This window comes from Panthera pardus, unplaced genomic scaffold, assembly GCF_024362965.1.
Source record: "Panthera pardus isolate Hobbes unplaced genomic scaffold, ASM2436296v1 HiC_scaffold_8, whole genome shotgun sequence".
NCBI lineage: Eukaryota > Metazoa > Chordata > Mammalia > Carnivora > Felidae > Panthera > Panthera pardus.
Genome location: NW_026527013.1, coordinates 59,521,597 through 59,577,654, shown reverse-complemented (window position 1 = coordinate 59,577,654; position 56,058 = coordinate 59,521,597). Strand labels below are relative to the sequence as shown.

Here is a 56,058-nt window from a genome sequence, read left to right as displayed (position 1 = left end):
CAGCCAGCAACAGATGGAGGGAGGATGGTGGATAAATGCCCCAGGTCCCTTGCAACTCAGCAGGGTGGAGGAGGGAGGCAGGTGGTAACTCAGGGGAGCGCTCTATACGATCTGCAGAGTGCCCAGCAGGACTGTGCTGAGTTGCCCCCATGGGGTATGGTGCCCCAGCTGGTTGCTTTCCTTGCCCGTCCCACTCCTCGCCCCCCTCCCTGCCACCTGAACAAGACAGTACCTCAACAAAGTAGCTGTGCACAAACCTCCTCTTAGTTTTGTTTCCCGGGGAGACCTCATCTTCTGGTGGGTCAAGATAAGCCAGAACTCAGTTTTTGTAGAATCCTCTGATTTTTAAAGGTTACCATCAATTAAGAAATGGTTTTAGGGGCTCCTGGGCATCTCAGTCAGTTAAGCGTCCAACTTCGGCTCAGGTCATGATCTCGAGGTTCGTGAGTTTGAGCCCCACGTTGGGCTCTGTGCTGACAGCTCGGAACCTGGAGTCTCCTTCAGATTCTGTGTCTCCCTCTCTCTCTCTGCCTCTCCCCTGCTAGCACTCTAGCTCTCTCTCTCTCTCAAAAATAAATAAACATTAAAAAAAAATTTAATGGTTTTAAACATTGTACTGGACAAGATGGATGCATTGTATCAATGTCAGTATCCTGGTTGTGATATTGCAGTGTTGCAAGATGTTACCAGTGGGAGAACCTGGCACATGGGATCTATTGTTTCTTACAGTAGAGAAACCTACAAGAATCCCCAAATACAGAGCTTAAGTTTTTAAAAAAATCATGCAAGCTGGTTAAAAGAATGAGGATCTCAACAGATGTTACACATGGCCAGCTGGTAGGTTCGAACCCTGGCTACACTACACACTCACTAGCTGTGCGTCCTTGGATAAGGTACTTAGGCTTTCTGTGCTGCAGTTTCCTCATTTGTAAAATGAAAGCACTAATAGTACCTACCTCATGGGATGTGTCTGAGGGTGATTAGATGAGAACATACGTGAAGGTTTTAGTGCTTGTTACAGAATAAGCATGGATAAGATATTGTTATTTTTCTAATTGTTGCCTGTATCTTTTGATACAAGGAACGGGTCGACGTATGTAGTACAGAAAGTATATACTACTTTGTAGTACAAAGAGTATATGCGCACACGTGCACGAACTGTCTCTGAAAGAAATACAAAGAACTGCGGAGGGAAGGAGACTTTTCACTATAAAACTCTTCCACACTTTCAAATTGTCAGTGTACCAAATGCCACTGAATTGTACACTTTAAAATGATTAATTTTAGAGGCACCTGGGTGGCACAGTTGGTTGAGTGTCTGACTCTTGATCTTGGCCCGGGTCATGATCTCACAGTCCGTGAATTGGAGCCCCGCATTGGGCTCTGCGCTAATGGCTTGGAGCCTGCTTGGGATTCTGTCTCTCCTTCTCCCTGCCCGTCCCCCACTTGTGTGCACTCCCTCTCTCTCTAAATGAATAGACTGAAACACTTTTATAAATGATTAATTTTATGTTACATAAATTTCACCTCAGTGAAAACAAAACTCTGGTGTTTTTGTTTTTTGTTCAGGGGGGGATGGGGCAGAGGGAGAGGAGAGAGAGAGTCTTAAGCAGGTTCCACTCCCAGCTCGGAGTCCAATGTGGGACTTGATCTCATGACCTGAGCCAATATCAAGAGTTAGATGTTTAAGTGACTGAGCCACCCAGGCACCCCACTCTGGTGTCTTTGAATTTTGTTCCATGGATAAACCAAAAAAAATAAAAAAATTAAACTAATAAGGAGTAAAGAAAGGCAGGCAGGCGCTGTAAGCCAAACCCAGTTTTGCTCAGTATGTGCCGGTCCCTGGCCCTCAGCCCTTGGGCTCATGGTGCTTGATGTGGTGGTCTCTCTCCAGCCATCAAGTGCCTGCCTCCGTTTCCCCTCCACTTGCCCCCACTGGCTGCTTCTGTCCTAGCCAGCCTCTCCTCCCAGCAACTCTTGGCCACCAGCACCACACAGCTCAGCCCTGCCTGCCTGGCACCCCCAATCCAGACCACACTGGGCCTCAATCTCTGCCGTATCACCAGCATATCCAGCTGGCCTTCCCGAGCCAGGCAGGACTTCTGTCTCTTGGACCACAAGCCTGGGCCCAGCTTCCCCTCCTTCTCCATCCATTCTGCCACCCTGGACATCTTCTGCTGAACCATCCTGACCCCTGAGCCCTCCACCATGAAAATATATCTGGACCCTGAGACCACCCTAGCCTGGGTCATGCCCACCCTCTCCCCCCAAGATAGCACCAGCCTCTCTCCTGGTCCCCCACCTCCTCCCAGCCACCTGCATTCAGCTAGCAACACGGCTGCCGACTATGCCTAGAATAACCCAAATGTGGGCCAGTTTGTTCTGGGCATGTGGATCCTCTGTCTGCCTCTGATTTCTCCATCCACTCTTGTCTACCCCAGAGCCTCCTGGCTGCTCCTTGCTCACACATGCCCACGGTGGTTTAAAAAAAACTTTTTTTTAATGTTTATTTATTATTAAGAGACAGAGCAAGACAGAGCAGGAGCATGGGAGGGGCAGAGAGAGGAGGAGACACAGAATCTGAAGGAGGCTTCAGGCTCCGAGATGTCAGCACAGAGCCTGACGTGGGGCTTGAACCCACCAGCTGCGAGACCATGACCTGAGCCGAAGTCGGACGCTCAACCGACTGAGCCATCCAGGCGCCCCATGGTGGTTTTAAAACATGCCAGCAAATCCTTGCTTGGGTGCTTCTTCCAGTGATGCCGGGGTGTGGCCCTGCTCTTGAGTCTGGGCCAAACTTAGTGCTTATGGGGTAACTAACAGAAGGTAGCCTGAGACTCTGTGGAGCAGCCCAAGTACCCGGGACCCCAGGCTGGGGCGTGCCATGTGGAGGTGCTGAGGTCAACCAATCAGCTGAGCTCTGGTGCATGAGGGAGCCATCGGGGATGGCCGACCCCAGCCAGCCTCCATCTGATGCAGTAGCATGAGACGAATCACCCAACTGAGCCCCTTCCCCAAATTTTGACCCACAAAACTGTGAGCAAAAGTTTAAATGATTGTTTTAAGCTGCTAAATTTTAGTGCAATTTGTTAGTTAATAGCTACCTAGGAACATTACATCAGGGAGTCAGCAAAGTCTGGTCCTCTGCCCAGGAATCTCCTCTAGGCTCCTCACCTGACTCGCATCTCTGCTGAAGTCAGACACCCTCCCCGAGGCCTGTCCCTACCACCCTCGTTATGTGCAGTATACATACTTCCCATCCTTTATCCTGGTGTATTTTCTTTTCTTTTTAAATTTTTTTAATCTTTATTTATTTTTGAGAGAGAGACAGCGTGTGACCAGGGTAGGAGCAGAGAGAGAGAGGGAGACACAGAATCCGAAGCAGGCTCCAGGCCCTGAGCTGTCAGCACAGAGCCTGACATGGGGCTCAAACCCCTGGACTGTGAGATCATGACCTGAGCTGAAATCAGACGCCCAACCGATTGAGCCACCCAGGCGCCCCATATCCTGGTGTATTTTCTCTGTTGTACCATTATGCCACCTGACGTGATCTTATATATTTATTCCTGCTTTCTATGATGTAAATTCTATGAGGGCAAAGAGCCTATCTGCCATGTTCTCTCCACTGGAGCCCCCGCACAGTGGGCAATTCAGTATCTGTTGAATGAATGAATGAATGTGAGCCCCTTTGAGAAAACAGAGGCTGCAGAAGCCGTCTTCTTACTGAAGCCCCGGGCCTCTGGCAGGGCATACTCAACCCTCCATCCCAAGACCCAACACTGAGATCCCACCATGGGCCTCGAGGAATCCCGACTCCAAGAATTTTCTAACAGGGATGGGCTGAGATGTTGTTCTCAACTTTGGCCACCAGGTGGCAACACAGGAGACGGAGACTCTTGCCCTAAGGACGCAGAGGCTGGGGCATGGGGGAGGGTCAGGAATGCATGTGTAGGTGAGATTTGGGACCCCCTGGCTTGTGGATGACTGTTAATCCCTGGGTCCTGGACGCAGAGCAGCAGCAGCCCTGCCTGAGGGCCAGATTGGGGCTGAGCTGGATGCTTCTCAAGGCTCTCGGTCCACGTCACCTGGTAAGCCATAATAAGGAGTTTCTGGTTTTATCTGTGAGCTGGGTTTCCCACTTCTCTGCCATTTGAGACCTATCATCACCATTTGGAGCCATATCTTCAAGCAAGCAGAACTATTATTTGCTTAATAGTTTTCCTTAAATAGACCTTTGAAACTTGGATAAATGTAATAAGAAGGAATTTTTCTATTACCACTGGTACAGAAACCAGTCACTTGCCAGAAACAGGCAGGAACTGTAAAAATAATCACTAACATCTAGGACTTAGACGGCACTCCCTGATCCATTGCACAGGGAACTGGGGCACAGAGAGAGGTCAGGCAAATTTCCTGATCTCACACAGGGGCAAGTGGCACCTGCTGGGTTTGGAATCAGATTTTTCAAGAGCAGCTATAAAACTGTGGTTGAGGGGCGCCTGGGTGGCTCAGTCGGTTAAGCGGCCAACTTCGGCTCAGGTCATGATTTCTCGATCCGTGAGTTCGAGCCCCGTGTTGGGCTCTGTGCTGACAGCTCGGAGCCTGGAGCCTGTTTCAGATTTTGTGTCTCCCTCTCTCTGACCCTCCCCCAGTCATGCTCTGTGTCTCTCTGTCTCAAAAATAAATAAACGTTAAAAAAAAAAAATTAAAACTGTGGTTGACCGCAGCACCCTTTCCCACACACTCACACCGCCAAGTGTTGTCTCAGGTGCACACCCGCACACAGCATCAGCTGCTCCCCGGGTTCCCTCATAGCCTGACTTGTGGGAAGCAGGGAGCGGGGGTCAGGCCTGGTCTCCCCCCGCCCAGGACTAGCTGGATGTTTATCTTCTATCTTTCGATGGCCTGACTTTACTCTCCTTCCCTCACACACAAGAGGGAGGCCTCAGCAAGTTGAGCGCTCACTTGGAGTGTGGATCAGTGGCCGGTGACCAGGTAAGGCAAAGAGCCCCGCTGGCCAGCAGGGCGTGAACTGAGAACCCCCACCTCTCCTCCCAGAGTCTGGCCAGGAACGACCTACAATGAGGCAGAGTTCGGGCAGGACCTGGAGACACCTGTGGAAACAAGGCTACAGGGTGGCCTTGGGGGGATTAGAGGGCAGTCTTAGGCCTGACTCTCAGAGATGGAAGATCCTGGGGTAGTCGTCTGTAGAGGTCTGCTTCCCCATACCAGCCCCCCTCCCTCATGTAAGGCAGCAAAAACCCCCCAAGAGGGCACAGTGCTCCCCCGACCCGCCGACACGCCACTTTGCTGACGCTTCTTGGCCTTGGGTGGAGGATGGTACCCCGGGGCCAACCGAAGGCTCCGCCCCACCGGCGACCCGGCTCTTTCCACACAGGCTCCGTCCTTCCAGCCCCAGACTGCTGCCGGGCTAGATCGGGTGCGGGGCGTGGAGGCTGGACGAGGCCCGCCGCCCGCCGTCGCCCACCTCCCCAGTCCCCAGCAGTCTGCCGCCGCACCACCCTACCCCCCACCCCCGCGAGCAGAGAGCGCTCGCACCCCCGCGCTGTGCCTTGGTACGCGCCGCCGGGCGGGGCGGGGCGGGTCCCGGGCCGGGCGCTGCCGCCCCCGCCGGACCAGGGGGACCGCAGCCCCGCGCGCCCCGCAGCCCCGCGCGCCCCGCACAGCATGGGGAGGCGCTGCTGGCGGCGGCGCGCTCTGGCGGCCGCGTGTCTGGGTGCCGCGCTCTTACTTCTGGGCGCCGCGCCCCGCGCCCTGCGCCCGGGTGAGTGCCCACCGGGCCCCTCCACGGGGGGCACCTGCTGTCCCCTCCCGCGCTAGGGGGTAGGGGTGGGTGGGCCCAGGGAGGCTCTAGGCGTCCCCGTCCAAGCCCCGGCTCCCTGAAAGGGTCTTGCCGCCCTTGGGAGTTGGTCTCCCAACGCCCGCGAGGGGTGATCGTTCGGGGCTCGCAGCCCGGGGCCCCGGGTCCGTTGTGGGTGGCAGAGGGCATCGGGCCCACCCAGGAAGGCAGCCTCGTTTACGTCGCCGGCACCCCTTGGCGCCCGGAGGGCCCTTGACCGAAGCGGTGCAGCGTGGGTTGGGGAAGCCTGACGCTGCCCGGTCCTTCAGGTGGTCCCCCTCAGCCGCAGGCGCTGCTGCCTGGAGCGCCCCGCTCCGCCCCGAGGTTCACACCCAGGAGGACCTGGGGCTCCTTTGCACGCACTGCACGGTCTGGTTGGGGAAACTGAGGCAGCCAGTCAGGACCCTGCAGCTCGTGGTAGCTGCCCTGGGCCAGGCTTGTGCGTAGTCTTAGCTCACTTCATCTCCTCCCCATTTCACAAAGGGGGAAACTAAGGCAGAGAGATTGAGGGGCAGGTGTGGGTGACTTGCCTGCTGGCTAGCTGCCTGCCTGGGGCTTGAGATGCCCAGTCAGTAGCCTGTTCCCACCTCGGGCTCTGTTTGCCTTTCCCTGGTGTGAGTGTGTTGGGGGGCTTTGGGGACTCAGGGGGTAGGTCTCCACTGGGCTCTGTGAGAATCCTCGGAGTGTCACCTTTGGAGCCTCATGGACAGGGTCTCAGGGAGTAAGTGACCACGCCCCAGGGTGGACAGGGACTGTGGGCAGTGAGGGTGGCCCAAGAGATCGAGCTGAGGAGTCTGTGTTTTGGGGGGCACTCACCCACCTGGCTGGGTCTAGGTTAGTGGATAAGGGTCATTCCACAGCCTTACCTGCTGGATGACCTATTCCCCCCCCTCCCAGGTCCTCAGTACTCCCATCTTTCAAATGGAGTGCTCAGGTTCTTCCTTATGGGTCTTTCGGGGAAGTGAAATTAAATGAGATAGTGGAAGAAACTCAGTCCTGAGTCTCTTCATCATGCTGGCTGTCATGATTTAGGGGTGGCACTGTGCTCCCTTCATCTTGGGGGGCGGGGCTTCCTTCTCCTGCTTTCCCTCCAACCTCCATGACTGCCTCTGGGCTGGAGGCCAGGGTTTGGCTGGGGTCCAGGTGAGCAGGGCTTGGGGAGGACTCCCTAGTGTGTTCACCAGAGTTCTACCTAGTCACCCTGCCGATCACACTGTTCTCTGCATGCCTGGACCCAGCCTCCCAGACCTGGACACCTCTCCAAGCTCAGGGGAGGGAGCCGTGGTCAGTCTTGTCAGTCTTTCCATCACCACCCCGTTCCATGAGCAGGTGGGCTATCTGGGAGTGGTGCTCCTGGTTCAGAGTGCTCCTGATTCATGGCAGGTGCTCCTACTCCTGTGTCTTAGCAGAGCAGAGTGTCCCCTAGCAGTGTGGGCTGTGGTCCTAGGGTCTGTGGCCATGACAGTCTTTGTCTACCCACTCATTCATAGACAAGTGTTTACTCAGGACCTGGACTCCCAGGGCTCAGCCACTGGTGTGGGGTGTGAGAGAGACAGAAGGCTAGAGCATTTGGGCCCCGGTGTGTGGGGTGTGTGTCTGGGGGGTATCTATAGAGGAGTAGGCACGTTGGGGTAGGCATATTTATGTCTCTGTGTCTCCCCTGCCTGGACACTTCTCTCCTGCCGCCTCCTCTACCCAGGTTTGAGAGAGAAGAAATGAGCCCAGGTACTGGTTACCTTCTGCGTTTTCTTCCTTTTGACTCTCTTCTGCAAAATCCGGGAGAGCAGGAGCTAGAGAGGGTGACGCGTGGTCCCTCTCCTAGTTTTTGCCCATGCTGTGTCCCTGCCTGAGATTCTCTGCTGCGTGAATACCCTTGGCCATGACCTTCTCACCCACCACGCTGGCCTCACCCTACCCAGTCTGACAGACCCTACTTGACCTCTGCTTCCACTGCCCCTAGACTGGGATGGGCCTCTTCTCCGGGCTCCCATAGTGCAGGCCCGCCTGCCTCCCAGAGGCCCTCTTGCTCCTGCTAGGTGCTCAGACCTTTCCCCATAGTCTGTCTTCACTCATCATAGCTTTGAGGGTGACCCTGGACAAAAAAGGGTTAATCAGACCAACCTACCCAACATACTCTGCTGGCTCTTTTTCCTCCTGAGCCATGAGCTAAAGCCCCTGACCTCAGAAGCCAGTGAGGAGGGTGTGCTAATGTTGGATCTGCAGGCACCTGGCAGAGCCAGAGAGGAGACAGCTGGGTGGAAAGGCCTTCTCCTGCCAACCGTCCAGCTAGAGGCAGATCCTGCTGTCTGGGGACTCTGAAAGTGGCCTCATAGGGCCTCCAGCAGCGCTGAGGCTGTTCCCAAAGCTGTGCTCTGAGTTGGAAGGGGGTGAAGGGTGTGGTGGGCCTCTGGGCTGTGGAGACGGCTCCAGAGCACAGGAGGAACTTTAGCATCTTACTCCAGGCACACAGGTCTGGCACTGTCCCCTCCTTCTCCAGAGCAGTTGGGCAGGGGACACCTAAAGGACTGCCACTAGAGGCCTGGGGCCCCTAATGTGCATTTACTAGTGGGGAAGTCTGGAGTAGCCCACCATGGCATCCCTGAGCCCCCAGGACCCCATCAGTGCTGACCTAGTGCTCAAGGTCCTGGGGACGAGGAAGATGCTGGGGCAAGGTGGGACAGTTGCCCAGGATACTGCTGCCCTCGACACCCCAGCCTCACCCCAGGGTCCCAGTGGCACTTCCACTGTCACCCCTCGTCCCCTTCTGCCTTTTGCTTCCTCTGTGTCCAACCCTGGGCTTGAAGACTGTTCTTTTGTGCATCCCTGTTGACCATGGATTTGCTGGGCACGTGCTCATGCGAGGTGCCTTTCTAGGGCTGGGAACAAAACTTACTAATATACCTGCCCTTGCAGACCTTACGTTTTTAATATTAAAAATCCAGGGGCGCCTGGGTGGCTCAGTCGGTTAACCATCTGACTTCAGCTCAGGTCACGATCTCACGTTTGTGGGTTCAAGCCCTGTGTCAGGCTCTGTGCTGATAGCTCGGAGCCTGGAGCCTGCTTCACGTTCTGTGTCTCCCTCTCTCTCTGTGCCTCCCCCACTCACACTCTTTCTCAAAAATACATAAAACATTAAAAAAAATTTTAAACATCCAAATTGCTGGTCTGCATCTTCTGCCCCCAGAGACACACTGAGGGAGAGTCTCAATTTAAATCCCCCACCTGCTGCTTCACAGGGGCCTCATTGGGCAGTGCCGGATTCCACCCTCACCTCCCTCCCTCCTCAATCCTTTCCTAGGTTTGCAGGGTTCAGCATCTTTCCTGGAGTTGGAAGTCTCTGTCCACTTTCAGGGGACCTAGGGTTGGGGGCAGGGAAGGGAGAGTGTGGAAGAAGGTTGGATGGAAAGGGGATTATTCCCAGGGGAGGCCACCTGTCCCTTTCAGGCTGGATTGCTGTCTTCCTTTCTTCCAGACCACCTCCCTTCTCCTGGGGTCCAATGCTTCCTGTCTGAGATCTGGGATGATGTGTGCTAACAGAGATCTTCTCCTCCACTGTCCTTCTTGGAGGGTTTCCAGGTGGGGAAGGGCCCAGGGCTTCTCTCCCTTTCCCTCTCTGTCCCCTTCCTTTTCTGGCACCACAGCACCTGGGGACTCAGGCCACAGAGACAACTGTTCAGACAGAGCGCAGGGGTCTATGATGGTCGGGGCACCTCTCAGGCAGCGTAGTGGCCCTGGAGGCAGCCATTGCTTTTAATGAAAAACCAGGATTTTGGTCCTATGCAGAATAAATGCAGAAATGCCCGATGACTCCTGGGGAGCCAGGGTGCCAGGGTTGAGGTGGGTCTATGACATGGGCCTGGCCTTGGATATGAACAGGGCCTCTCAGCGCAGAAGCCGGGGACCTTCGCAGGGGCAGCTAGAGCCAGGAGCAGACAGCTTGCCCCCTGGATGCCCTGTGTCCACTGCCTCCCACTGAGCCCCCCGCAGGACCCCGTCCCATAGGCTCTCCCTCATTGTCCTTGCACAGTGGGGTCACAGTGCCCAACTCTGCATGCTCTGACTCCTTCCCCAGTCCTGGCCCTGGGCCCTCACAGGTCACAGTGTCTCAGTGAGGACATCTCAACTCAGGCCCACTTAAGCCAGATGAGGCTGCCTTCAGGCATGGGTGGATCCAGGGGTGGAACCCTTGTCTCCAGCTCTAGGTTTGGCTTTTCTCTGCAATGGCTTCACTTTTAGCTGCCTCAGTCCAAAAGAAGGGCTCTTGACTGATTTCTAGGCAGAGTCCCAAGGATGTGTCTCATTTGCCTGAATTGGATCCCGTGGTGTCCACCTCTGAGGGACAGTTGCTGTGGCAGAAAGGGATGGAATGCTCCAATTGGCTAGGCCTGGTCACCTACCTATCCCAGCAGCTACTGGAAGAGGGAGCCTATCAGAACCACATGGACGGAGTGTAAGCAGGTTTGCTTCCGGAGGGACGCCCAGCAGGCTAGCAAAAGGAGTGGGAGTGGCTGCTGGCAGCCAAATAGATAGATGCTCCCACACTGCTGTCCATTCTCAGGTACGTCAGTGTTCCCAGGGCTCAGAGGCACCATCCGGGCCTCCAGAAAGTACCATGAGAAAAGGTTAACTGGCAAGGTGGATGGCTCACTAGAGTACGGATTGGTAATTGCATTTTGCAGAGAAGGAGACTAAGATCAGGAGAAGGAAAGTGACTTGCTCACCCAACTAGGAAGTGTGAGGGCCAGGATTTAATCCTAGTCTAAAGCCCTAACCCTTATGCTTTCTACTCTATAGGCTGGGGTATTTGGGTTGGGCTTTGCAGGCTGCATAGGACTTCACCAGGTGGGAAAATGAGGAAAGGGAATTTGGGGCAGAGGGAATGGCACAGACAAAAGAATGGAGGAGTGAAAAGGCCTGGTGTGCTAAGGGATGTGCTGTGGGCAGAGCTCAGGGTTCATGAGATGATGTGGTAGGGTGGAAGCCAGAAGTATACTCTAAGTTGGGGCCCTGTCATGGGTGGCCTTGAGTGGCAGGCTAAGAGTTGGGGCCCTCTCCTTATGGCCATGAGGGGCTATCAGTCTTTAAATAAATTATTCATTGGCACTAGGTGAGTTACAGGGGTAACAAGAAAACAAGACAGTCCCTTTTTACAGAGTCAACTTTCTGGAAAGGCAGCCAGGCATCAACGCATACACAAACCCCATTGTTTCAGCGGTCATAAATGCCACACATAAATTAAAAGGAGAGACCTGGGAAAGGTCCTGACGTGGAGTGCTGCTCTTTGGAGAGACCCTCTTTCTAGAGGGGACATCCGAGTTGAAATCTGAACAAGAAGGGTTACTCTAAAGAATAGGGGTTCCTGGAGGAGCATCCCAGCCAGAAAGAACAGTTAGTGCAAAGGCTCTGAGGTGGGAACGCCCCTAATGTGTTCACTGATTGGCAGAAGGACCAGTGTGGCTGGAGCTGGGGGGGGGGAGGGGAGGGGGAGAGGAGAGAAGGAGAGAGGTGGACCAGGAGGGTTCTGGGAAGAAGCAGGAATTTGTTGTTAGCCAGTGGGAAGCCATGAAGGTTTTAAGATCACCAAGGTGGAGGGAAGAGAAATAGCCTCCTATTTCTGAGTCTCCTGAGTGAGGAGATTTCTGTGACTGTCCTGGACGGAGGAGGCAAGGGGGCAGGGGGGTGGGATAGGGGCAGTTCTTAACCATCCTGGAGGCAGAGGTGATGAGAATATACCCAAGAATGAGCTGGCCAGATGAGGGGTTCCATTCCAGGTGGAGTTCAGCAAATAGAGTTTGAGTTTTAAGTACAAGTGGAGAGATCTCTAGTTCTCTTCAGGGAAAAAAAAAAAGTGGGATTGTTTTTTATTTGTGAAGGGCTTGTCAACGTGTTCCACCCTGAGCCTGATTGCCAGAGGGAATGTCCCTGACCCTGGGGCATGCAGGTCACCCTGGAAGTCCCAGGTCACCTGGGGGACCGAATGGGCTGGGGTAACCTGCCCTCCACCCTCCCCCAGCAAGGTCCCCGGGGGCCTGTCAGCGCTGTTTGGGCCTGGCTGCCCCTGCCTGTCTGATCTTGCAACACTGTGCCCAGCTAGAACTTATTAACCAGAAACCATGTGTCGTAATCTTCACTAACTGGACTGGGAATCACCAAACAGTGTTTCTCTCCCAAATGGTGAAGTTTCAAATGGCCTACAGAATGCCTTGTGCCCCCCGCCCCCGCACCCTGCCCAGCTGCAAGGGGCAGCCAAAGCCTTTCCTTAGGGGTGGGTGTGCCAGGGACCATCTCACCGGTTTCTGCCTTCAGTTTCCCTGTGTGGCAGTTCGCCCACCTGCCTGCAGTTCTGGTGAGCTTGGGCGGGGCTGTGTGCTGGGCAGGATGGGTGCCCAAGAGATGTGCCCTCAGAGGCATACGTGCACTATGGCCCAGGGTCAAATCCTTTTTCTGGCCTTTGCTTGCTGTGAGGCCTCAGGCCTGTTTCTTTCCCTCTCTGAGCCTCAGTTTCCCCATCTGTCAAATGCAGATAAGAATGGTTTCTACCTGATACCAGTGTCAGTGTGTGCCGAGCTCAGTGCCAGGCGCTGGCCGACCCTAGGGCTGTGCCCCAGGTGCTTCTTCCTGGTTCCCGTGACCCTGCCCCAACCCTGCCTCCTTTGCTGACTGCCATGCCCTCCTGGGGGCTTCCTGCCTTCATGCAGCGGGCACTGCAGGGTGTTGGGCTGTCTTTGCACCGACCTACTGGATCAGGACTGTAGTCTGCTCTTGAGGCCAGGGCTGCATGGTTTTCATGGCCAGGATCCCTTTGGGCATGGGTGCTGGGCTCTCCCAGACTGTGGTCAGCTCACACCGCATCGCTTCCTCCCTTTCAACCCCAGCTGGTTTGCTTTGAGCAATTTCAAAACTCCAGCTGTTTTACTGCTGTGATCTGTTTCTCCTTCTCCCAGCCTCTGTCCCTGTCATTGTGTGTAGCTCTGTCTCTTTCTCTGTGTCTTTGGCACCCCCTCGTCCCTCCCACCTCCCTTCCACCACCCTCCCCCGCCTCCCCATACAATCTTCTGCTATTTTTGTCTCCTTTTTCAAAGCAGAACCCCATGGTGGTTTTGCCTGTGACTGCCCTGGGCTGGCCCAGGCCCCTCCCTGGCTGTGAGACTGGGCCTGCCGCCTGGCTCTCCCTGGCTTGTCTGTTCCGTGGTGCCCTTGGCAGGGAGCCTGGGACCTGAAGCCTAGTGGAGGGGCTGCACATTGGAGGACACAGGCCAAGACAGGCTTGGGGAAACCAGAGTGGAGGTTGGGGGATGCCTCACTGTGGCCCTGTTTGGGCCACCCTGCCCTCAGAGCCAAGCCCCCAGCTTTCCAGAGTTGGGGGCCGGATCGAGGGATCTTCAAGGCAATCCCCTTCTGGCCCTCCTAGTCCTATCCGTCCTCCTCCCTGGCCAGCCTGCCCATCCCACTGGACTATAAGTTCTTCTGATCTGTGTGGTGGGAAGAGGTGGGGCTGGGTGGAGGTGGCCCAGCCCTGTAATCACTGGCCACAGCTACTCTATAAATAGGACCTCACTCTGGTGCCTGCTCCCTGTGACCCTCCACCCACTGGCCCCTGAGGTCTGGTATAAGACGCACTTTCCTGCAGGCTGTGGCCTGAGCAGGAAATGAGAGGCCCCATGCAAGGGTTGGTGTTTCTGAAGGCTGGGTGCCTCCAAGTTGTGGGGCCTTGGGGTAGAAATGGACCTAGGTTTGCTTCACAGTCCCTGGGGGCACCTCCTACCCCCCCCCCCCCCCCCCACCGCCATGGGTACCAGCCCTTCCTCAAACCCAGCTGTGGCCCTCAGAGGAGCTCATCACTGGGTGACCTCGGGCTACAGGTAACACATCTGCAGAATGGTGAGAAGGGTCCCCTGCCTCCCTGGGTTGTGAGTGGTGCTGTGCTAATGTGATATAGCATCTCCTGGTGGTTGCTGCTATACTTTGGCCAACCTGCCAGCCCCAAGCCTGGGGCCTCCCTGCGCAGCCAACATGGCTGCCCCCCGGTCAGCTCATTTTCTGATGACAGTGGTGTTCCTGGGACACGTCCAGCTGCCGGGAGACAGAAGTTCCAGTCCTAGGGCCATTGGTGAATCACAGGACACAATTAGGCCCTCCCCTCACCCTGGCTACAGAAGAGCCCAGACCTTGTTCCAAGGACACTGGAGTGGGGAAGGAGCCTGAGGCTGCCAGAGGCCCTGGACAGTGGGCTTCCGGTGCACACAGAAGGTTCTGGAGGCCAAGGCAAGGTCAATCTGTCATTTATGCATTCATTCAGCCAGCCTCCACCAGGCTTTGCTGTAGTACAGGGGTTCTCCAGGTGTGCTCCTGGGCCAGCAGCATCAGCATGACCTGGGGGGCTGTTACACATGTGGATTCCTGGGTCCCCCTCCAGACCGCCTGGACTAGAACAAGTGTTTTCTGTGTTTTCGTTGGCCCCCACGCATGCTAAAGTTTGACAACCACTACTCATGGTCAGTTTGCCAACAGATAATCAAATTTTCAGTTAATCAGATTTTCCAAGTTTATTTGTTCGTCAAAAACATGTCTTAAATCTTTTCGGTGAATGTGTTCCTCTTGGCAGCAGTTTTTAGATTCTTCATTTTATTGAAAGCCAAGGGTCATGGAAACGTCCGTTCTTCTTATGGATATATTCTTTTCTCTTATAACCCTGAATTCTTGAAGGTATTCTTGTTATGAACATGCAATGTTCTTGTGAGTTCAAGAATATCTTATGATAGCCATCCAATATATTTACATTTGTAAGCTAGATTTCCATAAAATGGTCTTGCATATACCCTTTTTGGTGATCAGTAATTTTATTTTCATTGAGCTTTAATTCTCACTCCATAAAATCACTTTTTCAAAGGACACAGTTCAGTGGTTTCTTAGCGTATTTAACAGTTGTGTGGTATGTCCATTCTATAATTCCAGAATATTAGCAGTAGCAGTGACTCCCGTCTTTCCCAGTGATTTCCCCCAGCACCCCCAACCCCTAGCACCCACTCATCTATGTGCCAAGTTGAAGCCAGCGTCAGTACTCTTTCCTTTGTATGAATGAATAATATTCTTTTGTATGGATGGACCACAGTGTTCATCCATTCATCAGTTAATGGAACCTGAGGTTTTGGTTATTAAAAATAATGCCATGGGAATATTTGTGCATAAGTTTTTGTGTGAACGTTGTTTTCAGTTCTCCTGGGCATGTACCTAGGAATGGAATTGCTAGGTCATAGGGTAATTCAATGCTTAACGCTTAACTTGCTTTCGCTCACCTTTTGTTATTGTGGTAAAATACACATGACATAAATTTTACTGTCTTAATAGTTTGTAGGTGTACCGTTCAGTGGTATCAATGCATTCATAGTGTCGTGTGACCATCATTCCAGACCTCTTTTCATCTTGTAACACTGAAAGTCTGCACCTATTAAATACTCCACATTCTCCCCTCCGCCACCCCGGCAACCGTCATCTGCTTTTTGCTCGATGGTTTTTACTACTCTAGGTACTACGTGGAATCCTTCATGATTTGTCCTTTTGTGACTGGCTTCTTTCACTCAGCATAATCTCCCCAGGGCTCATCCAAGTTGTAGCCTGTGTCAGAGTTTCCTTTCTTTTCAAGGCTGAATAATATTCGTTGTGTGAATAGACCCCATTTTGATTATCCGTTCATCTCTTGATGGACACTTGGGTTGCTTCCATGTTTTAGCTTTTGTGAAAAGTGCTGCTAAAAACATGGGTGTGCAAATACCTCTTAGACACCCTGCTTTTTCAACTCTTTTGAGTATGTACACAGAAGTGGAATTGCTGTGTTCTGTTAATTCCATTTTTGATTTTTTGTGGAGCCTCCATGCTGTTTTCATAGCAGCTGCCCCATGTTACATCCCCACCAACAGTGCACAGGGTTCTAATTTCTCCACATTGACAACACTTGTTTTTTTTTCTCTCTCTCTCTCTTTTTGATAGTAGCCATAATAATGGGTGTGAGGTGGTATATCATTATTGTTTTGATTTGCATTTCCCTAATGATGAGTGATGTTGAGCATCTGTTCATGTGCTCATTGGTGACTTGTACATCTTCTTTGGAGAAACGTCTATTCAAGTCCTTTGCCCATTATTGAGTTGAATTTTTTGTTGTTCAATTTTAGGAGTTCTCTATATATCCCCTATCAGATACATAATTTACAAAAGTTTTCTCCCATTCTGTGTTATCTCCCATAATGCACAGAATTTAAAATTTTTCAAGTCCAATTTATCTATTTTTTCTTTTGTTACCTGTGCCTTTGGTTATATCCAAGAAACCACTGCCAAATCCAAAGTCATGAAGCTTTTGTCTTATGTTTTCTTCTAAGAGTATTATTGTTTAGATCTTACATTTAGGCCTTTAATCTATTTTGAGTTAAATTTTCTATATGATGTGAGGTAAGGGTCCAGCTTCATTCTTTTTCATGTGAACATCCAGTTTTCCCAATGCCATTTGTTGAAAGGAGTATCCTTTCCCCCATTGAATGGTCTTGGCACCCTTATCAAAAAGCATTTGACCATATATGTAAGAGTTTATTTCTGGACACATCTCTTCTCTTCTCTTCTCTTCTCTTCTCTTCTCTTCTCTTCTCTTCTTTATATGTCTGTCCTTCCACCAGCACCCACTGTTTTGTTACTATAGCTTTGTAGTTAGTTTTGAAATGAGGAAGTGTGAATCTTCCAGTTTTGGTCTTTTTCAAGATATTTTTTTGATATTTGGGGTCCTATTGAATTTTGGGATGGGTTTTTCTATTTGTGCAAAAAACATCATTGGAATTTTGACAGGGACTGCATTGAATCTACAGATCATTTGGGGCAGTATTGACATTTTAACAATACTAAGTTTTCCAATCCATGAACATGGGATGTGTTTCCATTTCTTTGTGTCTTCTTTAATTTATTTCAGCAGTGTTATGTAATTTTCATTGTACAAGTCTTTTACCTCCTTGGCTAAGTTAATTCCTAAGTATTTTCTTCTTTTTTAGACTATTACAAATGGAATTTTTTTTGCACTTTCCCTTTCATATTTTTTATTGTGTATAGAAATGCAATGATTTTTGTGTGTTGACTTTGTATCATGCTACTTTGGTGAACTCATTTATCAGTTCTAGCAGTTTTTGTGTGTGGAATCTTTAGGGTTTTCTGCATATAAGATCATATTATCTGCAAACAGAAACAATTTTATTACTTCCTTCCAGTTTGGATGTCTTTTATTTCTTTTTCTTGTCTAATTGCTCTGACTAGAACTTCCAATATTGTGTTGAATGGAAGTGTCAAAAATGGGCATCCTTGCTTTGTTCCTGATTAGAGGAAAAGCTTTTAGTCTTTCACTATTGAGCCTGATGTTTGCCATGGGTTTTTCATATATGGTTTATATTGTGCTGTGGTACTTTCCTTCTGTTCTTTGTTTGTTTGTTTGTTTTGAGTGTTTTCTTTTTTATCATGAAAGTATGCTGAATTGTGTCAAATGGTTTTTCTGCATCAATTGAGATGATTGTGTGGTTTTTTTTTTTCCCTCCTTCATTCTCTTAATATGGTGTAGTACAGTGATTGATGTTTATATGTTGAACTATCCTTGCATTCTGGGACTAAAGCTCACTTGGTGATGATATATAATCTTTTAATATGCTGTTTAACTTGTATTTCTAGTATTTTGTGGAGGATTTTTGCATCAATGTTAATAAGAGATACTGTTTTCATTTCTTGTAGCGCCTTTGTCTGGCTCCCTTCCCCCCTCCCCCCCCCCCCGCCCAGAGTTATTAGTGGCCATACAAACTGAATTAGGAAGTGTTCCCTCCTCTATAATTTTTGCAAAAGTTTGAGAAGGATTTGCATTAGTTCTTCTATAAATGTTTGATAAACTTCACCAGTGAAGCCATCAGGTCCATGGCTTTTATTTGTCAGGAAAATTTTTATTACTGATTCAGTCTCCTTACTAGTTATAGATGTATTCAGATTTTCTACTACTTCATGAATTCATCTTAGTACATTTTGTACTTAGTATATTTTAGAAATTTGTCTATTTCATCTAGGTTATCCAATTGTTTTGGCATACAATTGTTCATAGTAGTTTCTTATAGTTCTTTTTACTTCTGTAGGGTCAGTAGTAATGTCCCACTTTCATTTATGATTTTAGTAAGCTGAATCTTGTTTTTCTTGGTCCATCTAGCTAAAGGGTAGTCAATTTGTGGATCTTTCCAAAGAACCAAATTTTGGTTTTATTGACTTTCTCTATTTTTCTATTCTCTATTTCATTTGTCTCTGCTCTAATCTTTATTATTTCCTTCTTTCTGCCAGCTTTGGGTTTATTTTTTCTTCTTTTTATAGTTCCTTAAGTTACGAACTTAGGTTGCTGATTTGAGATATTTCTTGTTTGTTTGCTTGTTCATTCATTCATTCATTCATTTGTTAATTTATTTTTAATTTATTTTAGAGAGAGAGGAAGGGCAGAGAGTGAGAGAGGATTTTAAGCAGGCTTCATGCTCAGTGTGAGCCTAAAGTGGGGCTTGGTCCCACAACCCTGGCATCATGACCTGAGCTGAAATCAAGAATTGGACCCTCAAATGACTGAGCCACCCAGGCACCCCTCTTTTTTTTTTTTTGATGTAAGAATTTATAGCTCTAAATTTCCCCTAAGCACTTTCACTGCATCCCATAAGTTTATGTTGTTTTCATTTTTGTTTCCAAGTATTTTCTTTTTTTTTTTTAAGTTTATTCATTGTTGAGAAACAGAGAGAGACAGAACATGAGCGGGGGAGGGGCAGAGAGAGAGGGAGATACAGAATCTGAAGCAGGCTCCAGGCTCTGAGCTGTCAGCACAGAGCCCACTGTGGGGCTCGAACCCATGAACTGTAAGATCATGACCTGAGCCAAAGTCGGACGCTCAACTGACTGAGCCACCCAGGTGCCCTTGACTCCCAAGTATTTTCTAATTTCTCTTGTGATTTCTTCTTTGATCCACTGGTTGTTTAGAAGTGTGTTCTTTGATTACTACAGATTTGTGAATTTTCCAGTTTTCCTTCTGTTATTGATTTCTGACTTCATCCTGCTGTGGTCAGAGAATATACTCTGTATGATATAATGTCTTTTATTTTAACTTTTTTTTAAACATCTATTCATTTTTGAGAGATGGAAAGATAGAGCATGAGTGGGGGAGGGGCAGAGAGAAAGGGAGACACAGAACCCGAAGCAGGCTCCAGGCTCTGAGCTGTCAGCACAGAGCCCGATGCGGGGCTCAAACTCACGGACCGTGAGATCATGACCTGAGCTGAAGTTGGACACCCAACTGGCTGAGCCACCCAGGCGCCCCTTTTAAGATCTATCCTGACTTATTTTGTGGCCCAACATATAGACTATCCTGGAAAACATTCCACATGTGTTAGAGAAGAATGTGTGTGCTATTGTTGTTGGATAGAGTGTTTTGTATGTGTCTATTAGATCTAATTGGTTTATTGTGATGTGTAAGTCCTTTGTTTCCCTCCTCATCTTCTATCTCATTGCTTAATTCATTACTGAGTGGTATACTGAAATCTCCAACTATTATTGTAGAGCTGTCTATTTCTCCTTCCTATTCTGCCAATTCTTGTTTCATTTACTCTGATAGCCTGCCATTAGGTAAGTAAATGTTTATAATTGTTCTAGCTTCTTGCTGTATTAAAACTTTTATTCATATATAAAGTACTTGTCTCTTATTTCTTTGATTCAGAGTCTATTTTGTCTGATATTAATATAGCCACCTTTGCTCTATTTTGGTTACTATTTGCTTGGAGTTTTTTTCCATCCAGTTTGTATCACTGGATCTCAAATGAGTCTCTTGTAGAACACAGATTGAGTTGGGTCAGGTATTTTTATCCATTCTGCTCATGTCTGTATTTTGGTGAGTTTAATCCATTAACATTTAAAGTAATTACTGATAAGGAGGAACATCTGTCATTTTGCTATTTGTCCTCTCTATGCCTTATAGTTTTTTTTTTTTTTTATCCCTCATTTCCTGTATTACTGTCTCCTTTTGTGTTTAGTCAGTTTATCTTTTTGTAAATTCCTTTCTCACTTCCTTTGTGGCTACCATGGGGATCACATTTAATCCTAAAATTATATGTTGTATTTTGGATTTATACAACTTTAACCTTGCTAAGTACAGAATTTTGCTCTTTTACAGCTCTGTCCCCATCCCTTTCAGTTGTTATTATATAATTACATCTTTATGCACTATATGCCCACACACATAAACTAGTAATTCTTTTAAATGCATTATTCTCGGGGCGCCTGGGTGGCTCAGTCGGTTAAGCGTCCAACTTCAGCTCAGGTCATGATCTCACGGTCCGTGAGTTCGAGCCCCACGTCGGGCTCTGGGCTGATGGCTCAGAGCCTGGAGCCTGCTTCCCTCCCTCTTCTGTGTCTCCCTCTCTCTGCCCCTCCCCCGTTCATGCTCTGTCTCTCTGTCTCAAAAATAAATAAACGTTAAAAATAAATAAATAAATAAATGCATTATTCTCTTAAATTACATAGAAAACAAAAATTTGGAGTTAATAATACTGGCTTTTAGACTGATAATTGTTTTTTTTTTTTTTTTGCTTTAGATATAGTCTCTTTTAAATCATATAGAAAACAAAAAGTACAGTTACAAACTATTGTTACAATAATATTATCTTTTATAATTGCCTGTGTATCTACCATTATTGATATTTACTTCTCCATACAACTTCGAGTTACTGTCTAGTTTCCTTTCATTTCATCTTGCAGGACTCCCCTGAGCATTTCTGGCAGGACAGATCACGAACTCCCTCAGCTTTTGTATATCTGTGAATATACAGATATTAAGCTCTCCCTCACTTTTGAAGGAGAGTTTTTCCAGATATAGGTTTGTTGATTGACAGTGCTTTTTTTTTTCCTTTGAGCACTTTGAATATATCATCTCATTGTCTTCTGGCCTCCAAACTTTCTGATGAGAAATCTACTCATAATCTTATTGAGGCTCCCTTGTATGAGTGATGAGTTGTCTCTCTTTTGCTGCTTTCAGGATTCTCTGTCTTTTGAAAGTTTGATTTGCAAGTCTCTTTGAATTCATCTTACTTGGAGTTCATTATGATTCTTGGATGTTTATATTCCTGTCTTTCATGAAATTTGAGAAGTTTTCAGCCATTATGTCTTCAGATATTCTTTCCGTCACTGTCTTTCTCTTCGCCTCCTGGGACTCCCACAGGAGTATGTTGATTTTGATGTTGTCCCACAGGTCCCTTAGGTTCTGTTTATTCTTCTTGAATCTTTTTTCTTTCTGTTCCTTATACTCAGTAATTTCCATTGTCCTGTCTTCAAGTTCACTGATTCTTTTTTCTGCCTACCTAAAATCTGTCTTTTAATACCGCCAGTGAATTTTTCATTTCAGTTATTGTACATTTTAGCTCTAGAATTTCTTCTTAGTTTCTTTTAACATCTTTACTGATATTCCATTTTTTTCATCGATCATTTTCTTGATTTTCTGCACATCTTCCTTTAGTTCTTTAAGCATCTTCAAGACAGTTGTCTTACAGTCTTTGTCTCATATATCTGCCATCAGATTTTTTTCAGGGTGTTTCTGTTGATTTATTTTCTTCATCTGAATGGACCATACTTTCCTCTTTCTTTGTATGACTTCTAATTTTTCTGTTGTTGTTGAACACTGGACATTTGAATCTAATAATGTAGTAACTGTGGAAATCAGATTCTCTTACTCAGTGATTGCTATTTTTAGCTTGTTTTTGTTTTTCTGATTGTTGTAGGCTGTCTGTGCTGAGGTTCAGCCCACGTTATAAATTTAAGGTCTTCTTAGGTCTTTTTCTGAGCCTCTCCCTGGGCATTCACAGTCAGTTTCTAATTTTCCCCATTTTTGCCGTTGCTTTGAATGTTTTAGTGTTTAATACCTGGCTCCCCAAAAAGGGGAAAAGAGAAAAATGGAAGGTGGAGAAAAGGGAACCAGCCTTTTAAGTCCTTTGGAAGTCACTTTATGTGGAGGGAGAGGGACTTGCAACAATGTGGGGAAGCACACCTGATCAAAGCGTGGATCTCTGATATTTGGAGAATGGCATCCTTTTTGCCCACCCCGCTTCCTGCATGCTGTATGTAAGCTACTCCAGGAACACATGCACAGCTGTCTGCCATGTGGCTGTCTGCCATGTGCTAAGAGCTGTAATCGGGGAATACTGCCACCTTAATGACATTAAATCTCCCAATCCACAAACATGGGATATTTTTCCGTTCATTCAGGTCTTCAATTTCTTCCAGTTATGTCTTAGTTTCCAGCGATGAGTTCTGCACTTATTTTGTTAAATTTAATCCTTAATGTTTTTCTTTTTATGCCATTGTAAATGGAGATGTTTTTGTAATTTCAATTTTGGGTTATTCATTGCTAGTATTTAGAAATACAATTTACTATTGTATATTGGTCTTTTATTCTACAATCTTGCTGAACTAATTTATTAGCTCTAATCATTTGTGGATTACACAAATACATACATACACATTCTCTATATATTCGTGTTATCTATGAATACACATAATTTTACTTTTTCCTGTCCAATCTAGATGCCTTTTTTCTTTCTTTTTCTTGCCCAATACCCTGGCTAGAACTTCTAGTACATTGTTGAATAGAAATAGTGAAGGTGGGCATCCTTTGTTTTGTTCCTGATCTTAGAGGTAAAGCATCCAATTTTCACTATTAAATATGTTAGCTATGGCTTCTAGATGGCTTTTATCCGCTTGAAGAAGTTCCCTTCAATTTCTGGTTCATTTAGTGTTTTTATTAGGAAAGGGTATTGGATATTGTGCAACACTTTTTCTGCTTGTACTGATGATGATTGTGTGGGGTTTTTTTCTTTATTCTATTAATATGGTGTATTACCGTGATTGATTTTTTTTTATGTTGTACCACCTTTGCACTCCTGGGATAAGCCTTACTTGGTCATATATAAACCTTTTTATATGTTGATGGATTCAGTTTGATGTGTTGTGTTGTTTTGTTTTGTTTTGTTTGTGAGGATTTTGCATCTATGTTCATAAGAGATATTGCTCTGTAGCTTTCTTGTGATGTCTCTGTCTGGTTTTGGTATCGGGGTAATACTGGGCTCATATATGAGTTGGGAGGTATTTTCCCTCCCCCATTCTGTTTTGTTTTTTGGGAGTTTTTTTTGAGGGGCATAAATAGTTTAGAAGATACTGGTGTTAATTCTTCTTTAAATATTTGATAAGATTCAGGAGTGAGTTATCTGATTCTGGGCTTCTCTTTGTGGGAATTTCTTTCCATTACTATTTCAATGTATTGTTATATGTCATTGAGATTTTCTGTTTCTTTTGAGTGAGGAATTTGCATCTTTTTAGGACTCTTTCCATTTCATGTAGGTTATCTAATTTGCTTTTATATAATCGTTCATACCTTTCTCATTTCTGTAAGATTCAGTACTAATAGCTTTTCTTTCATTCCTGTTTTTACTAATTTGAGACTTCATTCTTTCCCCCACTCCCAGAGATGCCTTTATTTAAAAAAAAGAAAACAAAAAACAGCATTTAACCATGTGCACATGTGCTAGGGTCACTGTGATGGTACCAGCCTTTCATTTTCATTTATTTTTATTTTTATTATATGTATTTACTTTTAAAATTTATTTTTAATTTTTTTAATGTTTATTTTACTTTTGAGAGAGAAAGAGAGACAGAGTGTGAGTGGGGGAGGGGCAGAGAGCAAAGGAGATGTAGAATCGGAAGCAGGCTCCAGGCTCTGAGCTGTCAGCACAGAGCCCAACTTGAGGCTCGAATCCACAGACCGTGAGATCATGACCTGAGCCGAAATCAGACGCTTAACTGACTGACCCACCCAGTGCTCATTTTTTTTTTAATTTTTTTTTTTAACGTTTTATTTATTTTTGAGACAGAGAGAGATAGAGCATGAACGGGGGAGGGGCAGAGAGAGAGGGAGACACAGAATCGGAAGCAGGCTCCAGGCTCTGAGCCATCAGCCCAGAGCCCGACACGGGGCTCGAACTCACGGACCGCGAGATCATGACCTGAGCCGAAGTCAGACGCTTAACCGACTGAGCCACCCAGGCGCCCCATCAGTGCTCATTTTTTAATCTATATCGAAGTTAGTTAGCCTATAGTGCAACAATGATTTCAGTAGATTCCACTGATTCATCCCCTATGTATAACACCCAGTGCTCATCTCAACAAGTGTCTTCCTTAATGCCCCTTACCCATTTAGCCCATCCTCCCTCCCACCACCCCTCTAGCAACCCTCAGTTTGTTCTCTGTAATTAAGAGTCTCTTATGTTATGTCCCCCTCCCTACTTTTATATCATTTTTGCTTCCCTTCCCTTATGTTCGTCTGTTTTGTATCTTAAGGTCCTCGTATGAGTGAAGTCCCATGATATTTGTCTTTCTCTGACTGGCTAGTTTCACTTAGCATAATACCCTCTAGTTTCATCCACGTAGTTGCAAATGGCAAGATTTCACTCTTTTTGATTGCCGAGTAATACTCCATTGTGTGTGTGTGTGTGTGTGTGTGTGTGTGTGTGTATCTTCTTTATTCATTCATCTGTCGATGGACATACTTTGGCTATTGTTGATAGTACTGCTATAGACATTGGGGTGCATGTGCCCCTTTGAAACAGCACACCTGTATCCCTTGGATAAATACCTAGTCGTGCAATTGCTGGGTTGTGGGGTAGTTTATTAATTTTTTGAGGAACCTCCATACTGTTTTCCAGAGTGGCTGCACCAGAGACGTCATTCTTTTCTTCTTGGTCAGTCTAGCTAAAGTTTTGCCGATTTTGGTGATCTTTTTTGAAGACTGCATATACTTTATTCATTTATTAACAAGTATAATCATATTTAATCATATTTAAGAAAAATATGATCAAGAAGCATAAGATCATAAACCTATGCTTACCTATGTCAACTATATACTAAGAATATATTCATATTAATTGAATATGTAGGAAGATATTCCTTAAGACACATTTAAAGTAAAAGAATAAATTTAGTAAGCAGAGTTTGTGGTAGTTTTAAGATTGAAGAGTGCAGTACTGAGACAGATAGACAGTATCCCTGCCCACTGTCTTCCAGTCTGGGAGACCGTAAAACCTGCATTTACCAGGAAGTGGCATACACACTGGCCAGGGAAGTTCAGGCTCCTGTAGGAGCCCACGGCAGTCATGTGACCTGGTGGGCTGTCATTGGAGAAGCTGAGTTTGGCTGTGCCACCTCTCCTGCTACCCAGCCCTTACTGGCTGCCTGGACAGCAGCTAGCTTGGTGATTCCCTTCGGGCTCCGTGGTCATGGGGCTGGCGGGGGTGGGGCATGAGATGAAGGCAGATGGAGACAGTGGGTGGTCAGGCCTTCACCAGAGGGCTGGATAACACCTTTCCTCTCATCCCTGCCTGCCTGGCATCCTCCAACTCTGAAGGGCAGGACATGGGGCAGGAGTGATACCAAGTACTCTGCCCTGGTGGGTCAGGGGACCTATCAGTGCCGCACACTCCACCAAGCCCCCTGGAGGCAGGTGAGACACAACAGGGAAACTGATTCCCAGAGGTAGATCAGATGTGTCCAAGCCCCCTGAGAGCCACAACCAGTCCATTTGATGCCTCTTTCCTTGTGCCCCACAGCATTTGAAAACAGCCTGGGCTCTGGCTGGCTCAGTGGGAAGAGGAGGAGTCCCCTGCAGACGCTGTATGATGTGGACCAGGTAGGTGGACAGACACCCACCCAGTGATGCCTCCCTCTACCTCCAGCCCTGGGAACCTGAAAGCCCACGTGTAGACCCGCTGTCATGGGACTGGAGCCCGCAGGAGGGCATGACGAAGCTTCCTCGGTAGTCAAGGCTCTGTGCAGAGAGGAGAATGCCTGTGACAAGGGCAAATCTTGGGGCAAGCTGGGAGATCCGCCCACCCACCCTCCACCATTGACCCAACAACAGACTGAGGCCACACTGTGCCAGACACTCTTTTGTGCATTGTGGGTATAAAAGACTGAAGCAGACCCTTAGGAGGTCTAGTGGGGAGACGGTAATTAAGTGAACCCCCAGATTTTAGTAGCCGCTGTGGTAGGGGGTAGCCTACCTGCCCTCGCAGTGTTCTCAGGCACACGGACCGGGAGGCTTGCTGGTCCGTGCACTCCACTTCTGCTCTGGGCCTGCCGGGAGCACCCACAAACCCCAGCCCCCCTCCCCGCCATGGTTATACCCCACTGAGAGCCACAGGCCCCTGGCTCACACATACCCCAGCACGTACAAGGAGAGGTACCCATTCAGACAGCATGTGTGGACCACCTACTGTGTGCAGTCTGTGCTCAGGATGCTGCTGATCCAACGGCAAGCAGGTCAGCTGGGTCCCTGACCTGGTGCAGCTGACATTCCCATGGGGCGGGGGGGGGGGGGGGGGGGGGGAAGACATCATCCCATTGCCACCTGCATTAACCTGTGACTCGTTTGCATCAGGGCAGCCCTAGGTGCAATAAGAGATGGACCAGGAGGGTTCTCGTTTAGATCGGGGGCTGTGGGGGGGAGGGGAGCCTCTCTGAGAAAAGGACATCGGAGCTGAGAACTGCTGAAAAAATGTTGAGAAACAAACAGTAGGGGGCTGAGTGCCTGGAGGTGAGGGGGCAACGGAAGAGGGGGTGTGAGGTGAGCCAAGAGTAGGCAGCAGCTTGGTGGTGCCTGGCAGGTGGGGAAAGGGTAAGAGGGAGCCATAGAGGGTTTTAAGCTGGGGAGAATGATCAGACAGGTTGGGTAGGTAGCTGTTCACTGAATCCCTAAGTGCTGAGCCAAAGGGGCCTGTGGAGCTTATCTGACCTTGGGTTGCAGGTGTAGAGGCCTTGGTTCAGAGAGGGTGACTGGCTTGCTCTGGACCACACAGCAAGCTGAGGGCAGGCCAAGCTCTCTGTAGGATCCTAGGCCCCACTAGTTCCACAGGCCCCTGAGGGTCAGATGGAGTTGGCTCAGCCCCCTAATGGCCTGAGGTCGCACTGACTGTTGGGTGTTAAGGCCCTGGGAGCTTAGCACCTTGCAGCTGAGAAATAAAAGCAGACTTTCCTGTAATCTCTTTGCTCAAAGCCAAGCTACGTGTGCACTGCTGGCCCCAGAGCTTTCGTGAAGTTGTGTGAGGTTGCTGTGACTGGCTCTTCCCCAAGGCTAGGCACACGACCTACCACAATTGAGGTCTGCTGTCAGGAAAGGTGGCCCAACAGGTGGGGGGATGGCCAGTATTCCGTGCCATAGGAAATATGTTGGGTTGTCTGGAAGCTGAAAGCAGACCTGGGCTGTGGGGCACCTGGATGCAGCCTCTCCTGGCACTCGTGTGCAGCCAGGCTTCTGAGGGCAACCCTATGAGTCTGCCTTAGAGAGTAGGGGATCCTCCCAGGCCCCCCACAGCCGTGGCTGAACTTCGCAGCCACCTTTCAGTGCGATTTTGAAAAGGTAACATAAGCACGATAGGGCATTCAACCTCCCAAAAAGTACATACAGTGAAGAGTACCTCTCCTTCCCACCCTGTTCCTGCTGACCCCTGGAGGTGACCAGTTAGTCTCCTGTGTGTCCTCCCAGGCACGTTCTGGGTATGTGTGTAGTGTCCAGTGCTCAGTCATGTGCTCAGGTCACTTTGCCAAAATCACACCTACAGGGCATATATGTCCTTTCTCTCTGCTTTATGTTTTAATTGTGAAAAATTCGAACATATACAGAAGTACAAAGTACATTAAACCCCCATGTTCCCATCACCCAGTTTGAACAGTCATCAACTCTTATCCAGTCCTATTTCATCCAGACCCTTCTCCCCTCCATTCCTACCTGGGATTATCTGGAAGCAAATCACATCCTTGTTTACTCTGTGACAATGTCAATATATATCTAAAAGAGAGGCTCCCCACAACCTATCCTTTTCTGAAACATTTATTTCCTTCCCCAACCCTTTTTAAGCCCAAAGTGTGGGGTGTTGACTCTTGTTCTGTATTTCAGCTTTTTCACTGAAAGTATCGTGGATTTATTATTTTTTTTAATGTTTATTTTTGAGAGACAGACAGAGACAAAGTGCAAGCGGGGGAGGTGCAGAGAGAGGGAGACACAGAATCCGAAGCAGGCTCCAGGCTCTGAGCTGTTGGCACAGAGCCCGATGTAGGGCTTGAACTCATGGACCTGAGATCATGACCTGAGCTGAAGTCGGACACTCAACCGACTGAGCCACCCAGGTGCCCCAGTATCTTGGATTTCTGCAGGATGCTTTTAAAGGCACCAGAAGCACAACTGAGCATACACGCATGTGTGCGCGCACGCACACACACACACACACATCCCTGCCCCCTCCCCCCAGCGTCAGATACTCTCATGAAGGCACGGGGTACAGTGTGCCCCCATTTCAGAGGCTGCTTTGTCCCCTTGCAATGGAAGCACTCAGAAGGCTTTTTTCTTAACTGAGATATAACTCAAATACCATAAAACTCACTTTTAAAGTGTACAATTCAATGGGTTTTAGTCTATTTACAAGGCTGCATAGCTGTTGCCACTCTAATTGCAGAAAGCTTTCGTGACTCCAGAAAAGAAACCCAGCACCAGTTAGCAGTCACTCCCCCTTGTCCCCTCCCACCCGCCCTTGACAACTAGCAATATGCTTTCTGTCTCTGTGGATCTATTCTGGACATTTCTTATAAATGGAATCTATCCGACAACATATGGCCTTTTGTGCCTGGCTTCCTTCACTTAACATGGGCAATCTTTTCAAGTTTCATCCATGTTTTAGGGTGTATCAGAATTTCCTTTGGGGGCGCCTGGGTGGCTCAGTCTGTTGAGCACCCGACTCTTCATTTTGGCTCAGGTCGTGATCTCATGGTTTGTGAGTTTGAGCCCCATGTACTGTCAGCATGGAGACTGCTTGGGATTCTCTCTCTCCCTCTCTCTCTACCTCTCCCCCATGCTTGCTCTGTCTCTCTCTCTCAAAATAAACACTGAAAAAAAGAATTTTCTTTCTTTTATTGGCTGAATAATATTCTATTGTATGGATATGCTACATACTATTTATCCATTCTTTGTTGATGGACATTTGGGTTGTTTCCAAACCTTTTGGCTATTATGAATAACGTTGCTGTCAACATCATTTACAAGTTTTGGTGTGACATATGTTTCTAGTTATCTTGGTATATACCTAGATGTGGAGGGCTGGATCATATGTTTATTTATTATTTTTTGAGAAGCTGCCAAGCTTTCCACAACAGCTATATCATTTTACACCCTCAACAGCAATGAATGAAGGTTCCATTTTCCCACATCATCAACAATGTTTGTTGTTGTCTTTTTTTTTATTATGTCTTGAAGGTTTTTAAGGCAATTCTGAGGAATTAAAAACACTCTCCTAGAAACTCCTGAACCAGGAAGAGGAGGGGTGGGAGGGGGGTTGGAGGGTTAGTCTTGGAAGTAGAGAACCTGTTTAGTGCAGAAGGGACTTGAGGAAAGGAGGAGGGATGGGTGGGAGGTGGTGGCTTGGGTCTTAGCATGGCCGAGGCAGGCTAGGAGGGGCTGGCCTGAGTGTCCTAATACTACCTAATAGAGTCGTAAAGTGCACAGAAGACTTTCTGGCACACAGTGGGTGCTAGATAAATGCTCGATGTTAATATCTCACAGAAGAGAGACAGGCTTCAGAGAGGGCAAGCTTCCTGCCCAGGCACTGAGATTAGAGATGGTTGGCGGTAATAAAAAGAAATCAAGACCAGCAGGAACATACAGAAGTAGCTAATTTTATCATTGAAAAATATATCAATCAAAAAATATAACAAAAAATATCTCGGTAGCCTGCAAGTGGCTGCATTTTTCAACTCTATATGGATTTAAAGTATACCGTTCGTATACACTATGCTTTCAGTAAAAAGGGAGCGGATATTCAATCTGCGCCCACCCTTACCACTCTGATGATATAACTTCTTTATCAGGCTTACTCTGATGTGGTCATACTCATTCTGAGGCCTTCCTCGGTCCTGAGCGCCCAACACTTGTTTGTCACATCCTTCCACGTGCCTCAGCGAGGTCAGAGCCATTTCTCCCCAAGTTCAGGTCCAGGACAGATCCCTGGGTCCCAAATCACAGAGCGATCAGTGGCAGTTGCTGGGGTTTCAGTCCCCCATTCCTTCGCCGCGGCCGGGTGGGCGAAGGGCCCGCAGCGCTGACCCGTCCGTCCCCCGACCTGTCGCCCGCAGGGCCCGCGCTCGGCCATGGCCGAGGTGCACCGGCAGCGGCGCGACCTGCTGCGGCGCGCCTGCAGCCGCCACACACGGCGGCAGCGCCTGCTGGGGCCCGAGGACCTGCGGCACGTGCTGGTGGACGACGCGCACGGCCTGCTCTACTGCTACGTGCCCAAGGTGGCCTGCACCAACTGGAAGCGCGTGCTGCTGGCGCTGAGCGGCCGCGCCCGCGGCGACCCGCGCGCCATCCCCGCGCAGGAGGCGCACGCGCCGGGCCGCCTGCCCTCGCTGGCTGACTTCAGCCCGGCCGAGATCAACCGGCGCCTGCGCGCCTACCTGGCCTTCCTCTTCGTGCGCGAGCCCTTCGAGCGCCTGGCGTCGGCCTACCGCAACAAGCTGGCGCGGCCCTACAGCGCCGCCTTCCAGCGGCGCTACGGCACGCGCATCGTGCGGCGCCTGCGGCCGCGCGCTCACCCGGACGCGCTGGCCCGCGGCCACGACGTGCGCTTCGCCGAGTTCCTGGCCTACCTGCTGGACCCGCGCACGCGCCGCGAGGAGCCCTTCAACGAGCACTGGGAGCGCGCGCACGCGCTCTGCCACCCGTGCCGCCTGCGCTACGACGTGGTGGGCAAGTTCGAGACGCTGGCGGAGGACGCGGCCTTCGTGCTCGACCTGGTGGGCGCACCGGGCCTGCGCTTCCCCGCGCCGCCGCCCCGGGCCAAGGCGGCCGCCACGCGCGACCTCGCCGAGCGCCTCTTCCGGGACATCAGCCCCTTCTACCAGCGGCGTCTCTACGACCTCTACAGGATGGATTTTCTGCTCTTCAACTACTCTGCTCCCTCCTACCTGCGGCTGCACTAGGCCGCGGAGTCCCGGCGGAGCCTGGCATGTGGATGCCCCGGGGTCTCGGGTGGACCGGAGAGTGTGCATTTCTGGTGGTCCCCACCCCCACCGTCCCCTGCACCTCCATGCTGGTGCCACCCGCCCGGGACTCCACTCTAAGTACCACTGCCCCCGCGATTCCCTGATTGGCCAGCACGCCTGGCCAGGTTTAGGTGCAGTCCACCTTGTGTGACTGCCTGTCACTTGACGCTTGCTTCCTCTGACTGCTCCAGCTGGACGGCCTTTCTCCAGACCCCTGGATGGGAGAGCATTGAATAACTAGTCTGTTTTCGTTTGAGGCCATTTTGGGGGTCGGCTTTGCCCCCAAACCTGTCTGTGGTGCAACAGAGCAGAAATGATGGTTCAGTGTGACCTCTTCACCTCACCTGCTTTGGTGGTCACATCCCTGTCTCTCGATGGGCTCAGGCTAGAGCCATCTGTGCCAGTGGGCATGGCTCTGGAGCCCATCCTGAGTTGCCTTCCACTCTGCCTGTCACAGAGCAGCACTGTGTCTGGCCCCACCTTTGACCTCAGTCTGGCCAGATCCCAAGTCTTCCGTGTGTGCTCACAGAGCTCAGAATGGTGCCCGGTTTTATAGGACCTTGGTGAGCTGGGGAGCTCATGTTTTTGAAATAAACGTTTTGTTATTTTCTGACGTTTGGAGTTTCTCTGCTTCACTTTGCCATTTGCTCTGCTCCATGGGGTTGTCCGATCTCGGGGATCTCAACAAACCTCTGAGCCTCAGTTTTCCTTTGCTGCTAAATGGCACAAAAATGCCAGGTGGTCAGGAAGATCAGACGAGAGAGAGACGGAGAGCCTGGGTTACCTTCACAGCAGTGCACCGGTGTGAAGGGCTATATGGGCAGCGGGGTAAGGAGTCTGTGCACTGTGGACGGGGCGTGCTAAATTCTGCCTGGAGGGGCAACTGGGAGAACTTGGGGGGGAGTCTAACCTTTCGATCTGCTTAGGCTGAAGATCAAAGCTGAAACCAGCTCAGTGTGTGCGTGCGTGTGTGTGTGTGTGTGTGTGTGTGTATTTGCAGCGTGTGTCAGGCCACTTGGCAATGAGTATCCACCCTTCTGGCTTTGGGAAGACAGCCAGCTGTGGGAGTGCTCCCTTAGGAAGGACTGAAAGTCCCCTTAGTGACTGGTTGAATATATGGTGTCCTTTTTCAGTTTCCTTGGATGATAAAGTAAAATGCCAGTACTTTGGGAAGAACAGGGCAGGGTACGCTTGAGGTTTGAGAAACAGACATCAGAACACAGCTGAGGTAGGAAAGCTTGGCAGGGATGAGGCCAAACTTCTCTGGTGGTGCCCCCACACCCTGCAGTGAGGGCCTGTGAGCCCGGTCACAGGGCCAGGCTGGCCGGGACCGGCAACTCAGTCACACTCATGCCTCGGGTTTTGTTGATGTTGTTCCCTGCGTCTGCAGTGGATGCTCTTCCCTCCAGGCCAGTCCTAGGGTTCCCTCTTCTCAGGAGCCTGCTGAGGCCTTCACGGCCACTGTGTCCTGGGCCCTGCCAGTGGGGCTCAGTGGCAGCCAGCCCTGTGAACTTGGGGAGGGGCCGCCTCTGGGCTCCCTATGAAGTCTCACCCCACTCACTGGAGGGCTGTGGAAAGCCCAGGATCCTGAACCGTTACCAGAGGGAGGGGCCGGGCCTGTGACATGCCCGGAGGCCCTGTGTCCTTGTTCCTGGCCCCTGTTGCCCACATGCTCCCCCGTATGCTATACACACAACCGTGTCCCACACCACATCCTGGTCAGCTGTCCCACACCCACTTCGATGGCACACACCTTTGTTCCGAGCTTCCTCGGTGCCCACACAACCTGTGATGTGACCTGTTTGCTGAAGTTATCACCCACTCAGGTGTCACCCAGAACCAGGTGGTCACCTTTAGAAGTCACCCTCCTGTTCGGTCATCACACGACCTGTTGCCATCTCCTCGGAGCCTGCTGCATCCTGTAGCTTATCACATGCACACTCCGTCATGCGGGAGAGGCACTCCACTGCCCGCCCCCAGCTGATGGCACCTGATGTACTCTCTGCTGTGACCCCAAGGCCCACACCCCAGGCCTTCTAGGGTTAGAGGCACCCCTTCCTCCTGTCCTGCTGGCCCTGGGGGATTCATCGTGCTCCGGTGTCCTCTGACCTGCTTCCTCTCTGGCTGGCGCCAGAACGTGTCTGTCCTCACTGATCACAGGCTGACTGCCCACCCCTCAATGGCAAGGTCCCAGCTGGGTCCTCCGATGGCCCGAGGAAGACGGGGTCTCACGTGAATAGCTGGACAAGACAAGAGGGCGCCCAGATTTTCTGTTAAAACGCTGCACCAGTTCCTAAAGGGATTCAAAGCACAAACTGGGCATTTTAATGTACTGGGAACTGTCTTTTATTTCCTGGTTTTCCATCTCTCAGAACTGAATGGTGCTGGTCACCACCCTCCCCAGCGTGGAGGTGACACCGGTGGGTTGGGTTGCAAAGACTTGTTTAGAATGTTTTAGCGTTCTGCTGTTTCTGGCTTTGTCAGGAAAACATTTCCCGGATTTTTTGTAGTTATGGTATTGGTTTGTTTTTGTTGTGTTGTGTTTTGTTTTTTCAATTTTATTTTGTGGCTTTGTCATCCAGGCGGCTTCCTGGGAGGCTTATTTCCATCATTTAAAGTTGTGCTAAAATAAATCCCCGGTTCTTTGTAACAACAGCACTTCATGCATTATTCAGTTTCGGAATCGCAGCCAGTGGCAACTGCTGGCCTTGGCGACTGGCTGGGTGGCCTCCGGGCGAAGGCAAGGCTCACAGCTGCTCAGGTTGCTGGGTCGTTACGGCACCCTGCCAGGTTGGTGGGCCATGCCTCGGGGTGCTGCCCTTCCCCACGGGCCTGCAGCCCTCTTCCTGGGGTGAAGGCGCGGCTGCCTGCGACACAAGTTCAACAACGGTGACTCCTCTTGTTCAGCAGAAGGGAGTCAGAACAACTGCTCCATGGAGCCACTGGGGACACAGACGCCTTCTCTCCTGTTGCTCCCCCGTCCCTAGGCTGTAGCCCTCCTCCACGTGGTCCGCAAGACCAGATCGTCCTCTTCCCAAGCATCAGAATGTTGAAGACGCAGACTGTGGATGGATTCCACATTCTTCCTCCACTCGCGTGCCATCGGCCAGAGCCTACCATAGCAGCCTACCTACCACTATGCCCCTGCTTCAGTGGAGGCTGGGGACAGTACCCACCCCACCCCCGGCCCACATCCCGCTAACCACTTCCAGGTACTGTGCCCCAGTGGCTCCCAGCCACCGCACCCGCAGCCCTCCTGTGGGTTCCCTCTGACCTGCTTGGCCTGAACACAGGGATATTGGGTGTGAGGGAGTCGGTGTCCCCGGGCAGCCCTCAACCCACGTCTGCTGGAAGTTGGGGGACAAATACTGCAGCCTTTGCCCCTCCAGTGGGATACCACTGAGGCATGACCTGCAGAGTTCTCCCCTGGGATTCAGTGGCGCCAGCTCAAGGGCACACCCCCTGCCTCCTTCCTCGTCCCCATGTCTCTGGGGCTTCCTGGAATCTCTTCCCAATGACACTACTTGCATCCATATCCTTATCTCCAGATCTGCTCCAGGGGGAACCCAGCTTGGGATAGGGGACCAGTCAGGACTCCATTGCAGACTTGCTTTTATTTCATTGGTCCCTAAATGATCGGCAATTGGGTTAATTTGTGTCCGTTAGCGTTACTGTGCCGCGGTGAATGTCCCTGCATAGTTCTCGTCCTGCGTGTGTGGGTACGATCGCAGGATAAATTCTTAGAAGACAGATCCACACCGCTGGGCACGCTGTTGACTGTGCCTGTTCCTCTGCCGATGTATGTTTTACTGTGGCTGTGTTCACGGCACCAGGACAATCCGGGATCTGGATGTTCGCACTTAAATGCTGGTGGCATGCCCCGGGTTGCTCTATGGGCCGCCGTGATATGCTTACCTCATCCCTCTGCACTCAAACATTTAGGTGTTGTCCATTTCCCTGTGAGGACTTCTGCCGTGCATGCTTCCTGAAGGGTCTGTTTTCTTCTTTGAGGACATCATGGACGGAGAAACACTCGGCACACAGCAGGACCGACAGACAGCTCCTTTGTTTTTTTCTATTTTACTTATTTGTTTTTAAGTTACATCCAAGTTAGTTAGCATAGAGTGCCATAATGATTTCAGGAGTAGAATCCAGTGATTCATCCCCTGTGTGTCCCCAACAAGTGTCTTCCTTGATGCCCCTTACCCATTTAGCCCATCCCCCACCCACAAGCCCTCCAGTAACCCCCAGTCTGTTCTCCGTATTTAAGAGTCTCTTAGGTTTTGTCCCCTTCCCTGTTTTTATATTATTTTTGCTTCCTTTCCCTTATGTTCATCTGTTTTGTCTCTCAAAGTCCTCATATGAGTGAAGTCATATATTTGTCTTTCTCTGACTAATTTCGCTTAACATAATACCCTCCAGTTCCATCCACGTAGTTGCAGATGGCAAGATTTCATTCTTTTTGATTCCAAGTAATACTCTATTGTATCTATATACCACATCTTCTTTATCCATTCATCCATTGATGGACACTTGGGCTCTTTCCATACTTTGACTATTGTTGATAGTGCTGCTATAAACATTGGGGTGCATGTGCTCCTTCGAAACAGCACATCTGTATCCCTTGGATAAATACCTAGTAGTGCCATTGCTGGGTCATAGGGTAGTTCTATTTTTAATTTTTTGAGAAACCTCTATGCTGTTTTCCAGAGTGGCTGCACTAGTTTGCATCCAGATAGCTCCTTCTTCCCTAAATATTCTTTTAATGTTTATGTATTTTTGAGAGAGAGAGAGACACAGAGTGTGAGTGGGGGGAGAGGCAGAAAGAGAGGGAGACACAGAGTCTGAAACAGGCTCCAGGCTCTGAGCTGTCAGCACAGAGCCCGACGTGGGACTCGAACCTATGAACCATGAGATCATGACCTGAGCCGAAGTCGGATGCCCAACCGACTGAGCCACCCAGGCGCCCCTCGAGATACTCATTTTAAAAGGTTAGGAGGGAGATGTGGTTACCTTCGGCAGAGGGAGCGGCAGGGGGCCACTGGAGAAGAAGCTCCCAGGCAGGTGTAAGCATCGGTCACGTGTCACTTGATCCTTCTGCTGCATCACAGGTGTGCAGCACCGTATTATGTATATATCAAGTAGGACACAGCTGTGCACGTTGCAGGAAAACTCCTGAGACACACACAGTCCAAGTGGAGGTCAGCCTGGCTCCGACCCCAGCAGGAGGGGACCCTGGGGGTCCCTGCTTCCTTCTACCACCAGATGCTGCATGGTACACCAGGCCTGCTTCCCACCTGGGCCTGGAGGGAGGGAGGCCCAGAGTCCTTTGCTGGGGTGTCCACCCTATGGCAGTCCTCTGCACCCCAGACACCCCAGGAGCAGGCAGCAGAACTGACTTCTGCCTCCTGCAGGCTGAGAACCAGCACCCACCTGTCCCCAGGGCCTGGGGAGGGCCCCTTTGCAATTCTCACTCCACTGGGGACCTCATTCCCCCTTCTTTCTGGAATAGGGCCCTTGTCCACCTTACTCAGTGCAGCCCCCATAGCCATTTTCAGGGTCCCCACACCCTCTCTCCTAGGGAGAGGGCTATCGTTAGTGTCCCCAATTTTATTCACCCAAGGACTCCAAGGTGACATCCTAGTCCCTCTCTTTGTAGAACAGAGCAGAGGAAACCCTCACATCCTCAGCAGGCACCCTCCTACCTAGTGCTACCATTACAAACTCCAAAGCAGTTGGTATTACGTATACTTCCTTTGAAGACTTTGTAATGCACTGACGGCGTGCTGTTAGGTTCATGTATGAAAATTGCAGAAATTAGTAGCCCTGTCGCCAAGTTCCCCAGTTCTACCCAGAGGTAGATTGTTACCTACTACACACACACACACACACACACACACACATGCAGGAGCATATCAGCCACACTTCTGCTGTGCCTTTAAAAAATTCTTAATATGCTTTGTGGATTGCTCGAGAGCATTATATCAAGAGCTGTTTCTTCATTTCCGTAGCCGCCTACTGTTTCAGGGTACAGCCCTGATGTCACCGAACAGCCCCCTATTAGTGGATATTAGGTGGCCTCCGATGCTTCGCTGTTTCTTAGGGAGCTGTCATGAATGTTTTGTCCACATACGTTCCCTCACATGTGTGAGTACATCTTTGGAATCAGTTCTTGGAAATGACGTCCGTCCTCCCACTAACTCTCACGCCAACCCCTCAAGATTAAACATAGATGAGAACATGGAGGCTCAGGAAGCAAAGTGCTCCATGCAAGTGGATACAGGATGTGAACCTGTGATGTTTATTTACATGGTGTGGGTTCTGAGGAGATGAATAGCCCCTTCAAGGCGGTGCCCCCCACTCAAGTTCACCTCTGTCCGGAAGGGAGGGCACTGGGGCTGCTGCAAGGTGGCCGAGAGGGAGGCCGCACAGAGCCGGGCTCTAGGAGAGGCCTCTGGAGGGGTGGGCAGCATGGGCACAAGTGAGGGCAGCAGGGACTCCTGACCCAGGGAAACGGTGGCTCAGTAGCTTGAATTCCCAAAGGTAGTTCTGTGGAGGCGGCAGCGGCGGGGGGCTGAGGCTGGACAGTGATGTAAAATCTGGTGCCCCAAGCCTAGGGAAGCCACGTGGAACCCCGCTGGTCCAGAGACGTCGGCCAGGGCCACAGCCAAGTCTCTGCTCCCAGCCCAGACCTGCCCTGGGACCCCACACCAGCCTCTGCTGCCCTCCTAGCCAGCCCCCCACCCCAGATGTCCAAGTCAGAACTCCTACGTGGCCAGGACTTGGTCCCCCAGGCCTGCCCAGACACTGAGTGAGTGTCATCTTCGTGCCTGCCAGAAGGTGCACCAGCGTTGTGTGAGGCCACCGATCCTCCCCTAGGCAGCGTTCTCTAACAGCTACATCAGGTCTGGACATGCTACCCTCCTGCTCCCCAGACTTCAGTGGCTCCCCACTCCCCCTCAGACAAATGTTGGCATTTAACGTTCTCCCCTACCTGTCTCCTAACCATCCCGAAAAATGGCACTTCAAATTCCTTAAGTGGGACATTAATCTGTCCCACCTCAGGACGTTTGCACTTGACTTCTGCTGCCTGGAGCATCTCTTTGTATAAGGTTCTTCGTATAAGGTTCTGCTTCTCACCCGGGCCCCCATGCCCTCTCTTACCCTCTCTCCCCATCCACTCTCTGCCCTACTTTGGCACCTGCTGGCCATGGCCGTTTGGCCCCCAACAATCCCACTCTGGTCAATTCCCCAACAGAGGGCTGGTGGGGGTTCAGAGGGCGGAGGACGAGGTGGGGGATCTCTGCCGCCTGCTCCCCATTACTTCAAGCCTTTGGCAGAGGCCCCACAGCCACAGCCCCCTGCCTGCCCTGGAGCTCACGGCCCCTGCCCACTCCTCCACCCCAGGGGAGGGACTGGTTCCCCACTGGTGCTGGGCCCTGGTGGGTTGAGAAGCCCACGGCCTCCAGAGCTCCCTGACACATCCGCTGACCACTTCGGTTTGTCCTCCAGATCTCTGCTCTGTGTCATCCGCTGGGAGACCTCTTCCCATAGCAGACCCTTGGGGCAGGCCCCAGCACCAAGAGTCTGGGCCCTTGTGCACAGCCTGACTGGTCCCCACAGGACGCCTGGCTGGAAGCTGATCCCATTCTGCAGCAGTAGAAGCTGAGACTCAGGACCCCCTGTGCTCTCAGACTCCAGCCTCTGCAGTTCAGTGCCCACTGGATCGGTCCAGACAGTTGGAGCAAGAGCCCACAGCCAGATGAGGGAGGGAATGTGACACCCAGGACAAAAGTCAGGGCCAGTAGGGGCAGGGAATAGGCACGCAACTGTGTGCGTGTGTGTGTGTGTGTGTGTGTGCCTGCGGGCAAGCCTGAGTGTTTTAATTGCTTCTCCGGATATCTGGTTAGGGGACTGTGCAGGTGTCTCTGTGACCTGCCAGAGGTGATATACAGTGTGTGGAGCCAGGGGCTTGGCCAGTCAGAACAGACACAGGGCTTGGAGTTGGAGGGAGGCGCAGAGGCAATCAGGGCAGAGCTAGGGTCTTTGGGAGGTGGGGTGATGCCCGCCCCCAAGGGTCAGGGAAGCCCTTCATTGTGTAACAGCTGGTGGGTGCCAGCCAGCCCACTGACAGGGCGAGTACGTGAAATGTTGTGTGGTGGGGTCTTCCCAAGGGTTTCCGGGTGCTTCACCGTGTGTGCCCGTGGGTGGGAGGTGCATTCACGTCTGTGCGGTCAATTTAGAGGTGGCCAGTCCAAGAGTCCCTTGCAAGTGCCTCCACCCTCAGAGCAGGCTGCACGGAGACCTGAAGCTTGCCGGCCCTTCCTCTGCTTTGCCTGTGCCGTGTGGAAGGATGGCGGCAAAGCCCCACCCCCTCAGGCCTGCTTCACCACCTGCGGACGGGGCCCGCCCGCCCGAGGGTCCCCTGCAGCCTCTCCCACAAACTGCCTTGCTGTGGGAGGAACCACACGACATTAGCGCCTCCTTTCTGGACCTCGGTTTCCTCAGCTTAGATGTGGAGCATGCTGGGTCATGAACGTCTGTGTACAGACCTGGGGTGGGAGACTTGTGTGTGGTCAATGGGCAGCGGTGGCTGTCCACATCCTGGGCCTGACACTTACCCTCTGACTGGAATGGATCTTGTTGGCACCAGCATCTTCTGCAGGGGCAGCTGATCCCGCAGTGAGTCATTTCTCTTCGTGGCCTCCCAGGGCTTCGGGAACTCTGCGTTGGGGGCTGTCAGCCAAGAGAACCTGCAGTGGGGCACCTGGCATCTTTAGGTTACCGGCAGCCATCAGCCACACGAATAGCTCTTGGTCATCTGGACCTTTCTGCTTGCCAGGTGGCGTTCTAAGTGCTTTATCAACATTAACCCACATGTCAATTCACAACCGTGCTATGAGGTAAGTCTGGTTGCCAACACTTTGTAAATGAGGAAATGAGGCAGGGAGAGGTCAAGTGACTTGCCCAAGGTCACACAGCCAGGAAGCCCTCCAGAGTTGCTGCATTTTTTCCCCCAGGACCCTACACAAAACATTTAGTAACTGTTGCTGGCTGAGGCCCCAGAGCTGCCCAGTCTGGGGGTCTCTGCTGCTTTCTGAGTGCCCTGGGGGCTTTACAAACCAGTCCCCACCCCAATCTGATCCCATCACATGTTTGGTAGGGTGAACAGGTGAACACCTGTTCACGAACATGCTCCTCAGGTGGTTCCTGTGAGGCCACTGGCCCAGAGGCAAGCAGCTGGCTATGGCTCTGGGATGGCCCCGGGGGTCCTGGGCACCCACCTAGAGCCGTCAGCTCAGATTGGGATGGGGGTGGAGAAGGTGAAACCCAGACTGTCACAGAGCTGCACAGGGAGCTCCCTGGGGATGAAAAACCCCACCCCAGGCCCAGGCCATGGAATGTGCTAGGGGGTGAGCTGAGGGGAGGCGGGACTTTGCCCTAGTGGTGGGGAGGTCTTGTACCTGTACGGAAACTTTCTGGCAAAATTTTCCTGGGTCTTGGTGCTCCTCTTCTTATATTGGGGGTACTTCTTGGGGTCCTTCAAGCTCATCATGGAAGGGGATTAAATTCTGGCACACCCTTCAGCCATGGCTGGAAGGCAAGAGGAGGCATCTCAGAGCCAGAGAGGCGGTGGGAGGAGCCATTCTGGACCAGGACCAGGAACACGGTATCCCCTGAGGGCCCCAGAGGGGACAGAAGTTGGGGGCCTTGCCAGCCTCGTGGGGTTGAATGAGGGCCGGATCATGCTGGCCTGTCACTGATGCCCAGCATCACCACACTGCACCTGTTATACACTCTCACGTGTGCGTGTGTGTGTGTGCACGCAGCTTTGTGTACCTGCGCCTGGGATGGTTCTCAACCAAACAGCCCATCCCGAGCCCCAGCAACCACGAATCTGTTCTCATGTCTATACTGATGGGATTTCACAAACGTTGTACCAATGGAATTACCCAGTAGGCATCTTTGGGAGCCTGGCTTCTTTCTCGCAGCATCACTCCCTTGGGAATTCTCCCAGTGGGTGGGAGAATCAGTGGGTGGTTCTTTTTTTCAGTGCTGAGCAGTATTGGTTTTATTTATTTTATTCATTTATTTTTTAAAATTTGTTTCGGTTTATTTATTTTTTTGTGGGAGGGAGAGATAGAGAGTGAACAGGGGACAGGCAGAGAGAGAGAAAGAGAGAGAATCCCAAGCAGGCTCCATGTTGTCAGCGCAGAGCCCAACACGGGCTGAAACGCACAAACTGTGAGATCATGACCTCAGCCGAAATCAAGAGTCAGATGCTCAACCGACTGAGCCGCCCAGGCGCCCCAGGGGTATCAGTTGTAACAGGAGCTTCCAAACAGCCTTCCAGAATGGCTGCACCGTTTCTGGTACTCACCAGCCATGTACGAGGGACTGTCCTTTTAAGGCACCCGGTGCACATGCAGGTAGGTCAGGGCTGAGAACAGCAGGGGTTAAGGCCTGACCACTACTGTTTCCTTTGCCTTCGAATCGCCCGACCCTTGCCCACCACTGTCTGTGCTAATGTATCTTCACCGTGGCCAGAACAGCCATCAGGTCGTGAACATGAGCTTAGAGCTTGTGATAGAGCCAGCCCCCTGCCATCCTTGGCTCCAGATTTGGTCCCTCGAGCGGACGGGTGAAGCCGCGGCGGGGGGCTGGCTCCTGGTGTGGAAAGACGCCCAGAAGCAGGGCTGGCTGGTGAGCTAGTGTCAGGCCAGGACTTGGAGCAGGGCACCCTCAGCAGCCCCCCAAACCCGCCCTGCTCCCACCTCTGCAGGGAGGTCATGTCTGCCACTCTGAGAGCGGTTCTCTGGCTGCACACGTGTGCCAGGCTCACACACAAGTCACATGAGCCCCAGGAGGCTTCTGCCTTCAAAAGCAGCCTTGGTGGGGGGTGGGGGGTGGAGGGGGACAGCGACATAGGGGGAGTTGCAGATAAATGTCCCAGCTGCCTCGCCCCTCGGTGGGGACATCTCTGCCGGCCAAAGGACCCAGTGGGACTGGGCTGGGTTGCCCACCGTGGTGACCACACACTATGTCTCCTTCTGGCCCCTCCTCACTTCCGGCCCCCTGCTTGTACCTCCTGTGAGCCGCTCCCAAAGTACCCGCACTCGCGGGCCTGTCCCAGGGTCTGCGCTGGAGAACTCAAAGCAACAGGCCTCTTCCCCGCAAACTCTGGAAATGTCTGCACTCACCAACCCATGTTGGGAAGGTGAAAAGTAACTAGCCATCCACGTAGCTTCGTGTCTCCACGCACACACATGCACAGGCACACATGCGTGAACGCAGGGCCCGTGTGGCCACCGTGTGGCTTCCCTCCCTCACACCACTCTGCTCCCTCGTCCTCCCCATGCCCCAGGCTGACCTGTGGGCTCTCTTCCCTTTCTATTCACCGCAGCTACACCCCACCCGTGGTAAAAGACGTAGTGAAATCTGGAGGGAGGCCAAGGGAGAACACAGTGCTTTTCCCAAGTCTGGGGTTCTGGGGTCCCCAGGAGGCCAGTGGACCTCGGGCAAGGCTGTTCCAGTGGGGACTCGGTGAAATGGGCCACACTGTCCATACTGCTCCCCTCGCCTCTGGGGCTATGAGGGCTTCTGGAAACCCTCACTGTGGGCAGAGGGTGTCCTTGCCTTGGGCAGGGGGTGGGAGTTGGCTGTGGTGCTGTCTGCTCCAGTGTTATGGCACACTGACCCCGGGGTCCTCGACAGGAGCTGAATGGCCTCACTGGACACAGACGCTCCTAGTCCAAGGCCAAGCCCACCTATCTGTGAGCCCAGCACACCCCACTCACCTCCCCGGCTGGCCCGGTCTCTGATTCTGGAAGCTCAGCGTTCCCAGAGGGCCTTTGCCTGGCCCAGAAATGTCAGCAGCAGCCCTGCTTGCGACCTGTCCCCTCAATCCTACCCAAAAGTCTTCCTGACCCTGAGCAGGGGGTCTTTTCCACTGACTTGCCCACCTGGCAAAGAGCTTTGCTTGAGGTGGGGTCCCTTTCATAGTCCTGGCCCTACAGCCCTTTACTGTCAGCCATACTTGGGCAGGTGGCTAACTCCTGGCTATGGCTTTTGGCCCTCCTCCTCCTGAGAAGCCAGATGAGGGACCCTGCCCAGGATGGTGCCTGTGTCATGGTGGGAAGCCCAGGCTCTGGGCTCAGCGAAGTGTCTGCTAAACTCTATGCTTGACCTGATGGAGAACAGAATACGATCACCCCTGTTTTTCAGGTAAAGACACCAAAGCCCTGAAAGGTTAAGTGTTTGCCTATGTTGCCCCCCACCGGGTGAGCAGGGGAAGAGGTGGGGTCCAGAAGCCCATTGGGACTTCACAGCCTCAGACAGTCCTGAATGGGGCTAGAAGAGGTGACCGCACCAACGACGGACCCAAGGAAGAAGCCCTACCACAGGAACCTAGGAGTCTGGAGGAGGCGGGGGAAGGGACACCCCTCACACCCGCCCCGTACCTACCTGCAGACCCCCTAAGCCATGCGTGTGACCCTGCAAACTGACGGGGTTGAATCTACCTCCCTCGGGGGCAGGGTGGCCCCTGCAGAGCCCAGGGTGGGACTCTGACATCATGGCCTTCTGTCACAGGCACCGTCTCACTGCGGCTTCCCAAGCTGACCCGGACTGTCCTTCCCAGCTGCCCAGACTGCCTCCCCAAGTCCTGGCAGTGATGGTCAGGGCTTAGATCAGGGCTCCCTGGCATTGCCCCTACCCAGGTGTGAGAGAGATGCTGTGCCCCTTCAACCCCCAAGACTGGTCCCAGAGCATGGAGGCAGGGCCCTGGCAACAGCACTCTCTTGGTTCAGCAACGTAAAGAAACACAGGCCTTGGTGCACGGAGCCTCCAGCTGGAAACGAGTGGGCCATTGAACTGTTCAAGCTACAGGCTACTCACGGGCTGGCTTACGTGGTGCCAGAAGGGCGGAAGCTGGCCATGGTCCTGGCTTCCATGCTACCCCAGGAGCACTGGCCCTAGTGCCCCAATAGGCCAGGCCCACAGGCTCATTGTGACATCAGAAGCCCTTGAAGTCACAATCAGTGACACCCCCAGCTGCTGAACTATGTGGTTCACAATCTGGCCTGAAGCCCCTCAGGCCCAGAGAATGGCTGTAGAGACAGCAGTGATGGCCTGCTGGCCTTCCTGCTCCCAGCACCCTGGGTGGAGCATGCACGTGAACATATCCTACAGCAGGGATCTCTTCCATGCAGGTTCTGGGAACAGAAGAGATACCCCAGAAATAGCTGAAACCTCACTTCCATTACAAATCTCTTTCCTGGCCAACTCTGACCTGAGCCCTACCCACAGCCTAGGAATCACAGGGATGAGGGTTTGAGCCCAGGGCAGTGTGAGAGTTTAGGGCATGGGCCCTGAAGGTCAATTCTCTGTCTCCCAGTCTGGGCCACTGGCTTCTATGTGGCCTCAGGCAAGCATGTCAGTCTCTCTGTGCCTCAGTGTCCCAGACTACATCTGTGTTTGGAAAAAAATCTCTCTGGCAGGAGTGTGGAGAACAAAGTGAATGGGACCAGGAGTGAGTGTGGGTAGACCAGGTGACCAGCAAAGGCAGTAATGCAGATGAGAGGAGGCGGTGCCTTGGGATGAGGTGGTGATGGAGATGGAGGGAAGGGGGTGGGTTTGAGAGATGTCCAGGAGACAGAGTTAACACAGAGCGGTGGTAGAGCCTGTGGGAGGGTCAATGAGGATTCTGGGTTTCTTTTACTATCACTAGACAGGACTGGACTAAGCCTTGGAGGGAGACTGTGGGTTTGGCCTCGGTCTGGTTGAGTTTGAGATGTCTTTGAGGCATCCCTCCACTCAGGCACGTCATAGATCTGGGTCTGAGGTCCAGAGGGGTGAGGTCTGGACCTAAAGTGAGTTTGGGTGTTGTTGACGTATCAGTGCTAATCGAAGATCATCATCCAAATGGGAGACAGTGTGGAAGGAGAAGAGAGCAGTGAGCTGAGTTAAGATACTCCAATATTTAACGATCAAGTGAGTATTTAGTGCCTGCGACCCAGCCAGAGGCACAAAGAAGACAAAGTAAATAGTGTCATGGAAGCCGGGGGATGGTCACAGCTCAAGAGGCATAGACTGGTCAGCGGTGTCGGTGCAACAAGGACGCAACAAGGTGAGAAGGAACAAGTAACTGCGGGTTTTAGGGCTGTTTAGTTTTATGCAAAGCTGTTTTTGTGGAGGCACGGATGCCAGATTACGAGGAGTTGAAGAATGAGGTGAAGGAGTTGAACCCGGGTGGTGTGGCCATTTTGCCTGTGCTACATGTCCCCCAGCCACTCTCCATTCTTTATTCTATTAATGTGATGTATTACATTGATTGAGTTTCTTATTATGAAGTACACTTGCATTCTGGGGATAAATCCCACTTGGTCATGATACATAATCCTTTTAATATGCTGCTGAATTTACTTTGATAGTATGTTGTTGAGGATTTTTGAATCTGTATTCCTAAGGGGCATTGACCTGGACTTTTCTTTTCCTGTAGTGTCTTTTTCTGGCTTTGGTAGCAATATAATCCTGATCTCATAAAATGAGCTTGGAAGTGTTCCCTCCTTTTCAGTTTTTGGGAAACTTTGATAAGGATTGGTGTTAATTCTTTGTAAATGTTTGGTAGAATTCACCAGGGAAGCCATCTGGTCCCAGCCTTTTCTGTGTGTGTGTGTGTGTGTGTGTAAGTATAATCCTTTGGGTTTTGTAATTGTTCTGGCTAGAACTTCCAGTACTATGTTGAATACAAATGGCCAAACCAGGCATCCTGGCCTTCTTCCTGATCCTAGTGGGAAAGCTTTCAGTCTTTTTTTTTTTTTTTTAAGAAAGCACTCAAGTGAGTAAGGGGCAGAGAGGAAGAGAGAGAGAATCCCCTGAGGGGCAGAGAGAGAGATGAGGGAGAGAGGGAGAAAGAGATAAATGGGGCTTACCTGATACAGGGCTTATGCTCACCCCAAATGGGGCTCAACTCAAAAACTGTGAGATCATGACCTGAGCTGAAGTCAAGTGCTTAACGGCCTAAGCCACCCAGGCACCCCAACTTTCAGTCTTTTTACCATTGAGTTGGACATTAAGTGTAGGGTTTTCATATATAGTTTTTACTTTGTTAACAAAGTTTTTCTTCTATTACTAATTTGTTGAATGTTTTTTTTAATCAGAAAGTGTGTTGAATTTTATCAAAAATTTTGACATCGATTGAGATAGTCATGTGGGTGTGTTTTTTTTTTCCATTTTTCTGTTAATGTGGTATATTTGATTGCTTTTCATAAGTTGAACCATCCTTTCATTCCTGATGTAAATCTCACATGGTTATGGTGTATAATTATATGGTGTATAATCCTCTTAATATTTCTAAACTGAATTCAGTTTGTTGGTATTTCGCTGAAGATTTTTGCATCAATATTCATAAAGCATATTGGTCTTAGTTTCTTTTCTTGAAGTGTCTTCTTCTGGCTTTGGTATCAGGGCAATGCTGGCCTCTTAAAGTAAGTTAGGAAGTGTTTCGCCCCTCTTCAGGTTTTTGGAAAAGTTCGGAGGGGATTAATATTAGTTCTTTAAATGTTTGATAGAATTCAGTAGCGAAACCATCTATCCCAGGGTTTTTATTTGTTGGGTGGTTTTTGATTACTGAATTAGTCTACATACTATTTATCAACCTATTCAGATTTTCTATTTATTCATGATTCAGTGTTGGTAGGTTGTGTGTTTCTGGCAATCTGCCCATTTCATCCGGGTTATCCAATTTGTTAGCATTCAACTGTTCATAGTACTCTCTTATAATCCTTTTAATTCTATACAATCGGTAGTAATGTTCCCATTTTCATTTAAGATTTTAGAAATTTGGGGGGCACCTGGGTGGCTCAGTCGGTTGAGCGGCCGACTTCAGCTCAGGTCATGATCTCGCGGTCAGTGAGTTCGAGCCCCGCGTCAGGCTCTGTGCTGACAGCTCAGAGCCTGGAGCCTGTTTCTGATTCTGTGTCTCCCTCTCTCTCTGCCCCTCCCCCACTCATGCTCTGTCTCTCTCTGTCTCAAAAATAAATAAACGTTAAAAAAAAAAAATTAAAAAAAAAAAAAAAAGATTTTAGAAATTTGAATCTTCATTTTTTTTTTTTTTTTTGTCTTAGTCAATCTAACTAAAGTTTTGCCGATCTTGTTGATAATTTCAAAAATCAACTCTGGTTCTGTTGATTTTCTACATAACTTTCTATTCTGTGTTTTACTTTTATTGTAATCTTTACTATCAGCTTTCTTCTCCTAGCCTTGGATTTAGCTTGCTCTGCATCTTCTAGTTCCTTAAGTTATATAATTAGATGATCAATTTGCGATCTTTCTTCTTTTTGAAGAGAGCATTTACTGCTATAAATTTCCCTCTTCACACTGCTTTCACTGCATCCTGTAAGTTTGGTATGTTTTGGGTTTTTTTGTTCTCATTCATCTGAAGGCATTTCCTAAATTCCCTTGTGATTTCTTCTTTAGTTGCATGATTATTATTATTTTTTAATGCTTTTTATTTATTTTGAGACAGAGAGAGACAGAGCATGAGCAGGAGAGGGGCAGAGAGAGGGAGACACAGAATCCGAAGCAGTCTCCAGGCTCTGAGCTATCAGAGCAAAGCCCGATGCAGGGCTCAAACCCACAGACTGTGAGATCATGACCTGAGCTGAAGTTGGACACTTAACCGACTGAGCCACCCAGGTGCCCCTAGTTGCGTGATTGTTTAAGAAATGTTGTTTAGGGGCACAGTCAGTTGGGGCTGAACCCTGCATCGGGCTCTGTGGTGACAGTTCAGAGCCCTGGAGCCTGCTTCAGATTCTGTGTCCCACCCCTCCTTCTCCTCCCCCACTCACGCTCTGTTTCTTTCACTCTCTCAAAAATAAACATTAAAAGAAATTAAAAAAAAAGAAATGTTTACTCTCCACTTATTTGTGCTTTTTCCAGTTTTCTGTCATTGATTTCTAATTTCATTCCATTGTGATCAGAAAATACATGTGTATGACTTGAAAATTTTAAAACTTATTAAATTTAGTAAGACTGGTTCTATGGTCTAAAATATCTTGGAGAACATTCCAAGTACACTTGAGAAGAATGTATATTCTATTGTTCAGTGGAGTTTCCCAAATGTCTATTGGGTCTAATTTTGGCTTAAAATGTTGTTCAAGTGCTCCATATCTTTATTGATCTTCTGTCTGGTTCTATCTATTCTTAAAGGTAGAGTATTGAATTCTCTATTATTGTAGAACTGTCTATTTCTCTTTCCATTTGCTAATTTTTAATATATTTTGGTGCTCTGTTGTTAAGTGTATATATGTTATAATATTTATATCTTCTTTAAAAAATTTTTTAATGTTTATTTATTTTTGACAGAGAGAGTCAGAGCATGAGCAGGGGAGGGACAGAGAAAGAGGGAGACATAGAATCCAAAGCAGACTCCAGGCTCTGAGCTGTCAGCACAGAGCCTAATGCAGGGCTTGAACCCATGAACCATGAGATCATGATCTGCGCTAAATTTGGACGCTAAACTGACTGAGCCACCCACGTGCGCCCTTTACCCTGATTCTAATGGTGGTTTTACAACTGTGTTTGAACCAAAGAAATTGTCATTTTTTTGTAAGTCAATTGTGTCTCCATTAAAAAATTCTTTTTTCAAATTTGAAAGCTCTGAGCTTGTGTTTAGGGCTTACTGAATTTGGATTTCACTGTCCAATTATCTAACAGGGAAGTTTATTTGGAGACCCTTATTCAGTATCTTTAGGTCATTCTCAATGGGCTTGTCAGAGTCCCCCGAGAAATCAGACTCTACCAAGCTCTGGCCAGAGCAGGGTGACCGCTGGTTGCCAGAGTTCCGGGAGCTCAGTGGGAGGAACTGTCTTGGGATTCAGTATGTATTTGCTCACTTCAGGACTGTGCTGGGATAGCACCGATGCCTTCATTTGATCCCAGTGCCCCTAGTCAAGAGGATTTGGTTTTAACCATTTCCAGAAAATAACTTTCCAGGTTTTGCCAGTGTGTGGAAAATGCTCTGTAGAGTGTCAGGGAGGTGAGAGCCTCACTCTTTCTTAAATGGGCTTTCAGTTATCTTGATGTCAGCTGGCCCCCCCACATCCTCTCCAGAAGTACATGGCATCCCTAATTTGTGAGACTTTGATGACTGGATGTGAAACCAAGCTGGTTTCTTGACTTTCCCCACACCTGCTTATAAATTTTTAAAACCTATCTATCTTCTTTTCTAAAGAAGAATTTCACTGTTGTTTGCCTCTGCTGCGATTCTGAGGGAAATTAAATAATACCTAAGTAAATAAGGAGACAACCCTGTTTCTGGATTGGAAGATTTAATATTGCTAATATGGCAATGCTACCTAAAATGTTCTACAGGTTCAAGGTGGCCCCTGTCAAAACCGTATCAGATTTATGCAGAAATCAAAAAGCTGAGTCTAAAATTCACATCGAATTTCAAGGGGCCCCAATTAGCCAAAATAATCTTGAAAAAGTAAAACCCATTTGAAAGACTCACACTTCTTGATTTTAAAATTGCTACAAAGCTACAATAATCAACAGTGTGGTACCAGCACTGGGAGAGACACAGATCAACGGAATAGAAACAAAAGTCCAGAAATAAACCCACAATTACAGGTTAATTGATTTTGACAAGGATGCCAGGACCACTTGGAGACCACAGAATAGTCTTTTTAACAAATGGTGCTGAGACAGCTGGACAGTTCCACGTGCAAAGGAATGAAATTGGGCCCTTTTCTCATACGATATACAAAAATTAACTCAAAATACATCCAAAACCTAAATATATAAGAGTCTTGCTAAGATTAACAACTCAGGCAACAGATGTTGGCGAGGATGTGGAGAGAGAGGATCTCTTTTGCATGGTTGGTGGGAATGCAAACTGGTGCAGCCGCTCTGGAAAACAATGTGGAGTTTCCTCAAGAAATTAAAAATAGAACTACCCTATGACCCAGCAATTGCACTACTAGGAATTTATCCAAAGGATACAAAAATGCTGATTCAAAGGGGCACATGCACCCCAATGTTTATAGCAGCGCTATCAACAATAGCCAAAGTATGGAAAAGAGCCCAAATGTCCATTGACTAATGAATGGATAAAGAAGATGTGGTACATAGATACAATGGAATACTGCTTAGCGATGAAAAAGAATGAAATCTTGCCATTTGCAACTATGTGGATGGAACCAGAGGGTATTATGCTAAGCGACAGAAGTCAGAGAAAGATATCACATGACTTCACTCATATGTGGAATCTGAGAAACTCAACAGATGAACAGAGGGGAAGGGAAGGAAAAATAAGATAAAAACAGAGAGGGAGGCAAATCATAAGAAACTCTTAAATACAGAGAACAGACTGAGGGTTGCTGTGGGGGTTATGTGGGGGATGGGTTAAATGGGTGATGGGCATTGAGGAGGGCACTTGTTGGGATGAGCACTGGTGTCATATGTTAGAGATGAATCACTGGGTTCTACTCCTGAAGCCAAGACTATACTGTATGTTATCTGACTTAAATTTAAATTTAAAATAAAATTAAAAAATAAAAGATATTCTATGATATATATATAAATTTATATATATATATTTATATATAAATTTATATATATAAATTTATATATACATAACTCTCAGAAAGAATCTTCTAAACTCTAAAACTCCGAGAAAGAAACATAGGTGTAGATCTTTGCCACCATAGGTAAGGCAAGAGCTTCTTAAATATAACACCAACAGCATAAGCAACCAAAGAATAAGCAGATAAATTGGACCCCATCAAAATTAAAACCTTGTTTCTTCAAAGGACAAGAAAATTAAAAAATAACCCATGTGAGGGGAGAAAATAACTGGAAAACACAAATCTGATGATGGCTCAACATCCAGACTCTGTGGCACTCTTACAACTCAACAACAAAAAGACAAAACATTACCTTAAAAATGGGCAAAGGACTTGAATAGGTGTTTCGCCAAAGCAGAAGGACAAGGAGGCAACTAGCCTATGAAGAGATGCTCAATATCATCAGACCTCAGGGAAATGCAAATCAAAACCACAGGAGACACCATTTCCTGCCCATCCGGAGGGTTATTATAGAAAGAAAGAAAGAAAAGAAAGAAAGAAAGAAAGAAAGAAAGAAAGAAAGAAAGAAAGAAAGAAAGAAAGAAAAAAACAAGCGTTAGTGAGGAGGAGGAAAAATCAGAACCCTTGTGCATTGCTAGTGGGAATGTAAAATAGTGCAGCCTCTGTGGAAAAACAGCAGGGCAGTTCTTCAAAAACTTAAATGTAGAATTACCATATGATCCAGCAACTCCACTCTGAAAATACACCCCAGAGATCTGAAGACGAACCCGGAATGATACTTGCACAGGAAGGTTCACTGAAGCATCCGTTACTCGTGACAGCCAAAAAAATGGAAACAATCTGTGGCTGTCAAGGGACGAACGGATGAATAAAATGTGGCCTGTCCATACAGTGGAATCTGAGTCAGCCTTAAAAAGTTCTGATCCGTGATACCACAGGAACTTTGAAAACACCAGGCTGAGTGGTATAAGCCAGACGCAAAAGGACAAATATTGTGATTCCACTTGTATGGAATATCTAGAATAGACAAATTCATAAAGGCAGAAGGTAGAATGGAGAGTGCCAGGCACTGGGGTGGAGTGGGGAATTGGGTGTTACTGTTTAATGGGCCAAGTGCCCCTGAACTGTACCCTCTTTTTATGTTTATTTATTTTATTTAAATTTTTAAAAAACTTTTTAATGTTTATTTATTTTGAGAGAGAGACAGATAGCGAGCAGGGGAGGGGCAGAGAGAGAGGGAGACACAGAATCTGAAGCAGGCTCCAGGCTGTCAGCACAGAGCCCGATGTGGGGCTCGAACTCACAAACCGTGAGATCATGCCCTGAGCCGAAGTTGGATACTCAACTGATGGAGCCACCCAGGCGGCCCAATGTTTATTTATTTTTGAGAGAGAGAGAGCACTAGAAGGGGAGGGGCGGAAGGAGGGGGGGACAGGGGACCTGAAGTGGGCTCCACGCTGGCAGACATGAGCCTGATGTGGGGCTTGAATTTTCAAGCTGAGAGATCACGACCTGAGCTGAAGCCAGATGCTCAACTGACTGAGCCACCCAGGCACCCCTGAACTATAAGCTTTAAAATGGTTAATTCATGTTATGTGAATTTACCTTGTTATTAAAACACACACACATGTGTACACACACACAAACACACAGGGACGTCCAGGTGGCTCAGTCAGTTAAGCGTCTGACTTTTGATTTTGGCTCTGGTCATAATCTCATGGTTTGTGAGTTTGAACCCCGCGTCGGGCTTTGCACTGACAGCTTGGAACCTGCTTGGGATTCTCTCTCTCCCTCTCTCTCTCTCTGCCCCTCCCCTCCTTGTGCACACTCTCAAAAATAAATAACATTCAAAGGTTTTTTAAAAAATACACACACGAGTCTAGAACATCTTGTTCGCCAGAAAGACAGGAAGTAATCAGAGAATGATGAGGACATAGCAAAATGACAGAGAACTAGCTCGAACTGGTCAAATTAAGACAAGTGGGTTTTATTGGTGCAATGGGATATTACTCAGCCATAGAAAAGGTTGGACAGCCGACAGCCACAATAGGAAGAGTAGCACATGCATCAAGCTGAATGATAAAACGAGCCACTGAAGACTAGGTACCATCAGATTCCATTTGCAAAACTATCATGACAGAAACAGACTGGTTCCTGCCAGGGGTCAGCACTGGGAAGGAATGGATTGGCTTCAAATGGGCACAAGGGAACTTTTTTAGAACTGTGGAATTGTTCTGTGTAATGATCACGGTGGTGGCTGCCTCAATTAACCTGATGGTAAAGGAGTCAGTTGCCTGTATTTGAGAGAGATTCGTAAAGAAACACGAATTTGTTTCTCTTAACTCTTTGGGAGGCCATTTCCCCACAGGTCCACATTACCAGGGGACACAGTGGGAAGGGGGGGGACTGGAGCCTGCCCGCTGTGCCTTGGCACCCTCTGCACAGGTGTGTGCTTTCCTGGCTGTTAGTGCCTGGCCCTGAAGAAACTCAAGGCTCCTAAGTGGATTACAGGACAGAACAGGATGGAAGCAATGCTGGGACTGACAGCTGTGTCTGGGGAGCCCAAGGCCTGTGCAGCTGGTGTGAGTCTGTGGGAAGAGCCCACTCCTGACCTAGAACCCCCACTCCCACCCTTACCCCTGCACAAACCTTGCTCAACCCTTCTCCGGCAGCCAGGAAGCTGCCTCCCTGGTGCCATCGTGTGGACACAAGGGGGAAGAGCACCAGTGTCTCCTTGGAGACTTTAAACATCTATCTCCCTTTGGGACTTTGCAGCCCCTAGAGATTTTGAGCATGGAGAGAGGGCGATAAACACAGGGGTGCACATGTATCTTTCTGAATTATTGTTTTCATTGTCTTTGGGTAAGTGCCCGGCAGTGCAATTACAGATGGCCAACACAACTGTACAAGGTAATGTACAGTTGACCCTTGGACAACACAGGTTTGAACTGCATGGGTCCATTTATATGTGGATTTTTTTTTCCTGTACAGTACTATAACTGCATTTTCTCTTCCTTATGATTTTCTTTAAAAAATTTTTTTTCTTTTAAATCTATATTTACTTTTGAGAGAGAGACAGGGTGTGAGCAGGGGAGGAGCAGAGAGAGAGGGAGACACAGAATCCGAAGTAGGCTCCAGGCTCCCAGCTGTCAGCACAGAGTCCGACGCAGGGCTCGAACCCATGAATCGTGAGATCGTGACCTGAGCCGAAGTGGGACGCTCAGCCGACTGAGCCACCCAGGTGCCCCTTTATGATTTTCTTAATAACATTTCCTTTCCTCTAGCCTAATTTACTGTAAGAATACAATATAGAATACATACAACACACAAAATACATGTTAATCAACCATTTATGTTATCAGTAAGGCTTCCGGTCAACAGTAGGCTACCAGTTAAGTGCTGGGAGAGTCAAAAGTGCATGTCTGTGGCTTTTTAACTGTGCCCCCACCCCAACCCCCGTGTTGTTCGAGAGTCAATTGTATAATTGTTAAATCACTATGGTGTGCACCTGAAACTCATACAATGTTATATGACATATGTCCACTATTCTCGGGTTAGGGAGGAAGGGGATGAGGCAGCCCCAGCGGCCCAGCAAGCCTGTGCCCCCTGACAAGCCGTGTCTGGGCTGGAGGGATGAGCTGCGTATGCAGGAGCAGAAGCCACATTTGCCCTCAGAGTTTCTGGAACATTCACACCCAGCAAAGAGGTCTGCATGTTTACACCTCCAGTATGGACAAAACCCTCTTTGTCCTGTTCAACATCTCTTCCTTTCAATTATTTTTTTCTGACATTAGGATTGTGACCCAGGACTTTGCCTGGGCAGTGAGGTTTCTTATGGGATAATGCGACCATCCCCCCCACCCCCACCTCAGACACACCTAGAACTTGGGACCTTGAATCCTGATGAAAATTGTAATCGAGGAGGCCTGAGAGTCCATTAAAGAGAAAACTCAAACCTTATATTGTTAAACACAGGGACCCAAATTCAACTTTGGGGGTAGAGTGCTGTGTTTGCAGGGGAGGGGGGGGCTGCAGGGGGCCCCACGGGCAGCAGGCGGGGCCTGTGAGAGAACCCTTCCCAAACTGGGGTCTGGCTTATGACTGCAAGAGCAAGGCCATTTCATATTGTCGACATTTTATTTGTGTGAAACCCTCAAAACTGTGTGGCCTCAGAACGTGGGTCATTCTGGGTGCCCGGTGTGGCCTGGGCCTGTGTTGGGAGCTGCCCACGCACCCACCCCCTCCCTGCACCCTCCACTGCCCACGCACCCAACCCCTCCCTGCACCCAACCCCTCCCTGCACCATCCACTGCCCAGGGAGAAAGGTGGTCCAGAGACCCTGTCTCCTCAGGACAGCAGTGATGAGAGCTGGGGACTCCGGTGCCACCACCAGCTGTGTGAGAAGCCAGGAGTCCCACCTCTTGCCCCAAACACCACAGTCAGGTGGCCCTTGAACCGGGAGGAATATACCCCCATGCGTTTTCTGGGCTTGCGGGGACTGCTGGGTCCTCTGTGCACGCTGCCCGGTGGTGTTCCAGAAAGCTCGGCCAGCAGGGGCGGGTGCAGAGAGGTGCTGGTGGCAGAGCGCACGAGCCCGAAGCCACGGTGACGAAAGCCGTCAGGATGAAGGAGGAAGCCCTCAGCGCCTTGCCCCAAACATGCTCCAGCCCCTTAAGCAGCTCCCAGGCCTCGCTGTGGTCCTGTCTTCAGCTGGGAAGCGGGGACACCAGGGGACCCGCTTGCCGGGATGTCTGCGGGGAGGACGCGTAGTGTGCCGCTCTGTCTGATGGCGCACCCCATCCTTTCTTCCCTTCGGGGCTCACAGGTCTCCCCGATGCAATGCTCCAGTGTTGGCAGTGCAGGGTTTCCTGCAAGAACACACACACACACACACACACACACACACACACACACACACAGGTAGTTTGTAGTCACGCAGTTCATCATCAAAGACCTCCCACGACCTGCCAACAGCTCCAGGACTTAGTCAGACTTCCCAGGCAAGGCCTGCACCATGTGGGGAGCCGGAAGGCTTGCCGGCGGGTCTTCCTCAGTCTCTTCCTGGCCTGGACGACAGTGGCAAGTGGACAAGGAGTCCCTCTCCCTCATTTTGCAAACAGCACAGAAGAGCCTGATGTGTGTGGAAGAGCAGATGCCAGAGCTGGCCCTAGAAGGCTCCTGGAGATAAACCACCACGGCACCAGGGCTCTCCACCCCCATCAGCCAGGTTCGGGCAGGAAACACTGGGTGGTCCGCTCCAGGGGGCTGGGAGAGTCCCAGAGGTGGGGGAGTATGCCAGAAGATGGGGCAGGGCGATGGGGACCGAGGGTCACAGTGGGGAGCTATTGTCACCCACGCTGGGAAGGGAGGGCTGGCAGAACCTGTGGAAGAGCCAACCTAGGGGGCCCCGGTCTCTGGTCTCCCATGCGGGCCTCCCACTGGCTGGACCCA

At 49.6% G+C, this 56,058-nt stretch overlaps 2 protein-coding genes across 4 annotated transcripts; one reads left to right on the top strand and one right to left on the bottom strand.

Annotated features, from left to right (window-relative positions):
* Window positions 1–5,603: 5,603 nt before the first annotated feature.
* Window positions 5,604–31,631, top strand: CHST13 (carbohydrate sulfotransferase 13). Of its 2 annotated transcripts, none has more exons than XM_019431011.2 (3): window positions 5,604–5,785; window positions 25,540–25,619; window positions 30,110–31,631. In XM_019431011.2, exons 1-3 carry the CDS (start codon window positions 5,689–5,691, stop codon window positions 30,953–30,955), a joined length of 1,023 nt encoding a protein of 340 aa, XP_019286556.2. In that variant the 5' UTR covers window positions 5,604–5,688; the 3' UTR covers window positions 30,956–31,631. The 2 variants fall into 2 exon arrangements, with proteins under 2 accessions (XP_019286556.2, XP_019286557.2); XM_019431012.2 differs by lacking the exon at window positions 5,604–5,785 and adding an exon at window positions 10,141–10,310.
* Window positions 31,632–37,282: 5,651 nt separating this feature from the next.
* On the bottom strand, window positions 37,283–44,036 carry CUNH3orf22 (chromosome unknown C3orf22 homolog). Of its 2 annotated transcripts, none has more exons than XM_019431016.2 (4): window positions 43,928–44,036; window positions 40,483–40,612; window positions 39,640–39,771; window positions 37,283–37,631 (listed from the first exon to the last, which is right to left on the bottom strand). In XM_019431016.2, the coding sequence occupies exons 2-4, from the start codon at window positions 40,572–40,574 to the stop codon at window positions 37,460–37,462; spliced, it is 396 nt and encodes a 131-aa protein (XP_019286561.1). In that variant the 5' UTR covers window positions 40,575–40,612; window positions 43,928–44,036; the 3' UTR covers window positions 37,283–37,459. The 2 variants fall into 2 exon arrangements, with proteins under 2 accessions (XP_019286561.1, XP_019286562.1); XM_019431017.2 differs by having other exon boundaries at window positions 43,916–44,028.
* Between the last annotated feature and the right edge of the window lie 12,022 nt (window positions 44,037–56,058).

Coding starts and splice junctions, on each gene's coding strand:
- CHST13 (XM_019431011.2), top strand. CDS start 5,689: ATGGGGAGGCGCTGCTGGCGGCGGCGCGCTCTGGCGGCCGCGTGTCTG. Junction 5,786..25,539: donor GCCCCGCGCCCTGCGCCCGG/GTGAGTGCCCAC, acceptor TGTGCCCCACAG/CATTTGAAAACAGCCTGGGC. Junction 25,620..30,109: donor CGCTGTATGATGTGGACCAG/GTAGGTGGACAG, acceptor TGTCGCCCGCAG/GGCCCGCGCTCGGCCATGGC.
- CUNH3orf22 (XM_019431016.2), bottom strand. CDS start 40,574: ATGATGAGCTTGAAGGACCCCAAGAAGTACCCCCAATATAAGAAGAGG. Junction 39,772..40,482: donor GCCAGAAAGTTTCCGTACAG/GTACAAGACCTC, acceptor GCCCCACTGCAG/GTTCTCTTGGCTGACAGCCC. Junction 37,632..39,639: donor AGATCCATTCCAGTCAGAGG/GTAAGTGTCAGG, acceptor TGGCTTCCCTAG/GCTTGGGGCACCAGATTTTA.